The 72,089-nt window shown below is 40.7% G+C and overlaps 1 long non-coding RNA gene across 2 annotated transcripts; it reads right to left on the bottom strand.

Moving 5' to 3' along the window:
* Window positions 1-34,018: 34,018 nt before the first annotated feature.
* LOC144374702 (uncharacterized) lies at window positions 34,019-57,709 on the bottom strand. 2 transcript variants are annotated; one of them, XR_013434041.1, is made up of 6 exons: window positions 57,387-57,709; window positions 40,191-40,288; window positions 39,993-40,046; window positions 37,090-37,285; window positions 35,111-35,220; window positions 34,019-34,230 (listed from the first exon to the last, which is right to left on the bottom strand). It is a non-coding gene; the product is annotated as an uncharacterized LOC144374702 (long non-coding RNA). The 2 variants fall into 2 exon arrangements; XR_013434040.1 differs by having other exon boundaries at window positions 34,019-35,220; window positions 57,387-57,706.
* Between the last annotated feature and the right edge of the window lie 14,380 nt (window positions 57,710-72,089).

Here is a 72,089-nt window from a genome sequence, read left to right as displayed (position 1 = left end):
TAGGTTTTGCTATAGGTAATTAAGCATGACCACTGTAGCTTAAATAACACTTATATTCTTTATATACTGAGATGCTTAGGAACAGATTATTTTAACATTGTCTCAAGTCTCAATAATGTCTACAGTAAGGTTTTTAGTTTTCACCCCTTTGGCTCACAGGCAGAAGATGGCTGCTGCATCTCTTGCCACCATAGCTATTTCAAGGCAAGAAAAAGGGGAAAGAGAAAAGAGGGTGTAAGAATCAGCAAATCAAATGTCTTTTAAAATATCATCAAAACAGTTCTATTTCTATTTCACTGGCTATCCTTTGGCCAGTGCAACAAAAATATGACCAAAAAGAAGGGTGCTGTATTGACCCTGGATGTGGCCATACCTGATTTCCCTTGCCAACTAGATTCGAGGGGGTGTCACCCCTAGAGTGCAGAGTCCCCTCGACCATGGCTGTGCAGGAGATCACCCTGACAGCCAGTTTCAAGGGGTCTCTCCCCTAGACGGGGGAGTCCCTTGGACCCTGTCTGCAGCCTTACCTAATGTCCCCCATGGCATCGGGGTTGAGGGTATTGCCACTAGAGGGGGGCCCCTCAACCCATTGTGCAGAGATACTAGATCTTCCCCTGGGTTCAAGGGGTCTCACCCCTAGAAGAGGAAGTCCTCTGGAGTCTGGGTATGGCCACACCTTATCTCACCCTGACACCCAGGTTCGAGGGGTCTCACCCCTAGAGTGGGGCATCTCCTGGACCCTGGGTGCTGCCATACGTATTCTTCCCCTGGCACCCGGTTCTAGGGGTGTCTCCCCTAGATGACAGAGTCCCCTATACCCTGGATGCAGCTGTACCTGATCTCCCCTTGGCACCGGGTTTGAGCTGTCTCATCCCTAGTGTGGGGATTCCTCTTGACACTGATTGTGGGGGGAGCTCACCCTGACACCTGGGTTCAGAGGATCTTCCCCCTTGAGGAGGGGTCCCCTGAACCCTGAGTGTGGGGTTAATTGATCTTTCCCTGGCATCTAGGTTAGATAGCTCTTGCCCCTGGAGGCTGGAGTCCCTCAACCCTGTGTGCGGTGGTACCTGACCTCCCCTCCGGTTTGAGGGATCTCTCCTCTAGAGAGGGGAGTTCTCTGGACATTAGGTGCAGCCATACTTGATCTGCCCCCAGCACCCGGGTTTGAGGGGTCTCGTGCCAAGAGGGGGGAGTCCCCTGGACCCTGGGTGCGGCCATAGCTCATCTCCACCAGTTCGAGGAGTCTTGTCCCTAGAGGGGTACTTTCCCTGGATCCTGGGTATGGCCATACCCAATCTGCCCCCAGCACCCGGGTCTGAGGGGTTCCATCCGCAGAGGGGGGAATCCCCTAAACACTGACTGCGGCCATACCTGTTCTACCCCCATCACGGGTTTGAGGGATCTTGCCCCTAGAATGGATTATCCTCTAGTCCCTGGCTTCGGCGGGAGCTCCCCCCAACACCCAGGTTCGAGGGGTCTCTCCCCTAGAAGGGGGAGTCCCCTGGACCCTGGGTGGGACTGTACCTTATCTCCCTCTGGCATCTGCTTATGAAGGTCTCGCCCCTAGAGGGGGGAGTCAGCTCGACTCTGTGTGCGGCAGTACTTGATCTTCACCCAGGTTTGAGGGTTCTTGCCCCTAGTGGGGAATGTATCCTGGACCCTGGGTCCGGCCGTACCTGATCTCACCATGGCTCGTGGTTCGAGGTGTCTCGGCCATAGAGGGGGTAAGTCTCCTGGATCCTGGGTGCGGCCTTACCTGATCTCTCCCCAGCATCAGGTTCAATGGGTCTCTCCCCTAGAGGGGGGAGTCCACTGGACCCTGGGTGCATCCGTACTCGATCTCCTTCAGCACCCAGGATCCAGGTGTCTTATCCCTAGATGGGGGAGTCCTCTGTACCCTTGGTGCCACGGTACCTAATCTCCCCCCAGCACCCCTATTTGAGGGGTCTCGACCCTGGGATTCCCCTGGACCCTGAGTGTGGCCGTACCTGATCTCATCATGACACCTGGTTCAAGGGGTCTTGCCCCTTGAGGGGGGAGTCCCCTGGAACTTGGGTGCAGCTATACCTGAGCTTCCCCCAGCATCATGTTCAAGGGGTCTCTCCCCTAGAGGGGGGATTACACTGGGCCCTGGGTGTGGTTGTACCTGCTCTCCCCCGGCACCCACATTCCAGGGTTCTCATCCCTAAGGGGGGAGTCCCCTGGACCATGGGTGCAACCGCATCTAATCTCCCCCTGGCACCCCCATTTGAGGGGTCTCGCCCCTAGAGGGGAGCATTTCCTAGTACCTGATCTCACTCTGGCACTAGGTTCAAGATGTCTGGCCCATAGATGGGGGAGTCTCCTGGACCCTGGGTACAGTCCTAACTGATCTCCCCCGAGCATCCATGTTGGAGTGGTCTTGCCCTTAAGAGGAGGACGGCTGGACCCTGGTTGCTGCCATACTTGATCTCCCGCCGGCAACAGGTTCGAGGGGTCTCTCCCCTAGAGGCGGAGTCCTCGGGACCCTGGCTGCCACCATACCTAATCTCCCTCTGGCACGTGGTTTCGAGGGTTTTCGGTGGTAGAGGGGGGCGTCCCCTGGTTCCTTGATGCGGTCGTACATGATCTCCCCCCCCCCCCCCCCCCCCCCGGGCACCAGATTCAAGAGGTCTTGCTCCTAGAGCGGGAGAGTCCCCTCGATCTTGTGTGCAGTGGTACTTGATCTCCCACCAGGTATGAAATGTCTCGCCCTTAGTGGGAGAAGTCTCCTGGATCCTGGGTGGGGCAGTACCTGATCTTCCCCAGCACCCGGGTTCCAAGGGTCTTTCCTCAGGAGGAGGGCGTCCCCTGGTCCCTGAATACGGCTGTACCTAATGTCCCACTGGCACCCAGGTTCCCACCCACTAGAGTGGGGCATCCCCTTGACCCTGGCTGCAGCAGGAGCTTCCCTGCCACCGGGGTTCGAGGGGTCTCTCTGAGGAGGGAGTCCCCTGGACCCTGGGTGCGGCCATATCTCATCTCCCCCCACCCGGCATCCGCGTTCGAAGGTCTTGCCCCTAGAGGGGGGAGTCCCTTTGACCCCGTGTGTGGCGGTACTTGAGACCCCGGGATTTGAGGGTCTCGCCTCTAGAGTGGTTAGTCCCCTGGACCCTTGGTGTGGCCGTACCTGATCTCCCCTTGGTGCCGGGTTTGAGGTGTCTCGATCCTAAAGAGTAGGACCCCTGAACCCTGGGTGCAGCCGTACATGATCTCCCCCTGGCACCATGGTTAGCGCGATCAAACCCCTTGAGGGGGTCATCCCTGAACCCTGGTTCGTCTGTACCTGATCTTCCCCCGACACTCGGATCGAGGGGTCTCATCCCTATAAGGGGGCATCCCCTGGTCCCTGGGTGCAAGTCGTACCTTATCTCCCCTAGGCACTGGGTTCCAGGGGTCGGGCCCCTAGAGGGGGGAGTTCCCTGGACCCTGGGATCGGCCATACCTTTTCGCCCCACCAGCACCCAGTTTCGAGGTGTATCACCCCTAGAGGAGGGCAGCCCCTGGACCCTGGATATAACTGATCTCCCCTCGGAACTGGGTTAGAGGTGTCTTGCCTATAGAGGTGGGTGCCCCTGGACCCTGGTGCCCCTGGACCCATTCCTCATTACCCTCCCAGCACCTGGACCAAGGGGTCTCACCCCTAGAGGGGGAGTCCTTTGGAATCTGGGTGTGGCAGTACCTGATCTCCCCCCGGCATCCGTGTTGGAGTGGTTTCACCCCATAATGGGGGGCCACTGGACTCTGGTTGCTGCCATATCTGATATCCCCTGGCATCAGGTTCGAGGGGCCTCTCCCCTAGTGGGGGTGTCCCCTGGATCCTGGGTGCAGCAGTACCTGATCTCTCTCAGCACCCGGGTACCAGGAGTCTCGTCCTTAGAAAAGGACGTCCCCTGGACCCTGGGCACCGCTGAACCTGTTCTCCTTCTGTCACCTGGTTCAAGAGTTTCACCTCTAGATGGGGGATTCCCCTGGACCCTGGGAGCGGCCTTACCTGATCTCCCCATGGCACCGGGTTTGAGGGGTCTCGCCCCTAGATGGGGGAGACTTCTGAACCCTGAGTGAAGGCGGTACCTTATCTCCCACCTACACCAGGGTTCAAGTGGTCTCGTCCCTAGAGAGGGGAGTACCCTGGATCCTGGGTGCGGCCAAACCTGATCTTTCTCCAGCACCCAGGTTCAAGGGGTTTTGCCACTAGATGAGAGATTCCCCTGGACCCTGGGTGTGGCCGTACTTGATCTACCTCCGGCACCTGGGTACCATGAGTCTCATCCCTAGAGGGGGGCTTCCACTGGACCCTGGGTGAAGCCGTACGAGATCTCTCCCAGGTAATATGTTTGACAAGTCTCGCCCCTAGAGGGGAAGTCCCCTGGACCCTGCGTGCCGCAGTACCTGATCTGCGCACAGCACCATGTTCAAGGGGTCTCGGCACTAAAGGGGGGAGTTTCCTGGACCCTGGGTGCAGCGGTACTTGATCTACCCCCTGACCTGGGTTCAAGGAGTCTCGTCCCTATAGGGAGCTTTCCCTGGACCCTGGGTGCAGCCATATAAGATCTCCCACAGGCACCATGTTTGAGGGGTCTAGCCCCTAGATGGGGGAGTCCCCTGGACTCTGGGTGCAGCTGTACCTGATCCCCGCCCAGCATCATGTTCAAGGGGTCTCGCCCCTAAAGAAGGGACCCCTGGACCCTGGGTGCTGCCATACCTGATCTTCCCAGGCAGCCAAATTCTAGGGTTCATCCCCCTAAAGGGGGGCTTCTCCTAGACCCTGGATGCAGCGGTACCACACGCAGTCTCTCCCTGGCACTGAGGTATGAGGGGTTTTGCCCCTAGAAGAGGGAGTCCCCTCGACTTTGTGTGTGGTGGTACCTGATCTCCCCCGGGTTCAAGGGGTCTCGCCCCTAGAGTGGGGAGTCCCCTGGACCCTTGGTGCAGCCTTACCTGCTCTCTTCCAGGCTCTGTGTTTGATGGGTCTCACCCCTAGAGGGGGAAGTTCCCTGGACCCTGGGTGCAGCCATACCTGATCTTACCCCTTCACCCAGTTACGAGGGGTCTTGCGCCTAAGGAAGGGGACCCCTGGACCCTGGGTGTGGCCGTACCTGATCTTCCCCGGCCCCCAAATTCCACAGGTCACGGCCCTAGAGTGGGGCATCCCCTGGACCCTGCATGTGGCTATACCATATCTCCTATTGACACCTGGGTTCGAGGGGTCTCGTTCCTAGAGGGGAAAGTTCCCTGGACTCTGGGTGCGGCAGTACCGTACCTGATCTCCCCCTGTGACCCAGGTTCGAGGTGCTTTTCTCTTAGAGGGGGAAGTTTCCTGGTCCCTGGGTTCAGCAGTAACTGATCTTCCCTGACACGCTAGTTCCAGTGGTCTCAACCTTAGATGGGGGCATTCACTGAGTGAGGACGTAATTGATGTCACCCTGGCACCCAGGTTTGAGGGGTCTTGCCCATAGAGTGGCGCATCCCATGGTCCCTGGGTGCGGCCGTACCTGATCTCCCCCCGGAATCTGGTTCGAGGGGTCTCTACTCTAGGGGGGATTCCACTGGACCCTGGGCGCGGCTGTACCTGATCTCCTGTTGGCATCTTGTTTGAGGGGTCTCTACCCTCGTGGGATGAGTCCACTGGACCATGGGTGCAGCCGTACCTTATCTCTCCCCTACACCCGGGTTTGAGGGGACTGGTCCCTAGATGGAGAGTCCCCTGGATCCTGGATGCTGCCATACCTGATCTCCCCCCCGGCGCCAAGGTTTGAGGGCATTCGCCCCTTGAGTGTGCAGTTCCCTGGAACTTGGTTGCAGCAGTACCTGATCTTCCCCGGTATCTGGGTTCCAGGGATCTTGCCCCTACATAGGGATATCCCCTGGTCCCTGGGTGTGGCCATACCTAATGTCCCCCTGGCACCAGGTTTGAGGGATTTTGCCCCTAGTGAAAGGCGTCCCCTGATCCCTAGATGCAGCAGTTCCTCATCTCCACCTTGCACCAGGTTGGAGGGGTCTCATCCTTAGAAGGGGAGTCCACTGGACAATGGGTGATACCTGATTTTCCCCCGGTACCCAGGTTCGAGGGGTCTCTCCCATAGAGGATGGAGTCTCCCTCTGATCCTGAGTACAGCCAGGCCTGATCTCCCCCAGCACCCGGGTTCAAGGTGTCTTGTTCCTAGAGAGGGGCATCCCCTGGACCCTTGGTAAGGCTGTATCTTTTCTCCCCCTGGCACCTTGTTCGAGAGGTTTCGACCCTAAAGTAGTGAGTTCCCTGGACCCTGGGTGTGGCCTTACCTGATCAACCCCCCACATCCAGTTATGAGGTGTCTGAGCCCTAGAGGGGAGGGGTCCCTGGACCCTGGGTGCTGTCGTACATGATCTCCCCCCAGCATATGGTTCAAGGTGTCTCTACCCTAGAGGATAGAGTCCCCTGGACCCTGGGTGCGGCTGTCAGTGAACTCCATTGGCTCCTCAGTTCAAAGGGTCTTGCCCCTAGGTTGGGGAGTCCCCTCGACCCTGGCTGTGAGGGGAACTCTCTCGAAACAAGGGTTCGAGTGGTTTCACCAATAGAGGGGGGAGTCCCCTGGATACGGCTGTACCTGATCTCTCCCCAGCACCTAGATTCAAAGGATTTGACCCCCTAGAGGGGGAAGTGCCTTCGACCTTGTGTGCAGTGGTACCTGATCTCCCCCCAGATTTGAGGGGTCTCACCCCTAGAGTGGGGATTTCCTTCTACCCTGGCTGTGGCGGGAGCTCCCCTCGGCACCCAAATTCCAGGGGTCTCTTCCCTAGAGGGGGGGATCACTTGGATTCTGGGTGCCATTGTAGGTGATAACCTCTCGGCACCCAGATTCAAGAGGTCTCATTCCTAGAGAGGGGCGACCCATGGACCCTAGGTGCAACCATACCTGATCTCCACCCCGCACCTGGTTTGAGAGGTTTTGCCCCTAAAGGGGGGAGTTCCCTGGACCCTGGGTGCTGCTGTACCTACCTGATATACCCCTGGGCACCTGGTTTGAGTTGTTTTGGCACAAATTGGAGAGTCACCTGCACCCTGGGTGCAGATGTATCTGATCTACCCCGGCATCCATGTTAGAGGAGACTCTCCCATACAGGGGAGAGTCCCTGGACCCTGGGTGCTGCCTTACAAGATATCTTCCTGGCATCTGTTAGGAGAGGTCTCTACCCTACAGGTGGGAGTCCCCTTTACCCTAGGTGCAGCCGTAACTAAACTCCCCCGAATCCTGGGTTTGAGGGGTCTCGCCCCAAGGGTGGGGAGTCCACCCAACCCTGGATGTGTGGAAAAACCCCTACACAGGGGGTTCGATGGGTCTCTCCCCTAGAGGGGACAGTGCCCTGGATCATGGGTCCGGCTGTACCTAATCTTCCCCCGGTACCGTGTTTGAGCGGTCTTGCCCCGAGAAGGGAGAGTCCCCTGGACGATGGGTGGTGCCATACCTGATATTCCCCCGGCATCTGTTTAGAGGTATCTCGCCCCTAGAAGGGTGTGGTCGCCTGATCTCTGGTGCGGCCGTACCTGATCGGCTCTGGCATCGGGGTTCCAGGGGTCTCACCGCTAGAGGGGTGATTCCCGTCATCCTTGTGTGCTGTGGAACCTAATCAACTCCCGGATTCAAGGGGTGTTGAACCTAGATGGAGGCGTTCCCTGAACCCTGGATGCAGTAAGCACCCAGATTCCAAATGTCTCCTCGCTAGAGGGTGCATCCCCTGGTCCATGGGTTCTTCTGGACCGGATCTTGTCTCTTCATCTGGTTCGAGTGGTCTCTACCGTAGAGGTGGGAGTCCCCTGTACACTGGGTGCAGCAGTACCTGTTCTCCCCCCAGTACCAAGGTTTGGGGGTCTCTCCCCTAGATTAGAGAGACCCCTCGACAATGGCTGCGTGACCTCCCCCCAACTCCCAGGTTTGAGGGGTCTCTCCGCTTGAAGGGGGAGTCCTCTAGACCCTAGGTGTGGCGGTTCCAAATCTCCCCCTGGCATCCAGGTTCCAAGGTCTCGCACCTAGAGGGGGGAGTCACCTCGACGCTGTTTGTGGTGGTACATGATTTTCCCTCAGGTTCTGTGGACTCTGCCTATAGGGAGGCGTCCTCTGGACCCTGTGTGCGGCTGTACATGATCTCCCCCTTGCATCCAGGTTCGAAGGTCTCACCCGTAGTTGGAAGAGTCCCCTCGTCGCTGTGTATGGCAGGTCTTGATCTTTACCCGGGTTCCAGGGGTCTCATCCCTAGAAGGGGGAGTTCCCTGGACCCAGGTCATGGCCATACCTGATCTCCCCAGGCAATGTGTTTGACAATCTAGCCCCTAAATATGGGAGTTCCCTGGACCATGGGTGTGGCAGTACTTGATCTTCCCCCTTCACCAAGGTAGGAGAAGTCTCTTCACTAGAGGACAGAATCTTCGGACCATGGTTGTGGCCTTACCATACCTGATCTCCCTCTGGCACCGAGGTTCAAGGTGTTTCACCACTAGAGAGCCGAGTTGCCTGGACCATGCGTGCAGCCATTCCTGATCTCCCCCTGCACCAGGTTTGAGAGGTTTTGCCCCTAAATTGGGGAGTCCTCTGGATCCCGGGTGGGGCTGTGTCTAATCTACCCTGGCATCCATATTAGTAATGTTCCAAGTGTTTTAAATACCAAATTACAGTTTCTTACTATGATGGAAAGTTGTTAATATTTCTAAAATACAACAAAGCAATACATTTCAAATCATAGATGTACTTAGACATGATAGTGAACAAATTCTTTAGGAGCTTAAGGTTTATTGCACTATATGATTCATCTAACATAAGTATCCCAGCCATGCAGTGTTTACACAACATACTCTTGGCTCTCTAAGGATAAGTAGACCAGAGGAACCTACTCTCTAGCTGGTGGGAAGCTGCCAAAGCCAAGTTGATGGCCACCATTGGGAGAAATGCTGACAGAATCACAAGCTACAGCATGATGGCAAGGAAATGGATCAGGGGGCAAAACAATGACAAAAACCCCTCATGCATGAAGGCTTAATCTACAGGAGCAGATAGAACTCCTGGAAACAGCCTATTAACAATTTGACGTCTACTTCCCTCAACAGTGCTCTCAGACCTCTTGCAGGGAAAGAAAAAAAGCTGTGGACCATGGAAAGAAATGCAGTTTCAAGTTCTGCAGTGCTAGACACAAGTGCCAGCTAGAGCCCTGCTAGAGATAATTATCAGGAAACTCCAACCAGACATATGACACAACACGTGTCCTAATGTTCACTCCATTTTCTTTTTCTACATATAGAACTTCACCTATTACTACTGGAAAGTCTTAAGCTTACAACTATTTTATCCAGTGTATCAACTATTTTATCAAGATTTAATAACCCTTGGGATATCTGCTTTTTAAAAACAGATGAAAGAATTTATATAGATGAGATTACACATAGAAAATAAATAAAAACCTATGTAACAACACAAATGAATTTAATGTAGAATGATAAGGTCCCCATTACTAACCCCATTATCATTTTTGGACCATCAACATTTTCAGGTTAAGGGAATAAAACAAAAAGGGATGAGGGCAGTAGGCAAAGTAGCTAGTAAAACATTTGAGAATTTCCACAGTAAAATTGCAAAATAATAATGAGAATGCATAATTTCTTTTGAGATATTAATACTAACCCCCCATCAGAAAAAAATCCCTGCTCCACACTACTACTACCTTCAACTCTGCACAGACAATACACAAAGTGCAAAAAGCCATCCAAACTTTCCTAGCTAATTTAACCCTATCAAGTTTGGTTAAAAAAAATTGAATGTAAAAATAATCCAACAACAAATAGCTCTCCCTTTGTTGATGGGAAAATGCATATTTGGAATAAATGGATGTTTTCTGATTAATGCACCTCACCTACCTTAAGTTTTTGAGGGTTCAAATCATTCTTGAATTCCAGTTGTATAAGTATTTTGCTCTTCCATTTAGGTTTCAAAGAAATTAATGACCTTGACTGAAATCTTATAAAATTTTAGCAGTATGAATTTAATAACAATGAAAATGGCCTCAAAATGTAGAATACTGATAGGATTTGGGTAAGATTAAATAAGAAAATAAAAACAATGTAACTATAAAGTACTTAGCATATTGTTGATGCTCAATGAATATCTTTTTCTTTTCATGCACTGTTACTAATGATGAATCATGCATGCTTCTTGAGGATTTATGTAAATATGTAACAAAATGCATTTGCCCAACAAAAAAACATGTAGATTCAGAACTCTAAAGTATATACACTCCGTTTTTCCTAAACATGCATCTGCAAGAAACATTTATTTGTGATGTTATTTCTGAAAACATGAATTAGTATTATAATGCAATTTAAATAAATCAATTTAAGTCTTCTGTCATACACTAATTTTAAGCTCTAATTTTAATTCCGTTATATTGTGGTTTTGTCTTTAAAATTAAGTGCTTATAATGTTTCATTTTGTTTTGACGTTCACATTCTTTGCATAGCAGATAAATCAAACTCTAAATGTGAAATTTATATTCACCCTAATAAGCTGCTTTTTATTTGTTTAGGAAAAAAACTGTACAATAGATACCTTAAAATTCATTCAATTTCCACTTTATCTCATAGGAATTGCAGGAGTATTTTTGCATTAGTAAATTTGAAATTATTTGTGTTTCTTTGCATTAATCATTATTATCTTTATAACTTATCCTCAAAAATATCAATTATTAACATACAATATTAAAAATGAAAGTGCTAGGTGAAATTCTGTTACATTGCATTTGGTTACTGCAGTTCTAGAATCTCTGTCCAAATACCAAATTCCTTTCATAAAATTTAGTCATGTATGTGTATTTTATATGATATATTGTAAGGGAATATAACATATACATAATATATATTATAAAGAGATATGTAATAAATGTATATATTATACATAATATATAAGAATGTATTATATATAATACAGATCAATAAACTGTTTTATCTTTTATATAATTAATGTAATCCAATAGCATATAGTTATATTGTGTGTGTGTGTATATATTTATATTTTTAAGTCACTTGATGACTACAGCTTTAGAAACAGTAAAGGAACTAGAAATTCAAAAGAGAAAAATCTTCAAAAAATATTTAGAATGTAAAACGTAATGCATAAAACATTTTATCTTTCAAAAATTAAATGAAGATATATGTTGCATCTCACACATGTATGTGTGTAATTTGAAGTAAATTTTGGAAAAAGGTATCTACAGTTACACAAACACACATATAAATACACATATATAGTCTTTTACCTAAATTTATACAAGTGGGTATATTGTCATATTTTATAATTTTCTATGCTATATTACTTATAACAGAAACAAAGCAGTTTCCATTTGATTAATCTACCAAGATTCTTTAGTTAATTTATTCAAAATTCAGAGATTAAGGACATTGGTTGGCTTCTCTGTGCTCTTTAAACATGACAGATAGCTCTCAGCATGCTGCTTGCTGTCTCTGCTGCAGCCTGTCTATCACCAGAAATACATCAATGCCTAGGGATGAGCATCCTGTGTTACCTCCTAGAGATGCAGCCATCCCCAGTAGTAAACCAAAACCATACTCCATCTTTTAACACAGAGGATATATCTGAGAATTTTGGCCTGGTGCTGCTATAAGGAGCTGCAGACTGGTGCCACTGTGCTAGAAGTACCATTCCCAAAGCTGAGAGAGTGTACTCCCAGAAATACAACAGATTAATTAAATTTCCTTCTTCACTGCTTCTTTCTTAACTCCCCTGGTGCTTCTTGTTGGCTGAATCTAAGAAGATACTCTAAGTCAATGTGGTCTGGGTCATAAAAAAATATGGCAGATCCCACTTTCTCACCATATAGTAGTCAGGATATACTGGATTTAAAACTGAGTGGCAACAAATCACCAATGTGAACTATCTACTCTTGCTACTCAGTATCCAGATTTAAACATACAGTTAGCAATCACATGATATTTTCACCTAGCACGGTGCAGTTTAGAAGCACTGACTGTCTCAAAAGGGAATATGTATTATCCACTTCTTGGTGATAATTATAGTATCCATCTTGTAGTATCTTTATCCTTTCATCTGAGTTTAGCTATAATGCCAGCTGAATATTATTTAATCTTTGTTTTGGCTTCTCTTTCTGTAGCAAGCCTGAGGACTATCTTTTCACACCCAAATAGATCACTAAAGATTTTTTCCTTAACAATGATAGTTGTGAAATTGTATTCTTTTGCTCATTATTATAAGACATTTACTAAGTTTCTGTTTTACCTCCACAGACATATTATAAAATTAAATTTATCTTCCTGCCTTATTCTACTCTGGACTTGTCTCTCCATGTGTTTGGGAAATACCTCCAAAATATGGATTATCCATTTCCATCACATGGAAAAGTTGTGAGTGCTGGCTACATTATGTCAGGAGAATTGAAACCATAACTGCTGTGATGATACTAATTAAAATGGCTGGCCATATTGGTTCCAGTCACTCGCTTCCTCAATTCAAGCAATTAAGGAATCACATTATCTGAAATCCTATTACGTTCTCAAGGTGGTGTGAAAATCTTGATTGAATGGCAGAAAAGAGGGTGTTAGGCTGTGCATAAACTTGATTATTCTCCCTGCACAAGCAATGTCCTCCATAATGCTGACATTTTCAGAATCCCTGTCAACTCCACTAGCTCATTAGTAATTGAATGATTTTTAAGAAAACTATGTTTCTTGAACCACTATTCTGATTTGACGTTTTTCAGCTTCCTTAGTCATGGTAGTCATTCTAAAAATGTTATAAAAATCTGAAGGTTGTCTAAACAACATCTAAAAACCAACTGTCAAGGTGATTGGTATTTACTTCCACATTTGCAATATTTCAACATGGGACTTTAGTTCTGAGAAAGTTAAGTGTAACAACAGTAATTCTTCAGAACTACAAAATGCAAGGAAATCCACAGGCTTGTATGGCATTATTCTATTATTTATGTATCTCCAATGCTGTTTAGAACATAAATAAATAATGCAACTTAATCCAACAATCCTATTACTAAAGAATTTAATTTGTAGTCATTGATTTTTACTGTTAAATTTACCTATAGAAAGCAAAAAAATGTAATAATTGTCTCCTATTATACAATTTAAATGATAATGTAAATAATTTGGCATGCTATTCTTTTCTCACAGATAGGTTTTTCGGTCAATCGTGACCATTTCAAATTATACAGCACTAACATATTAGCCAAAGGGCATTTATCATAGCTTTTTACTGACCAATGCAACTCTGACTTAAAGTTATGTATTCTAATGTGTTTTGACAAATAAATTGCTTGCCTTTTTCCATGATATCCAAACATATAAATAGGGCATGCATAGTAATATCTAGGGCAGTAAATTTAAAAAGTCAATCATGAAACACATGCAATGCATTAATGATGAAAGTATTTTAGCATTTTAAGAAGCAAGCCACAGCCCTCAGAAAGACCACACACCTGAGGAGTATATGTTCCCCACAGTTTCACTAAGCTCATATCTTCAGTGCTCTCTCTGTCCCCTATAACTTTGCAATTTAAGACCTGCCTACATATTTCTTGGGAGATATCAAGATTTATGATACCACTCTGATTTAAAAAAATGCTTGACATGGTCTGAAGATACTTTAGGAACACAAGAGTGTAGAACAGTATCCTAAAATTGATAAATAATGTAGCTGTCTGGAATATAATTCTATACTGATTTATTTTCCCAGCAAGTTTCTCATAGTTGGTGTCCTCTTAGATAACAAAACATAAAATTAAGCCCAAAAGATTGTCAATTAATCTTCTCTATATATCATTTTGGTTAATTAATGGTGCACATTTCTTTCACCTTACATTTAAACCTTTGTCTTGAATTTCACATTGTGGATTAAATTAGAATCTAAAGAGCAACACTGAGGCACACACTTTTTAAGAGAGAGAGAGAGAGAGAGAGAGAGAGAGAGAGAGAGAGAGAGAGAGAGAGAGAGAGAATTAATATTTATTTTTTAGTTTTTTTTGCAGACACAATATCTTTGTATGTGGTGCTGAGGATTGAACCCAGGCTGCACGCATGCCAGGTGAGCACGCTACTGCTTGAGCCACATCCCTAGCCCAAGGAACACACTTGTTAACCATCATGATTGTCATCACCATCCTCACTGTCACCACCACGATCATCATAATCATGATACAACATCACCCTCATCAACATATTTATTTTCAGCATTCTAATCATCAATGTGGGCACTATTGTCTCAAAGGTAAATTAAACCATAGATAATCCTGTATCTTCTTTGCTACTCTCAGAATTTGTAATATTTCTAGCACAAAGGAAATAGTCATACTGTTTGTTGTACTTTGTACTTCTCTTTTGCTTATTATTTACTGATCTTGGAAGAGCAGTTGTGTGCCAGAATACATTCAAATTCACCAAATTTCCCTGTCTATGCAGTTCAGTGAGACCATGTCTTTAGAATAGAGAACATAAATCTTGGTCTAAAGGTAAAGACACTTATATCCAATGCTTCACACTTCACACTTGTTCCATGATGACAACAAGCCCTGAAACACTTTATTGAAAATTTTGCCACACAAGATGAAAATGATCTGGATCCTGAGTCACTACAAATCACTGGACCTATGGTAGATTTTTTGCAAGTGAGCAATACATTTGAATGTATGTAAGTTCTGGGAGAAAAGAGTCTGTAAAAAATTCAAATTTCTTTGTTCAGTAAATCATAAGTAACCTTGTCATTTTTGTCCCTGTTAAATATACTCCTACTTGTGCCTGAAAACATTTTAACATGTACTCACAAAAAAAGTACACCATTCATTTCAGTGCTTTATTTGAAGAATCCTAGGAATTGGTTTTCATTTGTACTTTTCCCCCTGCTACTACAAGAATCACAATCTCTACTAATTTTTTAAATTAGTTTTATATTCTATTTAAATTCATTCCCTAAACTAACCTAGTGTTTCAATGAAACATGAGGAAACTGAGGAGTAAATACTTTGAATGACAAAACAAAAACCTTACAGAAGAGTTAAATATAGGTCATAGCTCATGAGTCTCATACCAAAACCCTGTTCAAAGCTTTCTGATTTCCCAATGGTACCCCAGAACTATAATTTTCATATGTCTCATTATTATTAAAATGTGATTTCAATTTCTAAGAAATAAAAATTAAGACTCCCAAGTTTCTTGTAGCATATATACAATGGCTTTAAAATAATCAGACCCATCCTCTCAAGAAGAAAAGCACTAAATGAACTAAAATTGATCCAATCTTCTTAGATCATAGAACTGAGGTCACAGTGCAATGTTTGCCCTGCAAACAGAAGAGACAAATGGTGGATACAGAAATCATAGTAGGCTAAAACAGAAGTCTGGAAGCTGAAACATCTTTGCAGTTGAAGTAGGAAAACATTAACTTTAACTGATAAATTGGTGGATATACAATTATAAAAAAAATGAAAAACAAAACAAAACCTTCAGGGAGATTTGAAATGACTGTGGACTCCTGAAACTTTCTCCACCAGGAGCCAGACTATGGTCTCAAATAAAGCCTGGGAAAAATTCCCTTTGCTTTCAGCAGGGAAACATGGAAAACAATTATTTTTAAAATGGCCAGAAAAATCTACTATTATTAACAAGGTTGTCCTTCAAGATAAAATATTTATGATACTTTAACCTACAAGGGATTTACTAGAACCAAGTGACTGGAGGAAAAAGTACCACCATACTCCAGCCCTCTATGGCCTTTCTGTCATTCTTAAAGTGAAAGAAAGACAAACACTTGCAAAGGTCACACCCAAGGAGCACCAGCCAACTAAAAAAACAACATTTTAAAATGAAAATACAGAAATTTATATCCACACCTTATATCTCATCACTATAATATGTCTTATACATCAGTTTATTTATCTAGTATACCATAACCAAATTTGAACAAAAATTTCAATGTGGACTTAAAAGTAAAAAGCACTATTTAAGGAAATAGCACAAGTACCAGAAGACTCAGATATGGCAGTAGTGTGGAACTGTCTATAAGTACAAATTTTTAAAAACCATAACTCAAACAATAAGGGCTCTCCTGAAAATAAATAAATTAACTTCAAGAACAGACAATGTGAGTACGCAGATGGAAATCTAAGGAAAGATAAAGCAGGCATACAGAAACAAAAACATTCTAATAGAAATAAACACTATCTTTGATGGCTCAGAAGTAGACTAGAAATGGCTGAATAAGCCTGAAGAAATATAATAAATATTCCAAAACAGAGAATAAAATAGAAAAAAATAGGGAGGAGAGAAATTGAATAAGATATTTAAGAGTTACAGCATTAATAAAAATATATCACTGCTTATATTGGGAATAACATAAAAAGGAAAAAAGAGACAAGATAAATATTTTAAGCAAAAAAATGACTAACTTTCTCAAGATTAATATCAGAAAACAAATCATAGAACCACGAGACTCAACAAACATTATTCAGGATAAATGCTTTTAAAAAAATTCCAAGCATAAGATTATATTCCAACTGCATAAATTCAAAACAAAGTCTAAAAGATCATTGATCTCTAATCTTTAGCCATAATAACACAGGAGTGGGAAGCATGGATACTAGGTGGTACTTAGATCAGACATGAAAGTTACCAACATAGAGCATAAAGACATTAAATGCATCATGAATGGATATTAAGAACAAGTATATGAAAACAAATTTGATAACTTTGGTAAAATGTACCAATTGGTTGAAGATATAAATTTCCAAAACTTCAGAAAAAAACCTGTACAAGACTATATATATTAAAATTTCAAACAATTAATTATCTTCTACTATAACAGAAAATTCCAGGCTCAGAAGAGTTCACTGCTAAATTTTGCCAACCATTTTCAAAAGAATTTATACCAATTCTCTACAATCTTTCCTAGAAGGCAGGAGCAGATGAAATCTATCCCACCTCATTCTGTAAGGCTTGCATTACACTAAAACCACAATCAGATATGATATTACAGAAAAACTGTAATATCAAATGCAGAATCACTAACAAAATATTATCAAATTCATACAAATTGTATATGTAGAATTACTAAAAAAAGAAATGTCACATCAGAACTAATTAAAATTTATTCTACATATACCAGTGTGGTTTAATACTCAACAATCAATGTGATCATATCAATAGATGCAAAAAGCACTTGACAAAATCCAGAACCTGTTTATAAAGAAATAATTCATCAACTACAAGCTAATTAAACAGAAATTTTCTTAACTGGATAAACACACACACACACACACACCCGCACATCCTCTAACTAATAATGTATTCAATGGTGGAAAGCTAGAAGCTTTCCTGCTAAGCTCAGGAACAAGTCAAAGAAATATGGGCCTTTTTATCCACTTTATTCAACACCATTTTAGGAAGTGCTAGGTAGATAATACACTGATTAAGAAAAAAAACACATGCAGATTGGGGAAAAAAAGAAGAAAAATTATCTTTGTTCACAGGACAAAACTATCTTTTTAATACGACATCCTTGGACAAAGTCCGCATTAACTGACCAAAAAACTCATGTAATTGATAAACTATTATAGCAAAGATGCAGGACATAGAATACAGAAGGAACACAAGTCAATCACATGCCTATATACCAGCAATGAACAAGTGTTATTTGCAGTTAAAAACACAATAGCATGCCAGATGTGTAATCCTAGCAGCCCAGGAGACTGAGGAAGGGAGATTACAAGTTTAAAGCCACCCTAAGCAACTTATCAAGGTCATAAGCAACTTAGTAAATAACACATAAAAAGATCTGGGGATGTGGCTCAGTGGCTAAATACCCCTAGCTTGAATATCTGGCGCAACCCCCTCACCCCTAAAAAGAAATAATAGCATTTACATTTGCATCAGTAGAAATTAAATACTTTCTGTTTAAATCTAATAAAATGTGGTCAAAATCATTGTGAGTAAAATTACAACTTTATTTAGAAATGTTTAAAAACTAAAAAAAAAAAAGATACTACATGCTTCAGAAAAATAAAACTCAGAACTGTTAAGATGTCAGTTTTCACAGTTGTATCTACAGATTCAATTAAATCCCCAACTAAATTTCAAAAAACTTTTATCCATCAATATGAACAATTATGGAGGCTGGGGATATAGCTTAGTACAATTATTGACTTGCATGCACAAGGCCCTAGGTTCAGCCCCCAGCACCATCAAAAAAATATATGAAAAATTGCTATTTGTCAAGTAATTCTTACTTAAAATATTGTTATTATATTTGTAACATCTCAGAAAATTAAACTGTATTACTGAAATGCTGGTTCCAAAATTCATTAAAAAAAGCAAAAATACTGGATTGCACACTTAATATTTGAAAACAAGAACACATACAGCAAAGGAGCCTCATCAATTGAAGACTCATAAAGATGTAAGCATCAAAATAGTATGGCATTTACTAAAGAAAAGACAATCCAAACAAAGGATCACCCAGAAGTAGATTCACAGTGAGACAGTCAGCTAATCTTAACTAAGGAGAGAGAATCTTCATTGGAGAAAGGATGGCCTCTTCAACAAATGGTGCTGGGGAAACAGGAAATCAACTTATAAATTTCAAAAAATTTTCTAGACACATCTCATACCTCTTACAAAAATTAACTCACAAGACAATGTATGCATAAATGTAAACCACAAAGGATAAAGTAGAAGATAATCTAAATAACCTTGTTTTTCAAGATAACATTTTAGATACAAACACCAAAGGCCAAATTCATAAAAGAGAAAAATCATTTAAGTTGAACTCAGTTAAAATCAAAATTTCTGTCCTGTGAAAGATAATCTCAAACAGAATAAGAGATAAGCCAGAGACAGAGAAGACTATTCCCAAAGCATATCTCATAAAAAACTCATTCAAATTATTCAAAGAATCTTAAATCTAAATAATAATAAATGAACAACACAGTTTTTAAAAATGATCAGATCTATACAGACATCTGACCAGATGTGATATATAGATGGAAAATAAGAATATGAAAAGTTGCTCAACATCGAAGACATTAGGTAATTGCAAATTAAAACAATAATAAAATACCACTGGATATGAATCAGAATGGTGAAAGTCTAACGCTGAAGGGGTCAAATGCTGAAAAGGCTGAGATGTACCAGGATCTCTCTCATTCATGGTGTTCAGAGACACAAAAGTATAAAACAATTCTGGTAGAAAGTTTGACATTTCTTAAAAAAATCAAATGTGTACTAATCATACAATCTTGATTTGCCCTTATTGCTGCATGCCCAATTGGGCTGAAAACTTATATTTACATAAAAACCTGCACACAAATGTTTACAGTAGATTAGTCTATTATTGCAAAAACTTGTAATCAAAAATGATGTCCTCAACATGTTAGTGGGTAAGTGAACCAGCGCATTTATGTCATAATATTATTCAGCCTTAAAAATAAATGAGGTTTATTACCATGAGAAGATGTAGAAAACCATTAAATGCTTATTTGAGGTTAAAGACATTAATCTGAAAAGAATGTACTGGATTTCAAACCATGAAATTCTGTAAAATGCAGAATTATGAAGACAGTAAAAAGATTAGTATTTTTCTGGAATCAAGGGGGCAGAAAAGATGAATAGATAGAGAAGATAGGATTTTTAGGCCATAAAAATACTATGTGTGACATTGTATTCAAAGATACACATTCATATATTGTCTAAATCTACTGAATGTACAATCACCAAGACTGAACCCTCATGCTAACCATGAATATTAAGTGATAATGATGTGTCAAAGTATATCAAGATTATACCACCCTGGTGGGAGATGTTGATGGTGAAAGAAGGACTGTGTGTGTGTGTGTGTGTGTGTGTGTGTGTCTGGGAAATGTGTATGAAGAAATATTTATACTGTCAATTATTCTGTGAACATAAATGTCATTTAAGGTTTCTTCTACGTCTTCTCATGGCTTTATAATTTTCAGAATAATTAAAAGTAAAAACCTAAAAGTGCTCTAAAATTTAAGTGTGTTAAATATAAACCTAAGCCAGATATTGTGGCACATGCCTGTAATCCTAGCTTATCTGGAGTTTGAGGCAGGAGGATCTCGATTTCACAGCCAGCCTCATGGGGCTGGGGTTGTATCCCAGTGGTAGAGTGCTGGACTTGCATGCATGAGGCCCCGGGTTCAATCCTCAGCACTACAGAAAAAAATAAAAATAAAGATACTGTGCCCATCTTCAACTAAAAAAAAATTTAAAAATCCAGCCTTAGCAACTGCAAGGCACTAAGTAACTTGGTAAAGTGAAACCCTGTCTCTAAATAAAATACAAAAATAAGGCTATGGATGTGGCTCTGTGGTTGAGTGCCCCTGAATTCAATCTCTGCAAAAAATTATATTTATTTTTTGCCTCAATAAATCTAGCTCTTTTTGAGAAATGAACAAAATGGTTTTTATATATTCCTAATTAGATTATATTGATCTAAAAGGAAAGCAATATATTTGAAAGAGCTGTGTTTTTCAAAATCTAAAATGTCCTTCTGATATAGAAAAATCAAAGTCATGCTTGTTTTTATATAAAGAGCTATGTCTTATAAATTACAACTTAATAGAGTATAGTTTATCATTTCACAGCATGCTGTTCTACATTATGTAATGATACCAAAGCTAAATCTATCTGCAATCTGTTGTTTTAATAACAAAATGCATTAAGTTAATGAAGTATATTGGAATTTTAGCTGCAGATGTTCATTCTTCACTTTTTTTAAACTTCGTTGAATCTTTGTTCTAATATCTTTATTTTGATTTATTCATTTTTATGTGGCACTGAGGATTGTACCTACAACCTCACATGTGCCAGGGAAGCCCTCTACCAGTGAACCCAACTCATCATTTTTACTTCTTTTTACTTTATATCTTATTATAATATCAGTCTTCCAGTGTCTTCTCTGATCAGGTTTATTAACTGATAATAAATACGCAATTTACATGTTCATATCTCTCTATAAATCTGTATGAAATTGTCTTAACTTCTCCATTTGAACCTCTAAAATAAATCATGTGGGTTGGGGCTCAGTGGTAGCAGCACAGTTGCCTGGCATGTGTGAGGAACTGAGTCCAATTCTCAGCTCCACATATAAATAAATAAAATAAATATTCAGCAATTAAAAAAATTAAATAATAAATTAACTCTTTATCTTATCAACTAAGTTGGCTCCTGAATAGTACTGTTGTATCTTTATAAAAATTATCAAGTTTAAATTTTTTTAAAAAAATCTATCTACAATCTATTTGATCAGTAAAAATTGGGGGCTATGTATGTTTTATTCTTACTTATAGTCAGAAATATGATTATGTATTGTGTTTCAAAAATGGCATAATTCCAAAAAAGTTAATATAGATATTCTAATGTTCATCAATCTTCAAAGGTAAAGAGTGCTTATGCTGACTTTAGAAACTACTTCATATAACCTAGAGAATGTTGAGTGATAAAAATCTAATATACATAACTTCACAAAAAATTTGAGTAAATAAAAATATGAAATAATCAATTTTTTAAAATTAATTTTGCAAGAAATGCCAGATAATATTTACTATTATAACAAAAACTTATGTAAATAACTAAATGGCGTAACCTTTAGTTCCTTATTAGTTATTATTATGATGTTTCAAGATTTTATAATTTAAGGGTAATTTTATAATAATTGTATAAAAATAATATTCATTCATCAGAAAAAGGAAATATAAATAACATAGAAAAAATAAATATATTATTCTACTGCTGACATAATACTTTGGTTTGCATTATTGAATATTTATTTGTGTATTAAAAAACTACATCTTAGGCTGTGTTTGTATCTCAGTGATAAGGCTGCCTAGCATGTGTGAGGCATTGAATTTAATCCTGAGCAATATGTGTGTGTGTGTGTGTGTGTGTGTGTGTGTGTGTGTGTATTTAAAACAAAAAAAATACAAATATATAAAAAAGTCTTATTGTAATTAATTTGCAAATATTTTCTCCAATCTGTAGGTTTTTTTTTTCCTTTAGATTTCCAGTTTCCTGACATGTAACAATTTTAATTTTAATAAAATAAAATTCACTTTTTTCCTTATGGATTGTGATTTTAGTGTCATATCTAACAACTCTCTACCTAAACCTAGTTCATAAAGTTTCTTCTATGCTTTCTTTTAAAAATTTTATAGTTCTACCCCTCAGGTTTAGGTCTGTAATTCTTATGTATGGTTGAATTTTATTAAGATTTTTTTACATGTGAGTAATCATTTAATAAAAGGACAACTCTATCAAAAATAAAAAGATCATGATTTTAAGAGTTTATTTCTGCAATCTCAATTCTACTTCACTAACCACTATCATTACTCTTAGGTCAATGCTATGTTGCCTTAATTACTCTCACAAAAGGAAAAAATAAAATTGGAAAGTTTAAACTCTTCAATTTTGTTCTTCTATCCATTTATTTCAATTGTACTTGATTCTATTGTATTATGTGCATCCATGGACACCACCTTAAATCTTTTCTTAGACAAAACACATATAAATATAAAATTAAATAAACTATAATTTCAAGATATATTCGACACAACATAGTCATCCTAAGATTTGAGCATGACAATCATGAATGTATGCCACTTGGAATGACTAGGAACTTAAATCTTCCAACTTCCAAGGCCTACATCAACAAACATTTACTGAAAGCCTACAAGATACCCTACAGTATGAAAGTTTAGATATTGAAAACACAAAAACCTTTCTCCTCACTTAGCATATAAATAGAAAATGATGGCAAAGTATACCAATAGCAATAAGAGAATATGTAGAAAATACAATGGTAACAAAAACAAGGGATGTTAATTTTGTCTAATCAGATTTCCCTTTCTTCATAGCTTGATTTAGAAAAAATGTTTACAAATTTTGGTATTTTCTACACAAAGTGATTTTAAAAATACCAGAGGCTGGTACTTACAAAATCTTGGATTAAATAATCCTTTTATAAAATTTGGTTTCTCTTAACAAGTTTTAAATCTTTTTACTAGTTATTGTTCTTGAGGTTACAAAAGGAATTTAGATTAATGAGAAAGAGCATATAATTAAGTATTCAGGGTAGAAAAGGAAAGTTTCATTTTATCTCAAAACTACCTTTTTTTCCTCCCCAGAAATAACTAACTTCTACTATGCTTGGTTAACTCCTGATTATTTAGAACAATCTAAAGTAAAAGAAGCAAAATAATATATCGTGTGTGTGTGTGTGTGTGTGTGTGTGTGTGTGTGTTTATGTGCACATGCATCATGTGTAGGAAATTTAATAGTGACAATTTCTGATTTGTCCTGTGGGAGATTTTAATAAACATGCTTAAAAAGGAAAGAAAGAGTGGAAGTTTGAAGGAAGATGGAGTGTGTTTCCAAGTTCAAATAAATTTGGAAAATATTGGGTTAAATAAAATATCAATATATACTGTGATTGCTCCCACCTTTTCTTAAAGTAATGAGTAGTAAAGCCTTTAATAATTGACTAACTAGTAATATTTTTAAAATGTTATAACTTTACAAAAATATTATACAAGAAACCAGTTAGTTAGTTTTTCCTCCATGGTCATGCTGGTAGCAATTCATTCAGTTGAACACATATGGAGATTTAGAAACATGCACAGGGCCACATAAATTTGTCACTGGTCAAAACTAAGAGAATTAAAACAGAAGATTGCCTTAAATCTCTGACTTTATTAGTTAGAAAAACTAGCTTCATTTCTGTACTACTTTTTGTTTTTTTCTTTGGCTGTGCAATGAAAGAAAAAAAATTGACCCTAAATACGCTAGTGTGTCTGTCTTTTAAAATTAAATACATCTAAAAAGTCTCTGTACTTCCTATAATGTTTTTCTCACAAAACTAAGGACTGGGATTAAAATAATCTGTTATATTAATAGAATAATTGCTTTACTATAAAAAATCTTTAAGTTGTTACCAGAAACGTGCTGAGAAATTTATCTATAGTGCCTACAAATGCCTAGATATGATCAAATAATAGTGAATTTGGAAATACATTCTTACATATTAGAATTCAAGTCAAGATATTACTCAGCAATGAATACCATTAAACTTGCCATTGAAATTGGATGAACCTTTGTGTAGTCATGAATGACAGCTTTTAAATATAACTTTCTTATTTTTGTCTTTCTGCTGAAATTTTCTTTAGGAGAATAATTCAGAAGCATCTCCTGTGGATGTGATCTTAGATTAGCTAAAATAGCTGTTGTGGGTTCTAGGTGGAAGCTAAAATTCAACTTCAAGAGAATAAAAGTGTATGGTGTCCACTACACATTTAAGGTATTGCCATTTTTTGTATATTGCTGCTGGAAACAAGAAGTATGAGAACTGTTCCCCTTACTTATAAATGTCACCCTCCTCACACCTTTTAGCCAAACACCAATTATTTGTTTAACATCTTATTCATGTTTCCTCTACAAATTATACTCTACTGTCTAAATCAATCAAAAATAATTTCTAAAGAGTGATCTGATTAAAAATATATAATTGTATTGTTGTAATAACAAATGATTGTTATAAACTTGACAATGTATAATTTTACAGAAAAAGCAGTGTGATTAAGCTCCATGAGAGTAAGGAAATGATACCAGAGTGAACCCAAATCTGCAGGAATAAATGAAAAGAATAAAAAATAAAAAGGTCATTGTAACTAACTATGAATGTTAACATGCTCTTGTTTCTTCTCCCATTTTTTTAAAATTTATGATTATATTAAGTAAAACTTGTATATATTTATTGAGTTACTTACATATATACAATAATACCACAAAAAAGGAGATTAAATGAAGCTATTTAAAGGCACACAGAATGTCTGTTTTGCTAAAAAGAAATATCAATCAGAAGTAAGTTCTTATAAAATGTACAGGAAGTCTTCTGTATCCACACATTTTAATGTCCATGGATTCAAACAAGTGAACATTGAAAAATATTTTTTTAAAAAAAAGATTAAGTGTAAAGATGATTTTTGGTTCATGGTTTCAGACGTTTCAGTCCATGGTAGCATGGCCTGATTGCTTTAGGTCTAAAACAAAATAGTGAATAATCAGAGAAGCACTTGGTGGAGGAAAGCTGATCTCATGGCATCCAGGACTCAGAGAGATATCACTTTTATAAAAAAGCCATTCCCCTAAAACCCATTAAGGTATGAATCAACAAATGTATAGATCCAATCATAAGGCCAGAAGACTCACGATCCTATCACCCCTCTGCTCTGTTATAATTGGAATGAGCCTTCAATCCATGATCTTTTGGAGGGCATTTAAGACACAAGTCATATCAGTAATTAAAAATATATTTCCACCTAACATCAGAGGGAAATAAAAGGTAAAAGGATATAAATAAATTCAAAAGTATTAATCAGGGACTTCAACTTTCTCTTATGATAGTACATAGAAAAATCAATAAGGAAAAGAGCAAAACAGAGAAGTTTTGAACAACACTGTAAGACAAGAGACTTCTATAGAATACTCTTCCAAAAAACACATTAGACATTCTAAGTGCACACTAAATATCCTCCAAAGTAGACCATGTAGTAGGCCATGAATATCCCTAAAGAATTTAAAGAACAACCCTAAATAATACACAACCATGTAAATGCAATGGAATGAATCCTTTTAGAAATCAATAGCAGAAGAAATTTGGGGAAATTTACAAATAAAGGGAAATAAAACAAAATATTCTTAAATTACCATTTTTTTAAAAAAAGAAATTCATAAAGAAAGTGGGAAAATACCCTGCAAAACATGAAAACAAAAGCACATCATACCCCATGTCAATGTTTATAGCAACTAAATTCACAATATCTAAGCTATGGAACTAACCTAGGTGTCCCTCAAGAGATGAATGTATAAAGAAAATATGGTATATACACTAAATGAAATAATACTTAGCTTTAAAGAAGAGTGAAGTTATGGAATTTGACAGTCAATGGATGGACTTGGAGAATATTATGCTAAACAAAATAATCCAGTCCTACAAAACCAAAGGCCAAACGTTTTCACTAGTATGCAGATGCTAATTCACAATAAGGCAGGGGGCCATTTAAGACACATGTCATATCAATAATTAGAGAATAATAATATTATTACCTTAGTTTAGGTAGAGGGAAGTGATGGGAAAAGGGGGGAGGAGATGTGGGGATGGAAAAGAAAGTAGAATGAAACAGACATTATTACTTTATGTATACAGGTGACTATATGACCAATATGATTCTGCAACATGTAAACTCAGAAAAATGAGAAATCATATCCCATTTCTGTATAATATATCAAAGTGCATAAATGCATGCTACTGTCATACATAACTAATTTAAAAATTAAAAGATTAAAAAAACTTTTTCCAAAGACAAAAAATAAAAAAAAACAACATACCAACATTTATTAGAATAAAGCTAAATAAAACAATACATAGAGAAAAAATAACAGCTATAAAAATGGTTTAAATCCAAAATCTAATATTCTACATAAAGAATAAAAAACTCTAGAAAAAGAAAAAAATTAACCTTACACAAGTAGAAGAAATAAGATAATAAGGTGTATGTACAAATAAGTAAAATCGAGAACAGAAAGAAAAAAAAATAAAAGAAATCAATGAAAAAATTAAAGTGAGTAGCAAAGAATAATGCAATCAGATGGTCACTGAAAATGACAGAAAAGAGGCTTTTATGAGAAGAACAGAATCCAAACTGCAGGAAATTTAAGAAATAAAAATGGGAGGGAAAAATGAAGATGTAGATTATTCTTTCAATAAACTTGAACTAAAAAGAGTGAGGAGGAAGAAACTTAAAATACAAGAGGGAAGAAATAATAAACAGAGAAGGATCTTCCAAGAGACTGAAAGGGATTAAGAGCCCAGGCAAAATAACTTCTTGTTGGGAATAGTTAGAATAACAGAATTCTACTTATGTTCACACTGACAGAGTTGGAGTGCTATGAATTTTTATTAGCCTCAGCTAAACAGGACCCTTATGCTTCTGAGTTCCCATTGATGCACAGGAGATGCAATTTTGGCTAGACAGGTCAAGTCTTCTAGAAGACTTTTAAGAAATGCCTTTTCACTAAAAAAAAAAAAAAAAAATCAATAAAAGTGATACTCCCTTTTCTTACAACCTTGATGACTTTGATATGTAGGTGAAATTCTTATAGCTCAAGCTGCCAGGTGTCCACCAGAAAGAGAGAAGTCTGACGACAAAAGGCAACTCATCCATGACTGTATAATGGAAAGACAGAAAGAACCAGTGTCTGAGGACAGTAGTTAGTTGCTGCATGAAGCAACTATAAAACCAGATCTTCTAGTGATATAAGATAATAAAATGTACTTATTACTGAAGTCATTTTCAGTTGAGTCTTTTTTTTTCTTGCCAGCTGAAAGCAAGAAAATAATACAAAAAATGATATTTCTCAGATGGATGTGGGTGAAATTAACTTTGCATGCGGCATTCTTGGGAACTTCCGAGATTCAGATATAGCTTATATTTTCATTAAACTAAATAAAGCTCATATAAGTTAGTTTACAAAGGCACTTCCCTTAACAGCTTCTTCTTGCTTTAAATATTCAAGTATTTCTAATTCTAGCAATAGCTTCTGGTAATAATGATGATGATGACCTATAGATATGCATTTTTAAAAGATAGGCATTTATCCACTTGTTGTTCAATTTCTGCATTCCACTTGACTTCGGTAGTGAAACCATACTAATCTTTTTACTTTCTATTAATTGTAATTATCATTTTAGCTCCATTTTCATACTTTTTTGGTATATAACATGTCCAATAAGATAGTTTACAGAGGAAGTTCTTAATTTTTAAGAACATCTTGAAAAACAATTTATGAATATTTATTATTATATAATTTCTAAATCTGTTCAAGAAAATAAAATTCAACTGCATATCTAGAATGATATATTTGACTTATATCAGAGAGTGACAAAATCTATACTGTAGCTTCTTTAAAAAATACCAGTAAAAGCACATTTTTAGCATTAATAGCAAAAAGTACTAGAGATATGCACTTATCCAAGCAGTTCCCAAATGGCTTAAAAACAATCTTTAAAGGTAAATTATAGTATAGCTTTTAAAGTGCAGAACATTTTTTTCTAGAAATAATGTAACCATTCCATTATTAGGTCAGCCAATAAAAGCCTTGTAAAACCATAAGCATAAGACTACAACTTGAACTACACCAAGGTAGAATAACACTATTTACTTCTAATAATTTTCTGCCCTTATCCAAATATCCAGGGGTCACTGCCTAGTATGCGCTCTGTTCACTTCTCCAAGATCACCTCCCAACAATCTCACCCCACATATCCATGTGTCAGATAAACTGAACTCCACCAATCTAAAGTATCTTCTTCCCTCTAAGACATTAATTGCATGCCCATCTTCTCTTTGTAGGTCACCTCCACTCAGTCTTTTGATCTCAGTTTAAATGCAACTTTGTCAGGAAGGACATCCTATGTCTCCCACTGATTTATGTGCCAATGATGCAGATGCTCACATATAACTCTATCCTTTCCTATCACAGAATTTACCACACTGTATTATAATTAATTTTATTCATCTCCCCACAAACACTACTGTATCTGGGATTCATTATATTTGGTATGATTTCATCCCCCAGCTTAGAAAAGAATGTGTGGCATACTGAAGATTCTTAATATGTTTATTTATATGAATGGATTTTTATAAGAAAAGATACTTCAAGGTATTCTTTAACTATGAAATACTGAACATCATCTATGGTTATTACTATGGAAGAAGGCTGTTTGCCAAAGATGACTTTCCCATTCTTGAGTTTACCTCAAGAAAGGATGATCTCTAATTTCTTCCCCATGGCCACTTTATAGTCACTTGGATGAATCATTAAAACTCCAGTAAACAGAGGCTGGTATTGTAACTCAGTGGTAGAGCACTGGCCTAGCATGTGTCAGGCACTGGGTTCTACCCTCAAAACCACGGAATATAAATAAATAAAATAAAGGTATTTTCTCTGTCTACAACTAAAAACAAACAAAAAATAAAAATTATATGAATCAGTTAAATTCTAAAATCAGTAAATTTTTAAATATTATTTTTATCTTTTTCTTGCAGGTAACATCATTGATTCTCACAGCCTTAACTACCAGCTATGAAATGCTGATTCCCAATTTTGTGTCTCTCAGCGAAATTTCTACCCTTATCCATAATATTCCAATTTCCAGTTATCAATAATTTTTTTTACCTGAATGTCCCACAAAGACTCAAATTCCTTGAATTTTATCTTTCCTTTTTCCCTTCTGTTCTTCATTTTAAATGATAACATCATCATATTGTCTTTGGAGCTTCACAGCCAAGTTATTTCACTCTGGCTACTTAAACATGGTCCATAGACAAAGAATGTTTGCATCACTGTGAACTGATAGAAATACTGAATCTCAGGCCCTGCACCAGACCTGCAGCACATACATCAGAACCTACCTTTAAATTCCCAGGAAATTCATACGCACATAAAAATTTGAGAAACACTTGTCTGTAATTGCCTTTATCCGTACCCCTATACATCAACTCTAACACAAAGTCAATACAGTCAAATATACAAAAATGCTGCAATGACCTCTTAGCTGATATCATTCCTTATTCCACTTGTTCTTACTCAGAATTTCAGAAGAAACACTCTGATGTACAGCTACATTGAGGTCAAAAAGTTCACTGACTAGGACCCTGTATAATATAGTTTGTTTTTCCTATGTTACATTCTAAAATCTGAAAATGTTTACTTAACTGTTTACATAGAAAATTTGCAACCAAAAAGAGTTTTAGAATCACTTTTATCATGACTTTTTGTTATAATCATTTTCCACATTGACCTCAAGTTTCTTTCAAAAGCACAAAGCTGATCATGTCACATCCCTAACATCTTTCAGTGGCTTCTCAACATATGTTTTACTTCTGTATCTCTGCCTTTCTGTTCATATTTTCTCCTTCCTCCTTGCAAAAATTTTCTTCATTTTCTGAACTCTTGCTGAAGAGTCATCTCTCTAGAGAAGAATCTTGCATTTTATTAGCCTCTTTTGGTTAAAAAAAAAGAAAAAGAAAAGAAGAAAAATGCTCATGACACTCATGGTAGTTTATGAAGTGCTTCTGGATGTGTCTGTCTTCACTAACAGACAAGGGCTTGTCTAAAGAAATTCTCTATGTTGGTCACAAGCACATGGTCAATACTCAAAATACGTCAAAGGAATCAACTACTATTTATACTTAAAAATATTAGAATATATGGAATTTATTGCTGATAATAGAAACACATATGTAACCTAATAACCAATTACCATACACCCATAAGATAAATTTATTTAGAAAATAAAATATCTCAAGCTACATGCATGAAGAAACAGTGTAAATTCAAATGTGCTCAAGGGCCCAACTCCACTCACATAAATGAAACTATCCTCAAAAGTCCACAAAATGTGGAGGACCATAATGCTTCATGTTAGAACAGATAACTGGACAGGAGTCCCAGAGGTAAGCCTGCGATTGAGGAGGTAGAGATCAAGTTCACCGGTTGATTTTTTTAAGTTACATATTTTATCATGAAGACTACCATAAATTTTAAAAGTTTATCAACAGTATAAAAATCTAAAGTAGTTTATTTATACATATTACTGTTCAAGTGCCATTAAAAATCACACTGAAAATATTATTTTGTTCTTATTACAAAATTTTGCCAAACTCATACTTCTAATGATCATGTTATTTTAACCCAACAAACTGTAGTTCATTAAAACTGCCATAAAATTTCACTGATTTTGGTGAATAGTCATCTAACAATTTCTGGGTGCCAGGCCCTGAGGGAGATTTTGACTATCCCAACCTAAAGACCCACCTGCAAGTGATAATGACTACTCATGTGCCCATGGCAGCAGTGGAGGATGCTCACAAGCACTGAGTCAGGAGGGATGCCCCAGATTCTGACTGCAGATCTATAAGGGTAAAAAATCTGAAAGGGGAAAAAGATATAGGGGGGAACCACCCTTGAGGATAAGGCACAAGAGTCTAAAATTACACAAAATATACAGAGAAAAGCAGTGACTAGGAATGGATAAATAATATATTTACAAAAGCATGAATGGGCTTCTTTCTTTTAAACTCTCAAGAACATGTAACTCTTTTAAGTAATTAGAGAGAATGGAAGTCACTCAAGGTTGATTTAAAATGCATTTCTTTGATTTCTCAGTTATGGTGTACATTCTCATATTTACTATACTACTTGCTAACAAATAAAATACTCTCCCCATTTATGATTTGACAGAACTCTTTGTTTGTTTTTGATATCAATCTTTAATCATGCTTGATACACTACTGGGCATGGTGGTGCACACTTGTAATCCCTGAATCATGGGAAGCTAATGTAGGAGGATTGAGAGTTCAATGCCAGCTTCATCATCAAGGAGGAACTAAACAATTCAGTGACACCCAGTCTCTAAGAAAATACAAAAGTAGGGCTGGGGATGTGGCTCAGTGGTCACCCCCCCAAAAAACACATAAGAATGAAAAACTTTCAATGAAAATAAAACCACGAGAATAATTTGAAATTTAACTTGCTCTGCTTGTTTATTGCTTAAAATATTGCCATCTGTATTAATTCAAATATAGGCTAAAATATTGTAAACCAAGACCAATAACACAATGGGTAAAAAAATTAAAAATAAAAAGAGTTAATGTCTCTTTCATGAGAGTTTAGGGGCAGGCAAGTAGTCCACAAGGGGTAGGTAGCTCTGCTCTACAAGTTTGTCCAGAGACAGTGTTCCACCTGACTCACCACAGCTCTCCCTGGAGCCTGCCCTGTCCCTAACTCACCAACACTTCATGGGACGGAAAGGGGATGTATAAAAGCATATGACAGAAAAGCAGCTTTTGTCATACAAATATGCTTTAAAAGTAGCATATATCACCTCCACTCTCACCACACTGCCAAAACATATAGCTTAGTTACTTTATCTAGCAATAAGAAACCTGAGAAATAGGTTATTACTATATAGAGGCTACATGCCTAGCTAAATATCAGAAGTGAGAGTGTGATCTTCTTCCCACTATGAAGCAGTCATCTCCTTTCTCATGAGTTAATTGGAAGTTCCACTCAATTACTGAAATCTGTTCAAAGTCTAGAATCTCTGGGTGATGTCAACCCTCTTCAACAGGTATCAATGTGGCTCCTTCCCTATCCAGTGACCTATAACTAACAGAGAACTAATCTTTGATATGTACTACCACCATCACATCCAATAATCAATGTTCAAATACAAACACAATTAAGTGTTAGATTCTGAGTAGAACACCAAAAGCAAACACCTATTTTATCAATAATGAAATACCATTGCAAAAGAATTGCAATGAATCTATGATGCAGGAAAAAATAATTTTTATGTTTAAATTAAGTTTCCATTCCCTGAAAGTAAATTCCTTCTTCATTTTGCTGGGGGAGCCCTGTCTTGGCCTCTGGCAGATTCTTTCTTTTCCATTGTTCTTTCTGCCCATATATAAAGTGGACATAGAAGTACTGTGCCTCTACGTATAATTGCCTACGTCCTAATGGTGTACATTTGGGAGCTATGAGTTACTCAAGTGTCAAGCAACATCAACATACCACAGGCTTTTGCAAGTCAAACTTTTTTGATTTTTTTTTACAACATAATCCTCTCAAAACTCAGTTGTTTTCTTTCATTGACTAAAAAAAAGTAACCACAAGTAACTATTTTTTATATTAAACTTGTCAACTCTGTTCTTTATTTTCTGACACCAGTGATAGATCCAATCCTCTTTCTGTTGATTTACAGCTAGCTACTGTAACATTGTCTGATTCATACCAGGATGTTTTTATCACCCCAATGATATCAGCAACTTGATTTTTTTTCTTTTTACTTGATTTCAGGCTCAGTCACTGACTTGGGTTGCTTTTTCCAATAAAATATAAAGAAAAGTAATTTCACTTCCAAGAAGCAGGGTCTGCCAGTTCTCTTTTTTTGTTATAAAAATGGCAATGCCCATACTCCCCTCCAAAGATGGCAATTTTCCTTTAGCTTAAATCTTGGGTGGCACAGAGGATATAGAACACAGCCTCAGCTAACATATCATGAGTAAAAAGTAAGCCTCTATTCTATAGGGAATTAAGACTTAATGTTTGAAACTGTAGTTTTTACTTAATTCAACTGACTTGTTCAGGTGTAAAATCAAACCCTTAATTTAATTCTTGCCTGGGCTAGCTTCTACAGTTAAACCAAGAAAATTAAGAGGAGGTTCTTGAGAATGACAAATGACAAGCTTACATTTACTATTTGGCCACAGGAGAAATTATTTTCCAACACTACAATGCCCCACCTTATAATCAGTTCAGACCACAGACCATGGGAAAAAAAGTATCTTCAATTGCTATAAATTATTGACCCCCTTTGAACTCTAAATAAAACTAACTTTCCCCTTCCTTGATGCCCCCTTCTAGTTCCTGCTAAAGAAGCAAGCAATATTAAAGTCATGTTACCAATCTTATTCTTTCTAACTACTTCCCTGGAAGTATAGTATGGATAGAGAAATTGATGCCATATAAAAAGTATCAGGTGACAGTCACCAAGTATTGTACAACTATATAATTCAGAGTCAATGGTTCTTTAACTTACATTTTTTAATATTTATTTTTTGCCATAGGTGGACAAAATATCTTTATTTTATTTTTACATGATGTTGAGGATAAAACCCAGTTCCTCATGCATGCTAAGCAATCACTCTACCAAGCCCCATAATGTTTTTTAATTATGTCAGCCAATGATGTACCTAATGTCATGCATTTATTATTATAGAATACCCCAATTTAGGTACTAAATTTTGGCATTTTACAGGGTATGGGTTGAATAGTTGTAATGAAGCAATTCCAAAATACAATGGCTCAAACAAGAAAAAATATGTATTATTTTTCATGAAACAACATGAAGCTACACATGTGACTGAGGGGAGAGAAAGCAGTATTAGTTTCCTTCACAAGGTCATTCAGGGCTGATATCTTCAGGACAGAGCTTCTATATGAGTTCTAGGCAGTATTTGCCATTCCAGTCAGTGGCAGGGAAAAGAAGATGGGCACACCAAATACAGGACAAGCACCTTTAAAAAGACAATTCAGAAGCTGCACATTTCATTTCTGTTCACATATAACTGGCCGAAATCTAAACACCAAGCCACACAAATTACAATGGTTACATCTCAAAACTATCATAAATCTAAAATATAATAAGAATGTGTTTAACACACCTGGCCTACCAAACATCACAGCTTAGCAGCAAAGCACACTGTAGAATATCAGTCATTTATCTTCATGATCTAGTGTCTTACTGGGATCTTCAGCTCCCTGCTGTTTCTCAGCATCAAAAAAGAATATCTCACAGGATGATGGCATATACCTGTAATCCCAGGTCCCCAGGAAGCTGAGACAGGATAAATGGAAGTTCCAGACCAGTCTGGGTAATTTAGCAAGAGCCTGTCTCAAAATTAAAAAAAGCTGGAAATGTAGCTCAGTGGTAGATAACCATTGGGTCTAATACATTCTATCCCAAAAACAAATATGAGTGGTATAAAAAGATTAAATTCAGAATCTGAAATTATATTCTACTGAATGTTTATTGATTTCAAGATGAAAAATCCTTGATCACACCATCATACGTCTGTGTTAAGTCTGGAACCACCAGTGCTGTAGAATAATATATTTGCAACTCTAGATGATGACGATTTCTTAAAAAAAATAAAAGCATAAGCAACACAGTGAAATTTTGAAAAAATTACCTCTGCTGAAATTATAGACTTATTTTTCAACAAATAACATTATGAACTTAAAAAATAGTCAAAACACCAGTAGAACATGTTTCCAACATTTAAAAAAGACAAGGGACTAATATTCAATACATGCTAACTACTCCTACAAACACAATAAAAGACAGAAAATACAACTGAAAATTTGATAAAAAACATAAAATAAAATGTGCATTACCATGGGCTGGGCTTGTAGCTCAGTGATGAAGACTTTCCTAGCACGTATGAAGCACTTGGTTTGATTTTCAGCCACACATATAAATAAACAAAATAAAAGTCCAAGGAAAACTAAAAAATATATGTTAAAAAATGAGTGTTATGAGAAATTCAGGATGCTGCATTAAATTTGAATTTCAAATAGACAATTACTGTTGTTCATAAATAAATATATCCCAATTATTGCACAATACAAACAAAAATATTAGTTATGGTTTACATAAAGTTCAAATTTATCAACAAATCCTCAATTTTTATTTTATAAATTTTGCAACTATAGGTGAAATCCACACAGCTGACAAGTAAATAAAGAGAAGGTCAGGTTCAACAGTATTCAAAGAATGCAAATTAAACCAAAAATACCATTTTACCTATTATATTAGCAAACACTAGAAATCAAAACATTGTTGGAAAGCATACAATCCTCTCTTTTTCCAATTGGAAAAGCATACAATCCTCTTTTTTCCAATTTATTTAGAAGACCATCTAAAGATTTTTTTTCCTTTTTTGCACACAAAGATAGGTTATTAATTAATGTATAATTTATACAAATGATTTTTAAATGCTGCACTCACAACGTTTAGCAAATGGTAACCTGCTGCTGCCTGGCTCTGTGAGGCTCCACTCTCCTCCTTTATCCTTGGGAAGAAGAACTGCACTATCTATGTCCACCACCATACTCTGTCCTTTAGAGTGCACTCTGGAAGAATCCCTGGGTCCCTGGTTTCAAGTGCAAACATGCTTCATTTTGGGGGATAATCTGGACACCTTTTCTTTACAGACACCACCACCAAGATGTTTCTTGTTTTCCCTCTTGCCACATACTGATGGCCATAACCCATGGTGGCAATTTGCTTGGTGGTCCCTTATAGATGGAACATGCTGTGCTGGTGGTTTCCATCAAAGTCTCCTGCCTTCAATCACTGCACAGTCCTTACAGGTCCAGGGAAGGCAGCATGGACCAGATCATAGAGCAGAAAGACGAAGGTCAAGGATGGAAGATAGAGTGTCTGCAGATGGACTTTGCCTTTGTGAGGCCCACCCCACAACACAGTTGCTTTTGTGCTATTATTTTTAAATATAAGATAGACACACACATACACAAACACACACACAGAGTGCACAACACACGCATATAAACATAAACATGAACACATATACTATAGTTTGGATCTAAAGCGTCCCTTAAAGACTCATGTATCAAAGACTTGTGCCCCAGAAGGGCACTATTAGGAGGTGGTGAAAATGTCAAGAGAGGGGACCCAGCAGAAGGTTTTAGGAAACTGTGCAGGAGCCCTTGAAGGATATAGTGGGAGGCCATCCCTTCTCTCTTCCTCTTTCCCTTTCACATCCCTGTTAGGAGGTGAACAGCTTTGGTCTACCATGCTCTCCTTCCATGAATCATGCTAGACCCAAAAATCAATGAAGCCAGCCAATTATGGACAAAAACCTCAAAAACTGTGAACCAAAACACACTTTTTCTCTTTATATTTCAGATATTTGTTACAGTAATGAAAAGCTGACTCACACACACACACTATATGTATATATACACACATATGCATGCACACATATATACATATGCATACATACACATCATATACACAATTTACACAATATTAATATATATGCACATGCATAAACATACATGCAAGTAGACACATATGCACACACACACAAACATACACACATGCACACACACATCCACGCAAATGCACATAAAATTAGCACATCTCCTAAGTGTGTGGGTTGTTGAATCTTTACAAACTGAGCACATCCATGCTGGCCTCATGCCCATTCATGATCCCTGATCTACCATTATCCTGACTTCTAATGCATACGACATATTCTGCTACATTTTCTATTTTGTGTAAATGGAATTACAGTTTGTACTTTTCTATTTAGCAACTTTCATTCAAAGAATGTATGCAAGAGACTCACATGTTTTGTTAGGAAGTAGTGGGTCATGTCCTCTCATGTCCACTCATTAAATTCATCCTGATGGGAATGGATACCAATTTTGTTTTGTGTTCCACTGCTGATGGCCAACCTCTTGTTCTCTGTGCTCATTCCCACAAGCTTGTCAGAGGCTTCAATACTTTAAAGGTTGATGCTTGGTTAAAACAGATTCTATGGTCTGAATAATTTAAGAAATAAACAAGAAGGAGGATTAGGAAGGTGAAATGTTGTTCAAAGAATACACAGTTTCAGTCAGACAAGAGTAGCTTCAGTGAACTACTACACAGCATGGAGATATTTCAAAACTGTTATTTTTTAAAAAGTTGACTAAATATTCTCCACAAACAAATAGTAAGCATATGATGGAAATGATCATTAATTTGATTTAATCATACCATAATGTGTACATACATTAAAACAGCACACTGTATCCCACAAATCTACACAATTGTTATTAGTCAATTAATGAAATTTTAAAATTACACAGTAAAACCAGATTTTTACACTAGAAAAAAATATGAAATAAAAGGAACAAAGAAACCCCAGCCATTCCACATATACAGCTTGACTGGGTTCACCCTTCAGCAAAAAAGAAGAGTGAGAGCCATTTTTTGAACCCAGGGTAATGGCCTTTTTTCCTTTCTCTGAGGGTGGGCAGTGTGGACAGTGTTCTCAAAGACGTTAATACAGACAGCTGGCTGTACATGGGAACCTGCTTGTTCATCCCCACCCTGGATTTGTGGGAAGATCTTAAGTGAGTATTGAGCAAAAGGAGAGAGGAGGAGCAGGTGAACCCAGTCACACAGAGCAATTTTCTGGAACACTGGGATGTGGTTTCCACAGGTATTCTCTCATCTAGAAGATTCTGGAAGGCACACCAGACCACTCTAACTTGTCCTTGTACAAGAAAATGGGAGTTGGTTTCATCTGCTTCAAAAAACTTCCCTTGGATTGAGGAAACTGGGAGTCGGCACTAGGAACAAAGTAATGCCAGGAACCTCAGAGAGACTTCAAACCATTGGAGGGAAAACAGAAACATGCTGCCCAAAGCCTCTGACCAGAAACCAAATTTCCCTATCTAGATCAAACCTGAATGACCGTAAACCATAGAGACCTTTGGGACTGGGCAATTCAAAGGTCTTGAGGTTTGCATTCTTTGCTTGGGCTTGATATAACCACAGTATTACTGTTTCTATTGAACGCGTATTTTTTTAGTTGTTGACAGAACTTTATTTTCTTTATTTTTATGCAGTGATGAGAATCAAACCCAGTGTTTCACACCTGCCGGCAAGTGTGCTTCCATTGAGCCCCAGCCCCAGCCCCTGAACGTGTATTAACTCCATGGTATTATCTAGTATTTGCAAGCTCCAGGGCAAACCTTTCCAAAAGGAGCATGATTTGGTTAATGAATTAAGTAAGTATAATAGTAAATATATTCATTGAATGAGGGAGGTGGGTTATGTTTCCAGATTCACCTGGACTCCAGGAGGAAATTTGATTGATTTTCAAGACACAAGCCATTTCCACTTCTGAAGGGCAACTGCCTTGCAGTCCCAAAATCACTGACTTCATGAGGATGAGGCACTTGGTCCCCACTGCCAGGTTCTGTCTGGGATCCTGGAGATATCATGTCCAAGGACTTTTCTTCCATTGTTCTATTGGAGACAGGCTCCCTCCACCTGGGGGTCATTGGATGACATCAACTCACTCCTGACCAAGAGCAGTATCAATGACAGGTTGAGGTATAACTCTCTCTGATTCCACACCTTGGTAAGTAGCTTCGTCCCTGAAGCTGGGCCTTCTCCAGGGGCAGTGGTCCAAGCCCTTTGCTGGAGTCACTTCTGCCAGTGCAGTCCAAGCCTTGTCCTGTCACTCTCACCTTCAGCATTCTTGCTGCCATGTCTTACTACAACCATATAACTTTGCCTATTCCTTCCCATTGACTCCAAGATAAAATCTCAAATTGTCAACAGAAAATACAGTGTTTTCAGTTACAAAAACATGCAGACAAAAAAATCTTAGGGACATAGCTCAGTTGAAGAATGTATGCTTAGCATGCTGAAGGAAGGAAGAAAAAATAAATAAAATTTGATTTTTTTCTGATTCCCACACCAATACAGATATCTAAGGAAAGGTGGCAATATTGAAGAAAGAATGCAGAGAACTCTCTTTACTTCCAAACCAAAAGTATTATTCCATTTTCTGTTGCTATAACAAAATATCTCAGACTGAGACTGTTATAAAGTAAAAAGATCTATTTAGCTCATAGTTTTGAAAACTGAAACTTCAAACAGCATTGCTAGAGCATGATGGTGGAAAAGTATATAAGGAGAAGAGGTTATATGATGAGATGGGAAGCCAGAGAAAAGGAAGGGTTGGTCTTGTTCTTTTATAACAACCCACAATCAAGAATTAACCAGCATCAAATATGAATTAAATTAAAATAAAATGAAAGAAAAAAATATCATAATAACACTAAAAAGGCAAAGTCCTAGGAATAAATTTAACAAGAAATATGAATATGTGGTAAGAAAAAAAATTAAATCCTCAGTGTAGCAGAAAAGAAGATTTGACAATATAAGTTATTTTTGTCCAACAAAAGGCATAGTATTGCAAAATTGGCAATTCTTATATACTCTAAATCTTAGACAAAGCACTAATAAAATCTAGAAATATGTGCTTGTAAATGGAATTAAGGAAAGTATGAACAAGAAAAAAATGGGAAAGTACTTATAAAATAGTCACCAAATTTATTACAGAGTAAGCAATGTGGTAGGTTGCCTATAATATGTCCCACAGACTAAGTATGGATTCTAAAATTGTGAAACATTTTTTTTTAAAAACTTATATTGTCCAATGTGGCACATAAAGCCTAAAATACTTACTCTCTGCTCCTTTCTGGAAAGGGTCTGTTCTAGAGCATCATCCTTTATAGGCATCTGATGAAAGAAGAGAGTAAGAGATAACTAAAGGAATGATAGGTAGTACAGAAATAAGCAGGAAAAGGCAGGCAGGAGCCTTGGTTAATTGCCATTCCAAATCCCTAGGGAAGCATGAAGTAGCCATGTCTGCTTTGGACTCACCTAGAAATCCCTGGGGAGGAGAAGAAAAAAACTGGATTCCTGCTCCACTCTCAACTTTGAAGGGGCAAAAGTCTCTTCTTAACTACATAGATAGCCATCTATTGTCCAAAGAGTAAAGATATTTAGAATATTTAAGATAATAATTTCTTTAATATACAATGAGCTTCAAAAATAACCAAAGTCTCTCAACAGAAAATGATCTAAATGTATAAACAAACAGTGATGAAGCGGAAAATCACCAAGGAATGTGCTTGATCTTGGACACAATTAAAGAAAGAAAGATCAAATTGCTGAATATGTTTTTTCCCTTTATCAAAATGACAAAAAAGTAGTGATACCTGGCATATGCCAGTGAAGGCTTTCTGATGAATTGGTGGTATCCCTGAAATCAGAGGGATATTTGGAAGGACATCTGAAGAAGTTACTTGGCAGAGGGTGGAAACATCCCAGAGAGAACATTTTGCCTTAATTCCTGGTCTGAGGGTGGTATAGGGCCTCCCTGTTTGAGAAACTGAAGGGCTTTGGGTCTATATTTGATGACACAAGCTAGACACAATGCAGATCCTAGGCACAGAGGAAGGAAATTTGTCTTTGTCCCCCAAATCTTGCAAAGTACTTAAAGGGGGCCAGCAACATGACCAGAAGTGTTCTTGAACCAGTCTGTCTGACTGCTGGCAGGAAAGCCAGTCAAGGACTGGGTAGGTGAAGGGAAGTATAACACAGGCTCATGTGATCCCCCTTCTCCAAATTCTACAAGCATCGATTTCTTCTTCCATTGTGAAGATTAAATATATTAATCTACTTGAAAGATGTAATTCAATGCACAGTTCACAGGAAATGCTCAATAAATGCTTGCTATTGGCAGGCCTTTTCATGTATGTCCTACTAAGCAGGGCTGTCCAAAATACATAAAATGCTAAGGGTAAGCTACAGAGTAGTATGCTCTCTAAAATCTCATTTGTGCAAAATAAAATAAAACAAAACCATGTTTATAATTGTATAGTGTAGAATAGTAGATAGGAAGCTTAGGAAGAGTAGGTAGAAGAAGGTTTAAACAGAGGCAAAATGCAGTTAGATAAAAGGAATACATTATAGTGGTCTATAGCACAATAGAGAAACTTCAGTTAATAATAATTGTATTAGATATTTCAAAATGGCTTGAAGAGGGTATTTTGAATGTTCCCAGAACAACAACAAAAATGATAAATGTTTGAGATGACAAAATTTCTAATTACCTTAATTAATGACTGCACATTGTACACATGTATAGGAATAATCACAATGTTTTTCATATATATATATATATATATTATGTCTCAATTAAACATAATTTTTAAATGTATAAACATGTATCCTGGATGGATACGCCTTGGTCAATAGGAGAAGTGGTGGTCTGGGGCAAAGTAGAGTTTATGTTTACTTTTTACATTTAAACATAAAAATGATAGCATTTATTGCAATAAATTTGAGGAACAGACAACTGTTGTGGCTGAATGAGAAACTCATTTAGTACTCAAAGTAAGTCCTTTATACAAAAGGAAAGAAAGCTATAAAGTAAAGAAATCTATGGGCTGTCTTTGGTTGCTGGCAAAGAAATAATCTAAAATGGGGGAGAGGAGAAAGGAATGTGCCAGTCAACTTTGCAGCACTGAGACCAAAATACCTGATGGGAACAACTAAGAAAAGGAAAGTGTTATTTTGGCTCATGGTTTCAGAAGTTTAGTCCAAGGTTGGCTTACTCCAATGCAAAACCATTATGGGAGAAGCGCATGGCGGAACAAAGCTGCTCATCTCATGGCTGCTGGGAAGGAGGGGGGGAGAGAAAAAGAGAGAAAGAGAGAAAAAACAGGGACAGAATATACTCCCAAGGGCATATCTTCTTTCTCTACTACCTCTAGTAATACCCTACTTCCTCTAGACATACCCTATTTACATACAGTTACCACACAGAACTTCATTCACTTATCAATATATTAATTAAGCAATGGATAAATCCACTAAAGAGTTCAGAGCCCTGATCTTTGCCTAAAACTCTCACCTCTAAATATTGCTATATTGGAGTTCATGCTTTCAAAACATGAGCTTTTAAGGACATTTTAGATGCAAAGCATAACAGAAAAACTGCATTTCAGGAGCAGAACAAATCTGATTTTGCCCAATGTTCACTTTCCTCAAGGTTTTTTTTTCTTTTAAACCAATGAAGAAACTCCCCATAACTAAGAATGTTCTTAACATTTAGCTCTAGAACATCCTATTTATTGAGTTCTATTGTACATAAAGACTTTGCAACTCATGCGATATGCACCTCTTGAAAACAGTTTTCCACAGGATGCATTTTTCATGCTCAGAAGATTTTGCCCCATGTGCATAGGGCTCTTCAGGAATATCTCACCTCAACTGAGAGCTAGGGATTGCAGAGTTCCCATCACTGTGAGTGCCCACCTGCTACTTACTGAACTGAAAAATAGCTACTCCAAGTGCAGTTCTTGGCCCCATGCAGCCACTACCAGGAAATTGGGACTCTAGCTAATGCTGCTGCAGAACACCAGGGCCTCCTCCAGGCTTCCTAGTAGAAAGAGTAAGCACAGCAAAACAAGGTCCTACTACCCTCTGCCCTGAAAACCATAAGTACATGCATCTTACAGAACTTAAATAAAATGATGAGCAGAATCTAATTGCAAGGAAATTTGGGAAATGTCATTCTTAGCTTTCCAGCTTCTGCACACTGCAAGAACTAAAAGCATATATAGTTATCATCTGCCAGAACCTAACAACTCAGGGTACAGACACATTTAGTTCCAAAAAAGGATCAAAATTATTGTTGACCGAATGTGCAGTAGTCTGTACACATTCTGAGCCTCATGGGACCACACAGGTCTCTCCCTTTTGCAAGAGGATCCCTCTCTGATACCCAGCAGCAGTAGTAGCTTATGCCATGGGTTTTATGAAGGAAAACAATGAGGTCACGGAAGAATCATTACTCTCAGAAACATCTTTGATAATGGATAAGAACAGAATCTGCCAGTGAACATTAAGGGCTAGAACAAAATGTTGCCCCCATCACAAGGCAGTGAGAAAGCAGCCCTGCTAATTCATTGTAGACCTATGCCAATGGACATCCTTCATCTCATTTAACCTGCCATAGATCTGAGATCTGAGGAAGAAGTGGCTTTGTTGATACCAAGGCTAAAATGAGTCCAAATAACAGACAGTTTAGGACAGGTGATTAATAAACAAGCAATTTTCAAGTAAATAAATGATCTGAAATATTTTGGGAGAAATAATTCAGGATAAGTATATAATCGAAAGCCCTTGGGCTGTAGAAAGGGGCAGCTGGATGCTTCTGCTTAGTGGGAAGTACCTAGTGAGACCCCTGCAGGAGTCAATCTCCCCAAGCTCCAATCTCTGCAGAGATCAGGGAGTGGTAAGCCACCCTTCAGCATGTACAGAGCTGCTGAAATAACAGTACATTTACTAGTGTTTTCATTAGTGAAGCTCATTAGGGCAGATATTAATGGTCCTTGTACCATATCTTTAGTTGCAATCATTAGGATTTGGGACCCCAGGATATTTACATTTGCTCAGCTCACAAGACTTCAGAGGAGACTGTGAAGGAACATTTGATACCAAATCAAGCTTATGATACTGAGAAAACTGTGTCCCAGAGAACAGCAGCTGCATTTCAGTGGTGTGTTTCTATCAGCCGAGATTGTCACTGTTCAGTTAGTAGATAATTTTGATCTGGAGATTTTGCTCTGTGGCTAATGAAAGGAATGTGATATATGACATTTAGTACATGTGCCACCTAGTAAATTCACTGTTAGGAATGCCCCACTTATTGGCATCTCTGACAGTGAGCAGATCTATTCCTATTTCTATTCCCCATTTAGTTCTCTAATTTCATGCCCTTTCAGAAAGCATTGCCTTTAGAAAGACTGATGCCCCTCGAGGGGTGGAGGACAACTAGACATGCTTCCTACGCAGAGACAATGTCAGTCCAGTGAGACAACAGACTTCAAAACATCAAAGATAAGCAATGAATTCCTGTTGAATTCAGAGAAGATGCAATTGAGGTGAATGCATTTCATCCAGAACACAGGAGGTAGAAATGGCTGGAGACTGCAGGGAAGGAAGTTCTAACCCAAAGGGGCTGAATCATTCAGCTGTTCAAGGTCACACTGCTGTAACCCACAGTCAAAACCTCAGAGATCAACTTCTCCACCTCATTTACTCCCCACAGAGGACTGGCTGGTCTCTCCATGGAGAAGAGGTATAGTACATGCACAAGGGAGAGCATTACATGTTGAGACAAAGACCACAGAGTTTTGTACGTGCTTGTATATTTCAGTATGTGCTTGCAGATGGGTTGTGCCATCAGAGAACAAAGGTTATGAGAAAAGAAGTAAACAATTTATTTGGCTTTTCCATGTCTTGCTCTCCTACTGAACACCAAGATGGTGGTTGAAAGAAATTAAAGTGTTTGTATTTATGAAGGCCTTTAGAAATTTAGCTGTCTGGTAAGCACTCAAAGAAAGCTAAGTTTGAAATATGATGAAAAGCACCACTGTGTACCTTTCCAAGGAATAAAACATGGAAAGACAATGAGGCCAGACTGGGAAGGCTTTATTATGATCCTGAGACCTGCATGATTTCATCTCAAAGGTTTTTCTGCTGAGCATGCCCAAGATATGCCTCCACATCATCCATGGCCACAGGAGCCCTGGGGAGGTGACTCAAGACAACAGGGGTAAGGAAAGTGAGATCTCTCAGGTCTTGGAAGGCTAAGAATTATACAGGTACCAGTGCACCTTAATCATAAAATCCATTCAGGGAATCAGGCCATTACATTTCTATGGAGTTTTCTACATCTGGATTGTGAAACTAAACTTATGACAACATAGGCATTTCTAGAAAGCAATGAATGATTGGGCCCTCTTAATTAACACTTAACTTGATGTCTTCTCCAGAGCCCAAGGGCAAGCCAGTATCTCAGCTTAGACACCTCTTACATCAGGTACTACAAAGGCTCAAGGACAGACAGTCTACCTGGACAATGTCAGAGAAGCCCAAGGGTGAGAGAAAAGGTGAGCAAGAGAAGGAAAATAATTCATAGACCATGAAATGAGGAACAGTCACTGCTGGGAAATCAGGCTCAGTGCTTGGGGTCTTTGAGTGAGGAATCAGAATTTTCCTCCCAACCATCTTTCCATAGGATACCATTCTGGTGTATTTACTCATTCCCATTACTGATGAGTCGAGGTTACAAATATCTAGCACGTCCAGGTTGCCCTGTAGATACACTGAGGAAGCCCTGAGGTACCAGAGAAAGCACTTGAGAAATAAAGCAGAGATAACTGCAGGTGCCATAGGATACATGAAGCCATGGGCTCAGGCTGAAAATTGGCTCAGAGGTGGGTTTTGATACATTCAGTATGACCCTATGTTCTCTGCTACTTCTCCATTGAAAGGTGGAATGCAGTTACCTACTTCCTGAATTCCTTGGCCTGTAAAATGTGATGGATGGTAATGTTCTGGGACTTCTGATCCCAAATTTTAAGAATACTTACAGCTTCTACCCAGACCTCTTGGAATACATGCTCCCATCCCCAAGCAGCTACAGATAGGTTTGATGATCTTGATACTCCATGCTGTGAGGAAGCCCAAGCAACCTCATGGAAGGACTGGGTGAAGAGATAAAGAAAAAGAGAGATCTAATTTGCATTATTCTTGTGAAGACCTCAGACATGGAGCCAAGATGAGGCATTCCAGATGTGCCTGTTTAAATTTCTGCCCCATGGATTCAAAAGCCATAATAATAACACTAGTTTTGAGGAACCTTTTAGTAATAGATTTCTAGACATGGACTATAACTCAGGAGCTGTAAGAAATACCAGGGTTCATAGTGAGGAAACTAAGGTCCAGAGATACTAGTCTGGGGTTATTTTGAAGCTGGGTGGCAGCTCCCAGAACTCAGGGCAGGAGGGTGATGTCATGCCTAGGACAGTTACCAGTCTCCAGCAGGGCCTATGAAAAGGTCTGTGCTCAAGAGTGGGAGGAACTAAAGGATCCCTGGAGCCCTTTATAAAAACCCTAAAAACCAGGTCCTTCTCTTCCTGATTGGTGCCCACACCCTCCTGTGATATGGTTGGGAAGGACTTAAAAACATCTACCCCGAGGAGAATAAAGAAAGGGCAGAGGCCATCAAATGTCTGTCTCTCTGTGGTCAGTGTGTGAGAACTCTAGCTCCTCACCTCCTGGCAGTTAATGAGAAGGGCACCTATTGGGCCTCCTTTCAGACCTGCTGACCCATGGACTCTAAGGTAAAGCTTATCATCTCACCACCCAAATAATTCCAAAGTTCACCAATATCTTGTGAACCCTGATAGAGTGGAAACAGAGAATAAGATGTCAGAGAGTTGTTTTAACCTGATTGAGTATTCTCTTAGCCCTAGAGGCTGAGTCATCAGCACTCATCCTCTGAGGAAATAATTGTCCCCTCCTACATGCAAGGCTCTATACACAACTGCAGGAAATGGGGCTGGTTCCAATGGAACTGTCTGGCTCAGGGTGCTCTTTCTCCTTGAGTCAGGGTATCGTGGAGATGGAGAGAATCTTGGACGAGTGATTGGAGGCACTTCTGTGAGCTGAGTCATCTCACCATGGGTCTCTGAGCCTTGGAGGTGTAGTGAGGGGGAGAGTCACCCAGGAACCCTGCAGCCTTACAAGAATGCAGAGGAGAGGCTAGTGTCACAAAAGGGGACACCATGCCACTGCTTGGGACATTGGACCTGGTGTCACATGGTCATGCCCTTGCCTTTATGACCAGACTCAGGGGATAGTGGAGGAAGGAAAGGCTCTTCTAAAAGCTGATGTGTCCTTGATGTCCTTGTGCCAGGGTAAACCAATTACTAGTCCTGTCAGAAACCAAACTATATAGAGATGTATTAATTCAATTTATGTTACTGTAATAAAATACAAAAAGCCAAGTGCTTATATAGAAAGTAAGCTTATTTGGCTCACAGCTTTGAAGGTTCAAGGGCATGGCACAGGTACTTGCTTATCTCTGGTGAAGATCTCTTGGCAGGTGGCATCACAAGGGTAGGAGCACACACAGAAGGGAGAGCTCAAATGGTGATACAGGAAGACGGAGACCCAGGAGAACCCTGTCAATCACTTCTGAAGACAAACTCCTCGATGACCTAATGACTTCCCACTAGGCCCCAGCTCTTCAAAATTATATCATCTCTTAATAGCATCACACTGAAGACCACACTTCCAGCTCATGAGTCTTTAGGAACACTCTTAAACTATATTCAAACCACAGTAGGGGTAATAGTCTCACTATGAGTGTAAACAATAGGTACTAAGTTATTGTCCATGGCCATTGGAACAGTGCTAGACCAGATTAAGCAGAGTCTTATGGGCTGAATTGTGACCCCTGGCCCAAAAATATTATATGCTGAATTCCCATATCCCAGGACCTCTGAATGTGATTGCATTTGGACATAGGTCTTTAAGTAGATCATTAAATTAAAATGAGATCATTAGCTGGTACCCTAATCCAGCCAACATGACTGATGCCTTCACAGAAGGAAATAAATGTCTGTAAAGGACACAAACATCCATAGAAGAAAGATGTGAAGAAAGATGGAAAAGATGCCATTTCCAACTCAAGGAGAGACACCTCAGAAGAATGCAACTCCTGATTCAGGCTTTTAGCCTACAAGGCAGAAGAAATAAATTTCTAGAGTTTAAGCTGCTCAGTCTGTGGAACTTTGTTATGAAAGCCCAAGCAAAGCATAACACAGAATGAACATCCTGTCACCTTACAGTGAATTCCCATATACAAAATAATCTACCAAGAGGAAGCTTCTGAGTTAAATGTCATTTAAAGAGCAGAAGCTGGATGTTACCAATCCCTTCATAGGAACCAAGCCAGAGGCATAGAACCACTTAGTACCAACTCAGGGGCCATGTGGTTCACTCTGGCACTATCACACATCATTGCATCATTTCTGACAGCAAATTCAACTGCATAACTCAATAAAGATTGCAAGGCCACTGGATCAGAAAGCTTACCCTTAAAATTGTGAATATATTTGGCATAAATATTTAGGCTTCATACAGATGATACCTGAGTGCTTAATCTGATTTTTCTCCGAGGTCACACCTAGCACAGGCATTTCATAATGGAACTCAAGGGACCAATTAGATCTTGCTTGTTTCTTGATGCAGTTTTCTAAGGCTAGGGCCCAAACATAGGTTGATTAGCAGAATGCAGCTGATAGCCATTTAAGCTCAGTTGTCCAAGCAAGAGGTCCATTTTGCTAAAATTGACCCTCTCTGGCATTGTGTCCTGGGGTGACACAACTCCCAAATTCCCCTGTGGAGAGCAAGGCTAATGACATTGCTAGAAAGAAAATTACCCAGTGACTACCTGATACGAGGTGGTATGAATTCTCATTACTAGCCCTAAACTACCTCTGAATTTCTAGAACACACAGACCAGCACATCAGAGGCTCCTGAGGCTCCTGGATTTGGAATCATAAAGCTTCTTTCCTTTTCTTTTCTTTTTTTAAGAGAGAGATGGGAGAGGGAGAGGGAGAGGGAGAGGGAGGAGGGAGGAGGGAGGAGGGAGGAGGGAGAGAATATTTTAATATTTATTTTTCAGTTTTCGGCAGACACATCTTCATTTTATTTTATGTGGTACTGAGGCTCGAACCCAGTTTCCTGTGTATGCCAGGTGAGCACGTTACCACTTGAGCCACATTCCAAGCCCTTATAAAACTGATGTTAAGAAGGATAAAATAATTTACATTAAATTACCCAACTGACATCTAATCTGTAAACATATTTGAAACTTTGGAAAAATCAGAGCTAACCAGGATCGAACTTGCAGTCACGTAAATGCCTGTGTGCGGATCATGTGTTAGCACATTCTCAGATGAGGGTCCCCAGCTACGAGCTATCACTATGTGGACCTGTCCAGATGGTTCATCAGGAATACAGTTCATTCCATGGATAGAAATTTGATGATTTTATCACGTGAGTGGGTGCACAATGAGCTGAAGGGGAGCCATGCCTGAGTGGGCAGTTTTCAATGACAGATGCCACAGGGAAACAGTCGGCAGATGTTGGATCAGCATGGTGTGCCTGTCTCTGTCCTAGCCATGGTGTAGCCCAGAGCAAGTTATTTCCAATGTGTTTTGCCCAAAAGGTGTGAAGGAAAGCTAGGAAAAAAACACTGGTTCAATCTATACAAAAACAAAGTGCAAAGGTTGTAAAAGGTGTATGGCAATAAAGATAATTTAGATCTGTACTTAAGTGTGTTCTTCCCCCACTAAGAAGAGAGAAAAAGGAGGACATTCATGAGACACTAGTTGTTGTCAGCATCAGACTCAAATATCACAGTACACCCAAGGCAGGATCCAGAGCCCATTTCACAGATGAGGAACCTGAGACTTGGCATACAACCTTCTCCCAAAGAGTCAGCACTGGACACAGGGTCTTTAGTAGGGATAAATCATCATGGAAAAATAACTCCTGTGCTCTTTCAATGAGGGATCACAATGTCCTTTGTCTTCTAGAGAATGTGATGGCCATTCTCCAAGATCCTTGCCTCCTGGTAATCAACGCTTCCTCTCTGAACCAAGGCAGGTCTCTCGAGGATAATGGTACATGATAGAAGTAGGATGTGAGTAACTTTCAAGACTGGGTCATAAAAGGTATTTCAGCCTTAACCTTCATCTCTTGGTTCACTTACTGTGATGGGACTGGCTGCCATGTGTAGGGATCACTCAAGTAGCTCTGTGGAGGGATTACAGGAAGAGAAGCTGAGACCCACATCCAATAGTGAGAAGGTCACCATGGATGTAAATTCTCAGTCCTAGCTGATTCTATTTTTTTGGGGGGGTGCTAAAGATTAAACCAAGGGCCTTGTGCATGCAAGGCAGGCACTCTACCAACTGAACTGTATTCCCAGCCCCCTGGCTGAGACTTTCGATGAGCTAGTGCCCAAATGAATACCTGACTACAATTTTATGAGCAAGATTTCAAGCCAGAACCACCTATCCAAGCTTCTCCCAAGTTCTTGACCCACAAAACCCACATGTAGGTGACTTTTTGCACAGTAGAAGATCATAGGAACTTCTTTATCCTTAATTTGCAAATGTCAAATGCAATGATGTTAAGCTTTGGCACTACCCCTGCCAATAAAAGTAAGTGGAAAGAAGATGACATTGCTTGTTATATCAGTCAATTAGAGAGTAGCTTATCAGCTCTAAACTTGTGATACAACCAGCCTACAGGATTTAAGGAACTTGTGGGTAGGAAATACAGAAGTCCAATGTGTTATTTTAGCCCTCTATACATCATTAGAAAGAACATCTTTCTAAGGTTTTAATGTGTTCATCAAATTTCATATGTTGGAAACAACATTCCCAAAACAACAGTGTTGGATAATGGGGCCTAATAAGAGATGACTGTGGGACACAGCCCTCATGAATAGATTACAGTCATTATAATAGGAGGGGGTTAATTATCTTGAGTTGTTATAAAAATGAATTTTCCCCTCTCACCTCACTCCTTCAGTCTCTCCCTACTCTCCCCTTGGCCTTCTGCCCTCCCCCATGGGATGAGACAGTATGAGAGCCTTTCCCAGATGCTGGTGCCATGCTTTTGGATTTCCCAGTCTCCAGAACTGTGAGTCAAATAAATTTTGTGCATTATAAGTTACCCAATCTCAGGTATTTCGTTTCAGCAGTGGAAAATGAACAATCTTCAATTTTCTCTTATAGTTGAAAATATATACTCTCACAGAACCTGCTAGAAAACTCCCTAAACCTCCCACATCAGTCTGCTTTTATCAATTCCAGCAGCACCTACATCTCTCATGTGAACAAACACAGCAACCTCTTACATGGTGCCCAGGCTTCCTCTTTTCCTGTCCTGTGGCCTTCTTCACACAATAGTCAGTAGGTCTGGTAACAAAAATTTCACCCCAGTCCTCGCTGCCTTCTGGTGTCTCTGCAGCCTCATGTTCCCCTGAAGAATGAAGTTCACAAACCTCTCCTGACCTTCAAAATTCAGCTAAGACTATCCTGCTGCTGAATGTTTGCATTGTCAGGCCTTCTTTCTGGAACATTCTTTCTGTGGATGTTCATTTATTTTCCCATGTCTGCTCACCCCATTGTTACCCAGCCACTTGGCTTAAAATAACTATATAGTCACACCACCGTTCTCCCTGCATTCATCATCTTAAGAAACTGCTGATTCCCAGTTATATTATTTGTTAAGAAAAGGGGATTTACTTTTCCATGTACTTCTGCATTTAAATCTACATTCAGAGCCAAAGAAAAGAGTAGCTCAGATAGGGATCTACACCTTGCCTTGACCTTTATCCCAAAAGACTTGCCCGTGAGGTAGAAAATCTCCTGTTAAAGTTAATTTTGCATGAGTCAATGAAGACTAATCCAATAATATTTCTGAAGCATCCTTACCATCAATATGTAGCCTGTGCTTCATGACGCTTTCCTTACACAATCTCTCTTACTTGCAGGTCACCTGGCAGAATTCCTTATCTTTATTCACCAGATCCACATTTTAGAGTTGTAGTTAGTTTTGCATTCACTCACAACCATTTATACTGTAACCACTATTTATTTGCCAACCACTGTTTCACAGTAGCTTATGATACATCAATAAACAAGAAAAATAGTCACCTGCCTTGTGGGTGCCATTCTGATGAAGAGAAGCAGACAACAAATACAATAAATAACCCAGTAATTCAGTAAAAGTAGATCTATGGGGGTGCAGAGTATCACAAGGGATCTGATGCAGGGGAAGGGACTTACTGTATCATCTTAACATCTTATCATAGGAACACAATCTCCAGAACCTGTCTTATATGTCTGCTGAAGAGCAACCTTGACTTTAATTTCATTTAACAGTGTGCCAAAATATATTAGATGAGAATACCAAAAGCCTAGAGAAAATACAGAAGTATTACTGAGCCTATGGAAAATGAAATGAGAGTGCCTAGGATTCTCAGAAGTTATTTATTAATAAATAACTTTTTAATCATGTTTTGTTTACAAAACTTCAGAGAATATGGAAAATATTTTAAATTTGTCGCTGATATATAAAATGTAAAAATTCTATGTATTTAGAGAGTACCATGTGATGATTTGATACACCAAATAAGGTACAATGTTTATATCAGGTTAAAGACACCCACCTCCTTAAACATTTCCCCTTTTTATATGGTGAAAACATGTGGGATCTTTTCTTCCACCTTGTTGAAATATACCATATCTAAATGTTATCAATACTCACCACTTTACTGTGCAATAGCATTCCAGAAAATGTATGCTATTGGTTTTCATTTATTTATTTGCCAATGAGCCTTAATTTTATTTATTTATTTAAATGTGGTTCTGAGATAAGATCCATACTGCATAGAGGTTTATCAATTAAGTCTAAATCCTCAGAGAACTGAGAAGAGTTCTCTTATTTTGACTTTCCAAAAGTATAAGTATGTTAATATATACCTATATTTGTTTCAAAAATATGGAAATGCGTATCTCCTTAACAGATATTAAATTCAGCACAATGGCCTATGGTCAGAGAAATGAAGGAGGTTCTCATTCTCTATTTTTTGTTTGTATGTTGACATTGAGGACTTTACATGTGTATACTTAAAATCTGATTAAAATGAGAGATATGCAGTGATATTTTATAAACTAACCAGTGCACACTATGATAGTTAACACCCAGTAAGCTAAATAGTAAGTACTAGTTTTCCCCTCCAAACTCATGAAAGAGTAGAGTTTGAAACCTAGTTTGAATATCCAAATAATTACCTGGGGATTGCCATTAGGAAAAATTCAGACTTCCTTCCCTCTATCAATGTCAAGAAGAAAGCACTTTTTCCTGATTCTACCCACCAGGTATTGGTCTAATGCATCTTCCATGGCATCTCACACAATGGTCCAACCCAACCCCAGCCAGGCTCTCCACCATCCCCAAGTCTTCACCTGTGGTGTCCTCATGCAGGCCAATGTCAAAAGCCAGCTTATCAGTTAGAGACCACCAGATGCAGAGGCAGCACAGATACTAAATCACAGAACCAGAAGTGATTGCTCAATATTTACAGTCATGGTGGAGTCCTGTTCTGACAACTGATTTGATATGTGTCTCTCTCTCTGCTGCTTAGCCTTTTTCTAAAAATCTGGGTCCCTCTGAACAAAGCCCAGGTCTTTATTGGCTGAGGCAGAACAGCCTTAGCATAGCATTCATTAGGAGCAATATTTAAAGGAAATGTGTAATTTTTCCCTCATAAAAGACTAAGGAAATGTGCTGTGTCACAACAAGACAAATAACTGAATATGTGTTTCTACATCTCTCACTTCATGTGATATATTCATGATCCCCAGCTAGAGCACAGTGTGATCTGACAGTGACAACCGGATCCCAAGCAGAAATTGAAAAACTATTCAATTTTATGTTCTACTTCTGTTTTCCCTTCATTTTTTTAACTCTCCGAAATCCATCCAGAATTACTTGGTTTTAGTGTGCAGGATGTTGTTTTACTAAAATGAAGTTTGATTGTGCATGTGTTTCCCTAGGAGGAATTGGTTTCTCTCCAGACTATCATTGCCTCCAACCCCTAGGTTTTCCTAACCATATGGTCATGAAGTTTTGGGTCATTTTTCAGACCAACTCTCAGCACCTTGCTAAGTGCTATAAGGAAGAGGACACAAAATGAATGTGGTATGAGCTTGCAGTACACCACCATCTGCAAAAAGCACACTCACAGCCAGTAATAACAGGACCATGAAGAGGACACAGTGTTCTGGAGATTAGGAAAGGCCAGGCCCCTCTCCAAGAGCTCTGAACAATTAAGGCAAAGTCTAGAACATTCCCATCATGGAACAGGGCCTTCCAGCTAAATGGCAGCCAGTGAGTATGTGAAGGCAGGAGATGAACTGATTGGGGGGAAGTCAGCACCATAGGGATATGTCATCTATGTGAGCTGGAGACTCGGAATTTGCCAGACTATGAAGCACTGGCTCTCATGGTTATAGGAGAAGCTTCAAGGGTCTCCAAACCTGTACTGAGTAAGCACAGAACTGTGTGTCTGACCTGGAGACAGGCAACCCACAGGGATCCCTGAAGTTCACAGGTTTCAGATATAAACATTTAGTGTTAAATGTCTGTTTTTCTCATGTGGGGGCAGGCCCCAAATTCCTTAATAAGACACCTAAAGCACAAGAATCAAAAAATGGGATGAATTCAACCTAAAAAGTTTTTTTCTCAGCAAGAGAAATAATGTGAGAATAGGGAGCCTACATCCTGGAAACAAATTTTTACCCCTCACATCAGATAGAGCTCTAATCTCTAGAGTATAGGAAGAACTCAAACATTTAAAACAACAACAAAAATTAAATTAACCAATCAACAAATGGGCCACGGACCTGAAAAGATACTTCTGAGAAGAGGATATACAATCAATCAACAAATACATGAAAAATGCTCACCATCTCTAGCAAATAGAAAAATGCAAATCAAAACTACTCTAAGATACCATCTCATTTCAATAAGAATAACAGCCATTATGAAGTCAAGCAACAATAAGTGCTGGGGAGGATGTGGGAAAAAAGGTACACTCATGCATTGCTGGTGGAACTGCAAATTGGTGCAGCCAATTTGGAAAGCAGTATGGAGATTCCTTGGAAAGCTGGGAATGGAAACACCATTTGACCAAGCTATTCCCCTTCTCGGACTATAGCCAAAAGACCTAAAAAGAGAATACTACAGGGACACAGCCACAATGTTTATAGCAGCACAATTCACAGTAGCTAGACTGTGGAACCAAACTAGATGCCCTTCAATAGATGAATGGATAAAAAAAATGTGGCATTTATACACAATGGAATATTACTCAGCACTAAAAATAACAATATCATGGCATTTACAGGGAAATAGTTGGCATTAGAGCAGATTATGCTAAGTGAAGTTAGCCAATCCCTAAAAAACAAATGCCGAATGTCTTCTCTGATATAAGGGATGTTGCTCAAAATGGGATAGGGAGGAAGAGCATTGAGAAGAAGGTTACCACTAAATAGGAAAGAGAGGTGGAAGAGAAAAAGAGGGAGAAGGGGAATTGCACGGAAGATGGAAGGAGACCCTCATCATTATACAGAATACATGTTGCGAGGAGAAAATAAAAGGAAGTATATCACATTAGATGGGGTAGAGAGATTTCAGGGGAGGGCGGAAGGGGGGATAGGAAGGGCAGCAGAATCAAATAGACATTATTGCTGTATGTATATATAGGTGAGTGTATGACCAATGTGAGTCTGCAACCTGTACAATCAGAAAAATGAGAAATTATACCCCATTTGATTCAAATGTACGAATTGTCAAGAGAATTGTACTGTCATGTGTAACTAATAAAACAATGTCTGTTTTTATTACAGAAAAAGTAACAACTTTATATTGCTCTGACTTCCCAGACAAAAACAAGGTGGTGCCTGATGAAATCGTCTGTGAATTTCCTCAACAATATTACAGTCCTCAGCACTGCAGTTATTAACAGACATACCGTCTTCTAAGTTTCACAGTAACATTGAGGTAGATATAGATGCTATGATTATCCTACAAACTTCATTGAGTGCCATGGCAAGGACTTGGCCTATTCACTCTGTACTCCACACCTAGTGTAGTGCCTAGCACACAGACGTTGATCAAGCAAAGTGGTTAAAGGACCCAAAGAAATTTTCAGACACAATTAAGTTTAAAAAAACCAGAAAAGTATCCCAGGTTGTGTGGTGGCAAAAGTGTGCCTGAATCTAGAAGTCAGCACCAACATGCAGAGTAGACTCAACTCTAAGACACCATTAACACCGAAATGCAACAAGTAACCTCAGCTTAGCCACCACCCAGTGTGCAGGAGATAGTAGCTGGCTCAACAGACACCAGTGACCAGATAGCTGTCAGGTCCATAGTGAACTGGGATTCTTTCAGTTTTAACTAATTTGTGCTTGGGGATAAATTTTAATGGAATTCATATTAAAATCCCAAAGACAATTCTTCACAGAACTAGAAAAAGCAACCATGAAATTCATGTGGAAAAATAAGAGATTCAGAATAGCCAAAGCAATACTTAGCAAGAAGAGTGAAGTAAGACACACCATGATAGTATAGCTTAAACTGTACTACAGAGCCACGGTAACAAAAAACAGCATTGCATTGGCACCAAAACAACACAGACCAATGAACGGTACAGAACAGAAGACACAGAGACAAACTCACAAAATACCGTTATATCATACTAGACAAAGGCACCAAAAACATACATTAAATTTAAAAAGTCTATTCAACAAGTGGTGCAGGGAAAATTGTAAAGCCACATAAAACAAAAAAGAAAGTAAAGCCCTCTCTCTCACTCTTGACAAAACTCAATTGAAAATGAATCAAAATTTAGGCACTAGAACAGAGAACCTGTGCCTAATAGAAGAAAAAGTAGGCCCACATCTTGACTATGACAGCCTAAGACCTGACTTCCTTAAGGAGACTCCTACATTCCAAGAAGTAAATTCAATAATTAATAAACAGGATAGATTCAAACTAAAAAGCATATTCTCAGCAAAGGACACAATCAATAATGTGAAAAGAGAGCCTACAGAATGGGAGAAAATCTTCCCCACATGCACCTCAGAGCATCAATCCCTAGGATATATGCAGAACTCACAAAACTTAACACCAAAAAAACGCCAGGGTTGTGGCTCAGTGGTAGAGCACTTGCCTAGTATGTGTGAGGAACCGGGTTTAATTCTCAGTACCGCATATAAACAAAATAAAATAAACAGTCCATTAACAACTTAAAAAAATCTTTAAAACAGATTTTATAATTTAAACAACCAATAAGTGAAAATTAATAAAATCATATTTAATAACACTCAAATCAACATCAAATGAATGGAAAGTAAAAGGGCTTTTAAGAGTGGGTACACTCTCTCCCACTTTTCTGCCAAATGATGACTCAACTATTGGGACAGACTTTTTCTGGCTTCTTACCTCCAGAACTGTGGGAAATAATTTTCTATTCTTTATAAATCTCATAATTTTCACTATTGGAAATTAAAGTTAACAAATTTCAATATTTAGACTAATTATCTAAAATATAACAATACCTTTGAAACCGGAGTTCGAAGACGAAGCTCCATGGCTTCTGCTGGCAGGTAGGGCGCTGCCCGCGAGGGGCAGGGAGGCCTCGGCAGCAGAGAGGAGTCCTAGCTCTTCATGGCGGGCCATTCCACGCAGGGCTGCAGCAGACCCCAGCAGATCCTCAACCATTTCTTCTTCTTTCGGCAGTCTCTACGAAGTCGAGGAACCATCTCCGGGAAACAAAGCAGGCTGGAACTTCCTCGGGACTCCGGCGAGGCTCCGGCGAGGCTCCGGCGAGGCGAGGCTCCGGCCAGGCGAGGCTCCGGCTAGGCTCCGGCGAGGCGAGGCTCCGGCCAGGCGAGGCTCCGGCCAGGCGAGGCTCCGGCCAGGCGAGGCTCCGGCCAGGCGAGGCTCCGGCCAGGCGAGGCTCCGGCCAGGCGAGGCGAGGCTCCGGCCAGGCGAGGCGAGGCTCCGGCCAGGCGAGGCTCCGGCCAGGCGAGGCGAGGCTCCGGCCAGGCGAGGCTCCGGCCAGGCGAGGCGAGGCTCCGGCCAGGCGAGGCTCCGGCGAGGCGAGGCGAGGCGAGGCGAGGCTCCGGCGAGGCGAGGCTCCGGCGAGGCTCCGGCGAGGCTCCGGCGAGGCTCCGGCGAGGCTCCGGCGAGGCTCCGGCGAGGCTCCGGCGAGGCTCCGGCGAGGCTCCGGCGAGGCTCCGGCGAGGCAATCTGGATGGCCTGGCAGCTTCTCTTCGCAGAACAGCCTCCAAGGGGTTTATATAGCACTTGGTCCAATGCTATTGGTCCAAACTTATGCTAATTAGGACTTGAAGGAAGTACCACTGCTATTGGTCAAAACTTATGGTAATTAGGACTTGAAAAAAGTACCAATGCTATTGGTCCAAAGTTATGCTGATTGGGTCGGACACATACTAATGCCATTGGTCAGTCTCTTTTTAATATTCATAGTAGATTCATTCATAGAATCAGCCCCAAATTCCCACGCTGACAATGAATGAATGGCCTGGGAAGCGATCAATGGCAAAGCCGCAAAGTGCTTGCCTCTCATTCCCAAAGCCTTGGGTTGGATCCCTGTTCCAAAAAGAAAAATGAAAAACAAATTACAGATAAATCAACATCAGCAAAAAGGAAATAAACAAACTATCAATACATAAATCTTATTCAAAAACATACCTGCTCTAAATTCTGCAGATCTCTGTCAAGTGTCGCCTTACCCTTTACCTCTTCAAAGCAATTTTTCCCAAAACTTGAGAGTCATGGACCATGTCTTAGTTATCTCTCTTTCGCACCTATGCCAGAGGTGATGTGGATGTGTGGGATGTAAGCCTGCTGAGGATCAAGGTCTGATTTGGGGCCAGCTTGGGAAGCATTGCTGGTGATATCAAATAATAGCTATTTATTAAAATTCAAATTCATGCATGAAAAAAATGATATAGAACAAAAATATGGTATGATTAAAGGTCAACAAGAAGCAAATAGGGCTGAGGTTGTGACTCAGTGATAGAACCTTTGTCTCCCACGTGTGAGGCACTGGGTTTGACTCTCAGTACCTTCTATGAACAAATGAATAAAATAAAGGTCCAGAGATACCCACCGGAGCTCAGGCCCTTCCCAGATGCACTGGAGCTGCAGTGGGATGCTCAGGCCCAGCCCAGAATGCTTCTACTCACCTGCAGACACCAACCAGAGCTCATGTACAATCCAGATCTGCCCCCGCTGACCTGGGCAGGAGGCCAGACACAGGGTAGGCCAGTGTCCATCCCTCAACTGGGAGACCTGCACCGAGCTCAAGTCTGGCCCAGGACCACGTCCCCACACTGGCAGACACCTGTTGGAACTCAGGCTCTGCCCAGATCAGCCTCACAAACCTGTATGGAGCCCAGGAAAGGGTAGGTCCAGGTCCATCCCAACACTGGCTGACCCTCCCCAGAGCTGAGCCTTGGGCCGTGACTGCCTCTGCCCACCAGCAGACCACTGCAGGAGCTCAGATCCAGTCCAGTGTCACCATGAGGACCTGTGAGGACAAAACCAGTGTCCAGGGTTGCCCTGTCCTTCCAGTCATCAAGAGGCTTGCATTGGAATTCAGGCTCTGCCCAGGACCTACTCTGCCCACTGACAGACAGCTGCAGAACTTCAGCCCCAACCAAGGTCAGCCTCACTGACAGGCACAGGAGCATAGTCCAAGGTAGACCTGGTACCAGCTGAAATAAGCAGGCCCCAAGAAGAGCTCAGGCCAGACACGGGACCACCTCCGATCAACAAGTGGAGCTCAAATTCGGCCAAGATTGGCCCGGCTGACCTGCTTGAAGGCAGAGGCAAAGATAGGCCCAATGTCATCTCGCCACATGCAAAACCCCACCAGACCTCCAGCTCTACCCAGATCCAACTCCATGATATGGCAGGAGATGAAGTCCTAGCCCAGGGTAGCCCAAGGCAATCCAGTAACCATGAGACTAGCAGTCTCTGCCCAAAGGCCTACCCTACCAAAAGTCATTTTGGCAGCCACCCAGATCAGCCTTGCTGACAGGTGCAGGAACTTGGCCCAAGGTAGGCCTGGATCCAACTGCCACAAGCAGGCTCTGAGCAGAGATCAGGCCAGAAACAAGACAGTCTCTGCCCAAAGGCCCACCTCTGCCAGAGCTCATTTGTGCCCCAATCCACCTTGCTGATCCACTGAGAAGTCCTAACAGGGTAGATACTGTTCCCTCCTGCCTGCCAAGGTCTCGGCTTGGCACCAGCATCACAAGCCACCACACACCTTTGTAGGTTCAAACAGCGATTCTTTATTCCCGATCTCACACTGCCTCCACACAGGTACAGGGGCAATCCCCATCTCCCGCACAATTCAAGTCCTAAATACTTTCTCTCCAGGAGAACTCAGCGGGAACTCAGGCAGCAGGCACGCCCTACCCTCAGCAGGAATAATCTTCAACCTCCAACTTCCCTAAAACTCCTATTGTCACGCCCTAAACCCAAGGACGGGGATACTTCCTGCAAAATACACCCTGATCTTGGATCCACCCTGGTGATTGAGCAGGGTCACCTTTCTCAAACACACAAGCAAGGTCGCAGCAAATTTCCAAGGCAAGTCCATTTAACATGGGGTATGCTGGCAAGGATTTCGATGCGTCATTCCTACTTGGTAATGGCCCTCAGCACCTGCCAACAGCTGACACCCTGCTGTATCTTAGCATTCAACCAGTTAACCCTTGCAGATGTGCACAGGAGCCCTGGCACAGGGTAACACTGGGAACATATGGCCATCACCAGACCTCCACCTCTGCTCAGGCTTGGTCCAGGACTGACTCTGCCCACAGGCAAGACACTCTCCAGAGCTCATTCCCAGCCCAGGTCTAGCTGGAGCATCTGCACCAGAGCCAGGGAAAGGTTAGGAATGTTCCATTCCTCTACTGTCTGAGCCCTGCTGGAGCTCAGGCTTGGCCCAGGACCACCACTACCCTCATGCAGTCCCCTGCTGCTCATAAATAGCCCATATTTTCCTTTCTGACCTGCACAAGAGCCCAGGCAAGGGGAGGCTGAGCTCCATCCTGACAGCTGCAGACCCCCACCAAGCTCCAGCTCTGGCCAGATCCAACTCGACAACATGGTAGGAGACAGAGGTAGAGCCTAGGGTAGCCCAAGTCCATCAAGTCACCTTCAGACTGGTACCTGAGCTCAGGCTCATCCCAGAAATGACTGTCCACTGTCAGACAGTCACCAAAGTTCAGCCCCAGTCCAGATCTCCCTCTGACAGGCAAGCAAGCCTGCCCCAAGTTAGGCCTTAAACCAACTGCCACAAGCAGGCCCCAAGCAGCCCTAAGGCCAGACACAGGACCGTCTCTGCCCACAGGCAGAGCTCAAACATGGCCAAGATTGGCCTTGCTGACCTGCGCAGGATCCTGTGCAAGGGAGGCCCAGTTCCATCCCGCCACTTGCAGAATCCCACCAGAGCTCCAGCTCTAACCAGATCCAACTCAGTGTCCTGGCAGGACACAAAGCCAGAGCCCAGGGTAGCCCAAGTGGATCCAGTCATCATGAGACTGGCACCAAAGCTCAGGCTCTGCTCATGAATGACTCTACCCACTGACAATCAATCACCCAAGTTCAACCCCACCCAGATCAGCAGTGCTGACAGGTGTGGGAGCCTAGTCCAAGGTAGGCCTGGGATCAACTGCCACAAGTAGGCCCCTGGTAGAGCTCAGGCCACAAGCTCTACAGCCTCACCCCAAAGGCAGACACTTTCTGGACTCTGGTTCTTCTCCGATCAGCCTAGTCCACCTACTTGGGAGCCTACACATGGATAGACATAGTGCCATCCCACCAGTGTCTGATCCCTGCTGGAGCTTAGACTCGGCCCAATACCACCTCTATCTATGGTCAGATGCACACCAGACTCAGGCCCGGGCCAGGACTGCCTCTGCTCACTTGCTGACTCCTGCTGGAGCTTGGGCTCAGCGCACACTATCCTAGTACACCTGTGGGAGTCCAGTAGTAGGCCTGAGTTCATTTCTCCACTGCTAGATAGCAGGTGGAGCTTAGGCTTGGCTCAGGATTGCCTCTCCAACCTGCACGGGAACCTTGGCAAGTGTAGGACTTGTTCCATCCCACCACCTGCACACCTCACCTGGACCTCAAGCTCTGCCCAGGAGCCAGGCCCCAGGGAAATCCCTGGTTCTACCTGCCACCACCTGACATCTGTGGTTCTTAGGCTCAGCCCAGGACTTCCTCCACTCATTGCCATACATCTTTGGGAGCTAAGGATCACCTCAGATCTGTGAGGACAACCTGCAGTGGAAGCCTGGGCACAGAATGGCCACAGGTCCATTCCCCCACCAGCCAACCACTGCAGGAGCTTATGCCTAGATCTGATCTGCCTGGCCAAACTCTCCTGAGCTCATGCTCATGGTAAGCCTAGGACCATCCCACCACTGGATGACGTCTTCTGGAGCTCAGGCTCTGTCTAGATCAGCCTATTGCAACCGCATGGGTGTCCTTACCTAGGATAGGCCTGAGTCCAGCAGACCCTCACCAGATTTGAGGCTCATCCCAGGACTATCTCAGTCCACTGGCAGACACTTCCAGAACTCAGGCAGGGCCCAGGACTGTATGCACCCATCAGCAGACTCCCAATGGAGCTCAGGTAAGGCCAGATCCTCCTCATGGATCTGCATGGCTGCCAGGACCCTAATTAGGTATGGATCAATCCCACTAGGGGAAACCCCCCAGGAGCCGATGAATAAATAAATAGCCAAAACAATAAATAAATAAAGGAAGGAAGGAAAAAGAAAGAAAACTAGTTCATTCATATTCTTGATTTTATTCACATTTACTTTCAGTAGGACATCATGGATTGACTCTATTCTTCAATGCAAGAGACTTACTTATATTACCTAAGCCTGATTTGGGTGACCCAAATGTTATCCATGTAAAAATTAAACATAATTGTAAAATATTGAAGATTTCTTCCCTGACTTTCACCAATATCAATCATATTCACCAGAATACCCCATCTGAAAAATTTGATTTCACATCTGAAATTTGGAAATAGAACCAGAATTCCCAAGCTGGCAAAGGGCTCTCTACATGAGGCAAAATTGTTCCCAGTTGGTAGAAAACAGTACTTTGATGATGTTCCTTTGGGTTTCTGAACAGCTCACTAGAGGTTAATCATATACGGAGCTCGTAAAATTCAAGAAAAAGAAACAAACACCTTAATAAAAATGCGAAAAGACAAATGTAGGCTGTTTATAAAATATCACATACCATACACTTGAGATGGCATTTCATGTCAATATAGTAATCCAAAGAATATATAAAGTACATTTGTGTTTGTGCATATCACATAAAAAGAATAAAGAGAATGAGAAAACCTAATGTTGACAGTGTTGGAAAATGGAATTGTCATGCTCTGATAATTGCAATGAAAAATTGTCATAACCCTTCTGCAGAGAAGTTTAAAATATATATCAAAATTTGAAGTGCACACTTTCCTTTAACCCAAGAATTCCAACTCAAATAACTTATGTATAGTTATTATGGCAAATTTTTAAATTTTACCATGAAATTGATCATTGTAATCAAGGTCCCCATTGGCTAGGGATCAGACCTCAGGTCCCTGGGGAAAGTCATTGGGCACCATTGCATTGCTCACACCCATGCCTTTCCTGGGGGTTGCTTACAATCATAAACAGCCCTCCTTCCAGAGATGTCTCTCTCAGCTCTTGGGCCATAGTTTCACTGGATTGGTAACATTTTTCCCATTAAACTCTAGGACATTCTTATATATTTTGGAAATTCAGACTCAAGTGTTTCCTCACATCTACAGGTTGTCTCCTGCGCTGATTTTTGTCCCCTTCTGTAGTATGGGCAGATGTTCTCCATTATCTATTCTTGCTTTTGTTGTCTGTGCTATAGATGTTGTATCAAGAAAGATAGAAAGAAAGAAAGAAAGAGAGAGAGAGAGAGAGAGAGAGAGAGAGAGAGAAAGGATGGAAGGAAGGAAGGAAGGAAGGAAGGAAGTAAAAAAGAAAAAAGAAAGAAATCATTGCCAAGTCTAATGAGAATGACTGGACAATGAAGGGTTTTTTTCTCCTGTTTTTTTCTAGGAAATTTGTAGCCATAGGTCTCACACAGGTCCGCCTTGCCGACCTGCACAGGAGATGGTGCCCAGGGTAACACAGGGTCCATTCCTCCACCAACTGACCCCTGCTGGATCTAAGGTTCTGCCTAGATCTACATTGCCAACATGCCCAAGAGCCAGGGGACAGGGTAGCCCGGGTCCATAAAACCTCTGTGAGACCTCCACCAGAGCTCAGGTTTGGTCTGGACAACCTGCACCCACCAGCCAACCATGCTGGAGCTCGGGAATGCCTTCGCCCACTGGAACTCTCTCCAGAACTCAGGCATGGCCCAGGATCTCCTCTGGCCACAGACAGACACCAGCTGGGGCTCAATACTGGCCCACATCAGCTTCTATGACCTGAACGGGAGCAGGAGCACAGGGTAAGCCCTGGTCTTTCACACTACCTGCAGACCCCAGCAGGAGCTCAGTCTCTGCCCAGATTGACCATGCAGATTTGCAAGGGAGCCTCAGCACAGGTTAGGCCCAAGTTCATCCTGCCAACAGGATACACTGCCTGGAGCTTAGCATCCACCCAGGATCGCCTCTGCCAACAGGAAGACATGTTCTGGAGCTCATACACAGCCCAGGTCCTCCTCAACGACCTGTGCAGGAGCAAGAGTTCAGGGTAGGCCCAGGATTATCCCACCACCTGCAGAACCCCGCAGGAGCTCTTGCTCCTCCAAGATCTGCCTTGCTGACATGCATGGGAGCCCATTGCACAGGATAGCCCTGGATTTATCCCGCCACCAGGAGATCCCCTACAGGAGCTCAGGACTGGCCCAAATCTTCTTTGCCAACCTGCATGGCTGCCAGGGCTCAGATAAAGTGCAAGTCAATCCCTCCACCAGGAAAGTCCCCAGGAGCTCAACAAGAAACAAATAGCCCAGATAGATAGATAGATAGATAGATAGATAGATATATAGATAGATAGATGAATCTAGATTATGCATATTCCTGATTTTTTGCATTTCCTGTCAGTAGGACTTCATGGATTGACTCTATTCATTAATTCAAGAGATTTATAGAACCTAATCCTGAATTGGGTGGGCCAAATGTTGTCCATGTAAAAATAAATCATGATTGTGAAATATTGAAATTATCTTCTCTGACTTGTCAACAATATCAACCATATTCACCAGAATATCTTATCTGAAATACTTGATTTCACTCTGGAAACTTATAAGAAGAACCAGAATTTCCAAGCTGGCAAAGAGCTCTATACATGAGGCAAAACTGTTGACAGTTGCTTGAAAACAGTATTTTGGTGATGTTCATGTGGGTGTCTGCACAGCTAACTCACCAGAGGTTAATCATACACTGAGCTCCTATAATTCAAGAAAAAGTAACAAACAGCCTATTAAAAATGGGAAAAGACAAATGTAGGTCATTTATAAAATATGACATACTATAAACTTGAGATGACATTTCATGTTAATATAGCTATCCAAAAAATATATAAAGTATGTGTATGTTCCTACCTAATAAAAGAATAAAGAGAATGAGAAAAATCTGATATTGACAGGGTTGGAAAATGGAATTTTCATGCTCTGATAATTGCAATGCAAAATTGTCAAGAGAAGTTTTAGAACATATACCAAAATTTGAAGTGCATGCTTACCTTTTGGCCAAGAATTTCAATTTAAGTAACATATTTATTGTCATTGTGGTAATTCTTAAATTGATCATTGTAACCAAGGTCCGAACCAGCTGGGAATCAGACCTCGGGTTCCTGGGGAAAGTCACTGGACACCATTTCTCTGCTCACACCCATACCTTTCCCAGGGAGGTTGCTTAGGTTAATAAAGACAGGTCCCTTTGCAGAAATGTCTCTTCCAGTCCTTAGCCATGATTTCATTGGATTGGTAACTTTTTTGGCTATTAAACCCTAGGACATTCTTATAAATTTTTGAAATCCACAATGTGAAAGCATTTCCTCCCTACTGCAGGTTGTTTTCTGCCCTGACTTTGTTTGTCCCCTTCTGCAGTATGGGAAGATGTTGTCCAATATCTATTCTTTTTTTTTTTTTAAAGAGAGAGTGAGAGAGTGAGAGAGGAGAGAGAGAGAGAGATAATTTTTAATATTTATTTTTTAGTTCTCGGCGGACACAACATCTTTGTTGGTATGTGGTGCTGAGGATCGAACCCGGGCCGCACCCATGCCAGGCGAGCGTGCTACCGCTTGAGCCACATCCCCAGCCCAATATCTATTCTTGTTTTGTTGTCTGTGCTATAAATGTTGTAACAAAAAACAAAACAAAAAAGAAACAAAAAAGAAATCATTGCTGAGACTAATGAGAATGACTAGACAATGAAGGGTTGTTTTCTCCTGTTTTTTTTTTTCTAGGAAGTTTACAGCCATAGATCTCACATTTAAGCCTTCCACTCACTTTAAAGTGATTTGCATGTGGCATAAGATAAGCATCTTGTTTCATCTTTTGGCATGCAGGCATATTATTTCTCACTAAATTTTTTATGGAATTGTTATGGTTTTATATCCATAAGATCACTATATGCAAATAGAGACATTTTTTACTTCTTTTCTGATTGGGGTGTATTTTTTTTCTTTTTCATTCCTAGCTACTCTGGTTAGGGCTTCTAGTACTCTGCTGAACAGAAGTGGTGAGCTTGGGCATTCTTGCCTTGTTCCTGATCATACATAAACAGCTCCCACCACCACTGAGGATTATATTATGAGGTTTTCATATATGGCCTTTATGGGGTTGAGTTAACTTCTGGCTCTTTCTAGTTTATTGTGTATATTGGTTATGAAGGTGTTGAATTTGATAACCATGTGATCTTCATCCTTGTTTCAGTTGATTTGGTGTGTGACAGATGACTGTTATGAGGTGCTCAGGGAAATGAAAATCAGAACCTCAATTAGACATCACACCACATGCTACAGCTCTGTGTTTTCTTATCAAAAACCCACAAAAGACATCAAGTGCTAGTGGAGACTAGGGGGATTGGAACCCCTCTATTGGTGGGAGTGAAACATGGTGTGGCTGCTATGGAAACTAGTATGGCAGTTCCTCAAAAAAATTGAACTAGAACTCTCAGGAACTGGCCACACCATTTCTGTGTATTTATTTAAAAAAAAACTGAAATTGAGTTTTGAAAAAGGTATTAGCACTTCCACCTTCATTCTAGCATTAGTCACAGGAGTTGGGATGTGGAAACAATTCTAGATGTCTATCAAAAGATGTATAGGTTTACAGATTATGGCTGATCACACATGAAGCTTCAAATAAAGAAATAATACCTTCAGTCCAGGACAACACAAGGGAGTCACAGATGACCAAAAGAAGTGGGCCAGTTCCACAACAAACACTGCGGGACTCCACACACATGATGTCTGTAAGATGGTCCAACTCATATACACAGAGAGTAGAAGGGGAGTTGCCAAAGGTGGGGCATAAGGACATGTTAATCACCAGAGATAAAATTTCAGGGATGCAGAGGATGCAAATCTAGAGAGCTGGGCTTGTAGATATCCAGGCCGCACTGTTGTGACCTGGAAGTTAGTGAAGGAGGCTGCTTCCCTCTTCAATATTCTTACCAAATTCTAACAATAAATAAATAAATTGAAGTACATTCACTTCCACAGAGGCCTTGGAATATTTTCTAAAAAGAACCCACTATCTCCTTCAGAAATTAAGTTCCTTCGTGTATCCATTGGTGTCTACATACTTTCCCCAAATTTAACAAAGATGTTTGGTTATAAAAGATTGTTTTTACAAAAGTCACACTGTGCATAATTGTAACTGGGACACACATCAGGCTGGGCAAAGCTTTCAACAATGAGAAGATACCCAAGTCTGAGTATTCAGAGTTCAAGGGCTACAGGGAGGGCAAAGATTTGTTTGTGACCTTCCTGCCACACACACCATTGAGGCCATTATGTTCCCAGCCAGGGGAACCAAGGCATGGGACACATAGGAATCTAATTTGGCCTGATTGGCTCAAGTGTCCATATGCAGAGGTTTCTAGAATTTTCTTAATTATTTTCAGTCAGAACCAACATGGACCTGGGATTGGTTATGGCCAGATCCACCCCATCCATCAAGGCATAGGATGTGTCATCATTGTTGGTCACCCAGAATCCAGCAGATCCTCAAGCACAATGTCTCCCATGTGGAGCCACCATGAACAATGGCAGATGTGCACGCCTTTACCATTTTGCATGTTGTTTCCTCCCTGTTTGCTGCTTTTGTGAAAGCAGGGATTGAGTTCAATTCATCTCAAAATCTAAGAGCCTAGAAAATGACCAGCCTGTAAGTGTGGATAAATATCATTTTTGTTGATTTCTTCCTGAGCAAGACTTCATCAAAGCTCATTCTGAAGAGAAAATATTGTAACATTGGGATGTGCTTGGCTGCAGTTATAGAACATCCAACAAACTGTGTTAGGATTTACAAGATATTTTTTTGTCCTTTATGAACAAGACTCCTGAAGCCCTGAGTTCCTAGGGATGGGGTGGCATCAGTGTGATATCACTGTAGATTCAGGGTCTTTCAGCATTCTGCTCTTGTCTTCATCTCTTGCCTGCATCCTCACAGTCACAACATGGATGCCAAGCTCTCACTCTTCAGTTCCTAGATGGGAGAGTGAGGCCTCCTTAACTCAGCTCAACATGCAGACTGGTCTCAGTAACTTCACCAGTGGAGACCAATCACCTTTCCCATCTGAAAGCACCCCTCATTCACCTGCCACCCTGTTACCATCTACCACAACTCCTGATTATGTCCTTCACCACATAAATCTATCCCAATGTGAAGTTAATCTTTTCAATGTGAAAGAGGTTACTAACCCAAAGGGATCCTCTGTGAAGGTGAGTCTTCAGCCTGTGACCTTTTCATGGAGAGGTGGGTGATCAGAGAGGCCATTGTGCCATATCTTCACAGGCAGAAGTGGAAGGCTGGTGGAAACCAGGCCATACCAGTCCACAAAGTGAAACTATCATCATGAACAAATTTTAACACAGATCTTTGATCCAATTTTAGAAATTCTGAAGTTTGACCATGTTTAGTCCACATACCTGTGCATGGTGGCAATCAGCTGGAGCAGAGTAGCAGATCTGTGTGCTCTCCAGTTTGCCACAGTCCCCACCTGCCTGCTGCCCTGTGTGCCATCTCATCCCATGCTCATTCATGTTCCTGGTCTGGCCCTGAAGGTGACTGGGCTTATGTTCCTACTTTGGTGTACAAAGAATGTTTTTCAAATTAATTTTCCTTTACTCTTTTGATCTGGGCATAGTGAGTAGATATAGTTTTCTGATGGGAGCTATGAGGTTAGAGAGGTAGAAACATCCCCAAGGTCAAACAGGTCACTCCCCATCTGCAGGGGTCCTAAGCATGTACTTAAGTTTCCTGAAATTGCAGGCTCCTTCCACCATGTGCAGAGAGACAAGAGTCAGAGCCCAGGTGGAAGACTATTTGGTTTTGCAAAAGGGGCCCAGTGGAAAGGAGCAAGGGACTCACAGGGAAAGATCATGGTCAAAGACAACCAGGAGCAACCAAGGTCAAAGCCAACTTTACCCAACTTCAACAATTCCAAGCAGCTTCTGCTCCAGCTCCTAACACAACTGATCCCTGTTTGTGGCAGTATGTGGGGCCCAGAAAAGTACAGAAACAAGACACATGAAAAGAGAGTGACAGAGACAGAGAGAAGTGCACAAAGGAAAACAGGCTGAAAGGGACAGAAAAAGAGACTGAGGGTGGGAGGGAAGAGAACACCAAAGAGCAGGGGGAGAGAGATGGAGGTTGGCATGGGACAGAGTTAAAGAGCTTCAGAGAGCTGGGTGAAATTATGCTATTGGGACCGATACTCCAAGACAAGAAGCTGCTTCCATCTCCCAGGAACTCATGGACCTTTTTCCTGGGTTCCCAACCGCTGACTCACAGGACTGAGAGTTTTGTGCACATTGGATACCACAGGCCTATGTCTTCCAAGGGTCCCGTCTGCCCATCCCATCTTTGGCCTCATCTCCAAGGCTGTCAGGGATTCCCTTGCTGGATAGAACAGAAATCCCTTTCTCCCGCACTCTCCCATGGGTAGAGGGAATTCCATGGGAGGTGCTCCCCACAACCCGCGACCATTACACAGGCTCTGGGTCCTGCATTGTGGATTCAGAGCAGATGCTCTGCCTAGGAAATGCAAGGGAACATATGTGCATCTGTGGTCTCCATGGAGAATTGTGAGCAGGGCAACCTCCTGGGTACCTGGGCAGTAAAGCCTTTTGTCTCCTTTTGTAGTAGGGCCTGAAATCAGGGAAACTCAACCATTGAACCACATGCCTAGCCCTGTTTCATATTTTATTTAGAGACAGCTTCTCATTGAGTTTCTCAGCACCTTGCCTTTGCCTAGGGTGGATTTGTACTTGCTATCCTCCTGCCTCAGCCTCCTGAGCCACTGTAATTATAGGTGTGTGCAACAACAACCAGCTAAGATTTTGTCTTTGCCAAGTCACTTGTTGAATGCAAACACTATAAGTAAATCTGCAGGTGTCCTGAGGGAAAGAAGCTGCCCTCCTGGCCCCATGGAGCCTAATGGGCCAGAACACCCTTTTGGAGCCCTTGATGAAATCTCTGGGAACATTAGGCACAGGATTTGGTTGACTGAGGCTCAGCTCCCACTGCTGTTTTTAAAATAGGCGAACACCAGCTAGGGTTCTACTATGAAGGCACCACATTTTCCCTGAAGAAAGGAAACAGTCCTGGTTGGCTTGGACAAGAATCAGATAGCATGTTAGGGAGGCAGAGGCAGGAGACTAGGCTGTGGGAGCTTGTTTGTTTATCCAGGAAAACCCAGAGCCTTGCTATGAATCAGCAGTGAACTTCCCACACTGCCTCTCCTCTCACAGCATTCACTGGGCCCTCAGCATGTTATCAAGTAAACAATATGCTTCCAGCCTGGGAGACAAGCCTGTACACTGAGTTCAAGATTCGAAAGGGTATGTGCCATTGGAGCATGCAGAGAGCAAAGATAAAGGCGTGGGGAGCTGAAGACAAGGATGACCAAATTACAGCACAGGGAAGAGTGGCCCAGGAGGGAACAATCAGGGCAAAGGTTCAGATTCTACCTTATGAAGAGTCTAAGGCCTTCATGATGGTTCCCAACCTCTCAGGATGCTTCTTGGCTTCCAGAAGTTGGAGGACAGCATGAGATGACCTTGTAACATCTGCTTCCTCTTCCAAAAGCAGGGTGGGTGAGGGGTGCAGAGAACTCCTAAAGGCCCCCCTTGAGATAACTTTTCCACAGCCTGATGACTAGGATCTTTGTGCTTTAAAGCCACAGAGCAGAAGGCTCCATGAAGGTCACTTAGGCCAGTATTTTTCACACATGGGCATCCACCTCTTCCCACAGTTTGTGGTGCTGCTTCCTCCCAGGGCACATCACCTACATTCTCAGCCTTAGGCCTCCTCTCTAGTTAACCTGATCATGACCTTGTTGCCAGTTCTTTTGTTCTGATAGTTAATAAAATAAATGCTGTTGGACAACTCCATGAAACATTCCTGTTTTAGTCAAATCTTTGTTGTTGTGACCAAAATATAGGGCAAGAACAACTTAGAGGAGCAAAAGTTAATTTTGTCTCATGTTTTCAGAAGTTCAGTCTATGGTTAGCCAACTCCATTGCTCTAGGACTTAGGAGAGGCAGAATGTCATGGTGGAAAGATGTGATGGAGGAAAGCCACTCTGGACATGGCAAAAAGGGACATGCATGTCCCTCCATGCACCAGGGACAAAATATGATTGCCAAAGGCACACTCGCATTAACCCACTTCCTCCAGCCACACCATAGCTGCCCAGAGTTAAGGCCCAGTTAATCCATATCAGTGGATTAATTAGTCCACAACTCATAATGCAATCACTTTCCTCTGACAACTCTTGCATTGCTTCACACATGTCCTTTGGGGGAACACCTCATACATAAACTATAACAGTGTCCAGAATGGACCCTTGAAAAACTCTGCCCTGGACCAGTCCCTGAGTGTATGCACAACTGAGGCCCAGAAACAGGAAAGGATTTACACAAACCACATGATTAGTGAGCCACACACTGTCCCAACTTCCCTCTGTCCTCTGGGCTGTATCATTC

This window comes from Ictidomys tridecemlineatus, unplaced genomic scaffold (genome assembly GCF_052094955.1).
Source record: "Ictidomys tridecemlineatus isolate mIctTri1 unplaced genomic scaffold, mIctTri1.hap1 Scaffold_83, whole genome shotgun sequence".
In the NCBI taxonomy this organism is placed as follows: domain Eukaryota; kingdom Metazoa; phylum Chordata; class Mammalia; order Rodentia; family Sciuridae; genus Ictidomys; species Ictidomys tridecemlineatus.
Note: the sequence above shows the minus strand (reverse complement) of the source record. Positions and strands in the feature narration are given on the sequence as shown.